Source organism: Panthera leo, chromosome C1 (genome assembly GCF_018350215.1).
Source record: "Panthera leo isolate Ple1 chromosome C1, P.leo_Ple1_pat1.1, whole genome shotgun sequence".
Lineage (NCBI taxonomy): Eukaryota > Metazoa > Chordata > Mammalia > Carnivora > Felidae > Panthera > Panthera leo.
This window is the reverse complement of record NC_056686.1, coordinates 118,516,492-118,587,679: the sequence shown is the minus strand read 5'-3', so window position 1 is coordinate 118,587,679 and position 71,188 is coordinate 118,516,492. Positions and strand designations below refer to the sequence as shown.

At 48.3% G+C, this 71,188-nt stretch overlaps 1 protein-coding gene across 1 annotated transcript; it reads left to right on the top strand.

Moving 5' to 3' along the window:
* The first annotated feature begins 22,551 nt into the window (after positions 1 to 22,551).
* Positions 22,552 to 62,503, top strand: MARCO (macrophage receptor with collagenous structure). The gene is made up of 16 exons (XM_042954252.1): positions 22,552 to 22,739; positions 36,365 to 36,466; positions 37,555 to 37,776; positions 39,097 to 39,132; positions 44,171 to 44,215; positions 44,532 to 44,576; positions 44,896 to 45,003; positions 48,432 to 48,530; positions 48,627 to 48,662; positions 49,148 to 49,246; positions 49,339 to 49,401; positions 57,657 to 57,701; positions 58,696 to 58,794; positions 59,380 to 59,424; positions 59,925 to 60,101; positions 62,243 to 62,503. Exons 1-16 carry the CDS (start codon positions 22,631 to 22,633, stop codon positions 62,371 to 62,373), a joined length of 1,461 nt encoding a protein of 486 aa, XP_042810186.1. The 5' UTR covers positions 22,552 to 22,630; the 3' UTR covers positions 62,374 to 62,503.
* The last annotated feature ends 8,685 nt before the right edge of the window (positions 62,504 to 71,188 follow it).

Here is a 71,188-nt window from a genome sequence, read left to right as displayed (position 1 = left end):
TCTTGGGTGTGGGGGCACCTGGGTGGCTCAGGTGGTTGAGCATCCGACTTCGGCTCAGGTCATGATCTTGCGGTTGGTGGGTTCCAGCCCCTATCGGGCTCACTGCTGTCAGCACAGAGCCGTCTTCAGATCCGATGCTCTCTCTCTGTTCCCCTCTCTCTCTCCCCCTCCATCCCCAGCTTGTGCTCTCTCTCTCTCTCTCTCTCTCTCTCTCTCTCTCTTTCTCAAAAATAAATAAGCACTGAAAAAATTTTAAAAAAAGATTGTCGTGGGTATGAAGTCAGGATCACTGGAAAGGGTCCTAGGCTTCTCAATTTCTCTAAATGGATTACAGACTTTAATTCAAGATCTCAAAGCTATACAATTTCTAAAAGAAAACATAGGAGAAAACTTTGTGACCTAAGGTTTGGCAAAACTTTCTTATATATGATGCTGGAAACACTGTCTATAAAAGAGAAAAAGTATATAAATTGGTCTTCATCAAAACTAAAACTTGTGCTCATCAAAAGATACTCTCAAGAAAAATGAAAAGATAAGTCATAGACTAGAAAAAAAATTTTGGACACCACATCCAGAGAGAGAAAGAACTCTCAAAACTTGATATTAAATAAGCAAAAGATTTGAAAAGCATTTTATTAAATTGCAAACCCAGTGCTGTCTTGATTGCTGTAAAAATCACTTAAGATGAGTCAAAGTCAGATAGTGTTTAAGTCCTCTAACTCTGTTTTTCTTTTCAAGTACTTTTGGCTATTTTGGATCCTTTACATTTCCATATAAATTTTAGAATCAGCCTGTTAATTTTGATTGAGATTGCACTGAATCTTTAGATCAAATTTAAGAGTTGAAGAAGAAATTTCTTCAGAGGCACCCAAGCGGCTCTCAGTTAAGTGTCTGACTCTTGGTTTTGGCTCAGGTGATGATCTCACGTTTCATGAGTTTGAGCCCTGCCTCGGGCTCCATGCTGACAGTGTGGAGCCTACTTTTGATTCTCTGTCTCTCCCTCTCTCTCTGCCCCTCCCTCCCTCACTCTCTCTGTCTCTCTGTCTCTCTCGAAATGAATAAATAAACTTAAAAAAAATTTTTTTAAGAAGAAATTTCTTCAAATTTAAGAAGATATGCTATCTTAACTATGAGTTTTCTGACCCATGACCATCATATTAAGTTTGGAGTCTTACTTAATTTCTGTCAACAATAGTATGTAGATTTTAACCTATAGGTCTTGTACATCTCCTGTCAGACTTATCCCTAGTCATTTCATGTATGTGAATGCTTTACCCATTGTGTGATTAAAATTTTTTTAATTATTGATTGTTTGTTTCTAGCATACAGAAATTTAATTGCTTACTTATCTTGTAATCTGCACCCTTGCTAAATTCATTTTTCAGTTCTAGTAACATTTGGGTAGATACTTTTGGGTTTTCTATATAGATGATCATGTTGTTTGTGAATAAAGACAGTATTACTTTTTCCTTTCCAATCAAGATTCCTTTTATATTTTTTTCTTGCCTTATCAAATAGCTAGGCCCTCCAGTATAGTGTTGCATAGAATCAGTGAGGACAGACATACTTGCCTTGTTCCTGATGTTAGAAGGAAAGCATTTAGTCTATTATCATTAAATATGATATTTAATTTAAAATTTTTATAGGTGCTTCCCATCAGGTCAAAAAAGTCCCCTTATATTCCGAACTGGTTGAGAGTTTTTATCCGTAATTGATGTCACATGGTTTCAAATGCTCTTTATTTTCTGCATCTGAAATGACCGTGTGGCTTTTCTTTTATGGTTTTCCTTTTTTAACTCTTAAAAGAATGAAAAACTAGCCAAGTTTGGGAGAAAAGCTTTGCAAACCATATGTCTGATAAAAGACTTGTGATGGTAAAATATAAAGAACTCTCAAAACTCAACAACAAGGAAACCAAACCCTCAATTTAAACATGGTGGATAGGGGGCGCCTGGGTGGCTCAGTCGGTTAAGCTTCCGACTTCAGCTCAGGTCATGATCTCGCGGTCCGTGAGTTCGAGACCCGCGTCGGGCTCTGGGCTGATGGCTCGGAGCCTGGAGCCTGCTTCCCATTCTGCGTCTCCCTCTCTCTCTGCCCCTCCCCCATTCATGCTCTGTCTCTCTCTGTCTCAAAAATAAATTTAAAAAAACCTTAAAAAAAATTTTAAAAAATAAAAAGCAAACAAACAAAAAAACACATGGTGGATAGTTTGAAGAGACTCTTTACCGAAGATCTCTGGGTAGCAAATAAGCAATAAGCACTTTAAAAGATACTCAAGGGGCGCCTGGGTGGCTCAGTTGGTTGGGTGGCTCAGTCGGTTGAGTGTCCAACTTCAGCTCAGGTCACCATCTCACGGTCTGTGAGTTCGAGCCCCACGTCGGGCTCTGGGCTGACGGCCCAGAGCCTGGAGGCTGCTTCCGATTCTGTGTCTCCCTCTCTCTCTGCTCCTCCCCCGTTCGTGCTCTGTCTCTCTCTGTCTCAAAAATAAATAAACGTTAAAAAAAATTAAAATAAAATAAAATAAAAGATACTCAATATTATTAATCATTAAGGAAATGAAAATTTAAACTGCAATGAAATATTATAATATACCTATTAGAATGGCTAAAATCAGTGAGTGTCCATAACAAGTATGTTGGTGTATGAGTTCCGGTTCCCCAGAGAAACAGGACCAATGAGCTATATGTATTACATATATGACGGTATGTATTTTAGGAATTGGCCCATGCAGTTCTGGAGGCTGGAAAGTTCTACAATCTGCCATCTGCAAGCTGGAGAATGAGGAAAGCCTGTAGTCTAATTCAGTCTGAGCCTAAAGGCCTGAGAACCAGGAGCTCCAAAGTCCAAGGGCTCAAGAATATGGATGTCCCAACTGAAGAAAAGAGAGAGAGAATTAGCCCTTCCTTCACCTCTTTGTTCCACACCCCCCGCCCCATCCTCAATGGATTGGAAACATCCTGGATTGGATTGGAATCCAATCCAATCCATTGGAATCCAAAGAATTGGAAACACCTGTCCACTTTGGTGAGGGGAGAGCAGATCTTCTTTACTTAGTCTCCTGAATCAAATACTAATCTCTTCTGGAAACATCCTCACAGGCACACCCAGAAATTATGTTTTACCAGCTGTCTGGGCATCTCTTGGCCCTGTCAAGTTGACACATAAAATTAACCATCACATGTACCTACCGTGTGACCCAGCTATTCCACTCCTAGATATTTACCCAGAGAAAAAGAAATATGTGTTCATACAAAGACTTGCACGCAAATGTTTATAAAAGCTTTATTTGTAATATCCCCAAGCTGAAAACAAACCCAAATGAATGTCAAGAGGTGAATAGATAAACGAGTTGTGGTATATCCATACAATGGAAAACTACTAAGTTAAAAAAAAAAGAAGAAGAAATCATGGATATATGCAATAATGTAGATGAGTTTCAAAATAAGTATGCTAAACAAAAGAAGTCAAATAAATGGTGTACCTGCCGTATGATTCCATTTATATAAACTCTAGAAAATACAAACTAATCTATAGTGATAGAAGGTAGATCAGTGGTTGCTTGGGGATGTGGGTTACGAAGACAGGCAGGATGAAGGCATTACAAAGGGGTCCAAGGAGGCTTTGTGGGGTAATGGACATCTTGACTGTACTAACTGTTTCACAGATGTAGACACATGCCAAATGTATCAAATTGCACACATTCAATATGTGCAGTTTATCATATGTCCATTACACCTCAATAAAATGGATTTAAACCCTTAGTTGGTATTTTTAATGCAATATAAGCACATGACTTAAAAAATTCAAACAGTATAAAAAAACCACTTGATTGAGACCTCCAGGTGTGAGTTCTCTCAGAAAAAATGGAATTCATAGAATATCAAATGTAGTTGATCCTGGAAAACTAGTTATGATTGTCTTTAAGCAGATCTGATGGAACATTTAGAAAAAATTAAGAATGGATTCAAGGGAAACTAAAGCAATGAAAAAAAAAAAAAAAGCCAAGTATTAACTTAAGAAAGACCAAAAACGAAAACAAACAAACAAAAAAACCCCCAAGGCCAGGCAATTACAGCTGATGACTTAGCTAAGATGTGAACGTATGCACGTGGTCATGGAGACTCAAACATTGACTATAGACTCAGTTAAATCTGGGAAGAGCAGGATTGGAGGAAGTAAGGGCTAAGAGCGCTAAATCCTTATCTTCCATAAAGTCAAAAGATTAGTCTAGAATTAGTAAATCAAAAATGGCAGCACTGGGGTGCCTGGGTGGCTCAGTCGGTTAAGTGCCGGATGTGATTTCAGCTCAGGTCATGATTTTGTGGTCCGGGAGTTTGAGCCCCAGGTCAGCTCCCAGCTGAAAGCATGGAGCCTGCTTGGGAGTCTCTTTCTCTCTGCCCCTCCCCCACTTGCACATGAGCATGCAGTCTCTCTCAAAAACAAATAAATAAACTTAAAAAAAATAGCAGCATACACATAAGGGAATAATAATAAGTAATAGCTAGAAAAATTTGAAAATTTTGCCCTAAAGAGGTAGTGTGGGTCAGCGGACTGCTCCTTTTTAGAAATAAGCCTTGTGGGGCACCTGGGTGGCTCAGTCGGTTGAGTGTCCGACTTCAGCTCAGGTCACGATCTCACGGTTCGTGAGTTCGAGCCCCGAGTCAGGCTCTGGGCTGATGGCTCAGAGCCTGGAGCCTGCTTCCGATTCTGTGTCTCCCTCTCTCTCTGCCCCTCCCCCATTCATGCTCTGTCTCTCTCTGTCTCAAAAATAAATAAACATTAAAAAAAAGAAAGAAAGAAATAAGCCTTGTATCAATTTTCCTTTGTGATTGATGTGCACGTATGACACCGTTCTAGAAGGCAGTGTAGTGCTGTGGTTATAAGCCTACACTCTGGAGCCTGAGTGCCTGAGTTCAAACCCCTACTCTGCCAATTAACAGCTAGGAGGTCTTTGGGCACGCTACTTAACTTCTCTGAACCAGATTTCCTTATGTACAAAATGGAGCTGATGATACCAATTTCGTGGCGTTATTATCACGTGGATCAAACACCTTAAAATACATGAAGAGCTTAGGACAGTGTAAGGAGGATATACACATAGCATAAAGCTTAAGAATTTTTATTATGAAATGATGACTAACCATGATTTAAAAATTCTATCCCTCCCACTCCCGATCTTTTTTCTCAAAGACAGGCACTGCTGAAAGGTCTTTGTATATTGTTCTACTTCTAAAAACTTATAAAGGACCGGTCATACAGTGTGCCTAAGCATACATTTCTTAATTTGCATCTCTGGAATCAAACTATTCATTTGTTCTGCCCCCTTTTCCCCCCCCCCCCCTTAATGAGAAGTCTTGCAATGCCCTCCTAATTAACATCATCAGATCTACCTCGTTCTTGTTGGTGGCCGTGTTGTGTTCTCTGATGTATTGCTTGTGTTCCCTATGGAAGGCCATTCAGACAACTTCCAGTTCTTTGCTATAACAGACTATGCTGTGGTGTGTTTGGATCACAGTGCATTCTGTGAGCATGCCCTTAGGATAAATTTCAGCCGAGGACACAGTCTCTTTCAGAGGGACAGCAAGCGCCCTAAGCAGGGGAAAGGACATACTTCGCTCTCTTCTTGTGGGCTCACCAGCATTTGGTTCTTGGTATTTCCTACAGTGGATGGCACCAACTCCACTGTTTCAGACAAAAACCTTCTAACGAAGGCACCATTTAGAAAACTCTGGCCCCCCTGAGTGCTCGGGGAGTCCAGGATTCAGTGGACGTGAGTTCCAGAGTCAGACAGCCTGATTGTGTGACCTTCGGCATGTGCTTTTATTGGCCCTGGGTCTCAGTTTCTTCATCTGTAGAAAAAGAAAACTGACATTTACAATGAAAGAGGATTGTTGTGAAGAATGAGCCTATGTAAATGCCTGACTGTGCTAGGTCCGCGGTGGGAACTAAAATGTCAATATTCTGGGTACATTCTGGGGAAGTGATTCTATGAAATCTACCATTCTGGAAGTGAGTGTACGGAAATGCAATCAATTCAGCTCCTCTCCACCCAGCCCTTAAAACCTCTGCATCAGGACTTTGCTTCCCTTCTTATTGGTATCCAGTTTGCACAGTCACCGCTAGTTAACTCCTTTCTGTGATCAGAAATGACACAAGAGAAATAATAATAGACTGGGAATTTTGTAGACTAATAGTAGAACTCCTTGCACTTATGTTTTAGATGGTTTCGCCACACCCAGCACCATGCTGAGAATCACGAGTCCCCAGATTGCAGCCTCATCTAGAGGAAAGGGCCGAGTCAGAACAAATGATGAAGGAGTCAGTGCTGTGTTGCTTTTTTGCATACCTTCCCACGGAAAAAAAGGTGAAAAGGAGGGACGGGCAGAGTTTGGCTTCGGATGGCTAGAAATGCCTTTGTGCGTACCCTTTGTTTCCCAGCGAGGACAGGGCAGAGAGGACATACAGCCTCAGCAAAAGCCCTCAGCCCCCAGTATTACCCCTGTGCAGAAATTTAACCCATTGATGTGTAGGGTCCTTGTTAAGGTGTCCAATTCTCAGAAAGACCAATACCCAGGGTCAATAGCTAACATCCAGGGACTGAGGTTAAGGACCCTAAAGAAAAAAATCTCAGACAGAATTGGCCATAAAATTCCTTACAGTCCTTGTAAGAGAAGCTTTGTGCTGGCTAAAAAGAGCCATAGGTCCCCACAAGGCCTTTCTTGATCACCGTTCTTTGAGATCAAATCTAACAGAGTCTCTAGGAAAATAAAAGGGGCTCTGGACTGCTCTCTTCTCCCCTCTTTCCACCTGTCGCCGGGGAGCACAGCTCCTGGTGCCGTGGACACGCTGCATGGGCGTTGCCTCCTCAGTGTCTGGATAGTTCCCAATCACCCTTTCACTTCTTTCTTCCTGCTCAAACTGGAGTTCAGGCGATGGTAATGTGTGGTTTCTGCTCTTGGGGAACTCACAGTTTAGGGAGGAGAGCAATAAAAAAAAAAAAAAAAACCACCACTGGTGCAGTTAATTTGTGTTATTGAGGAATCACTGTGCAGAATACACATTGAGGGCCGCCTGGGTGACTCAGTCAGTTGACCATCCAACTCTTGATTTCAGCTCAGGTCATGGTCTCATAGTTCGTGGGATTGAGCACCACGTCGGCTCACGTGGGATTGAGCGCCACATCCCTGCTTGGGATTCTCTCTCTCTCTTTCTCTCTCTGTCCCTCCCCTGCATGCTCTGTTTCTCTCTTGTTCTCTCAAAATAAATAAACATTAAAAAAAAAAAGAACATGCTTGGAAAAGGTGAGTCAGAAGTGTGAGGGATCATCAGTTCTACTTGGCAATGGTATTCATAGGGAACATGTCCCTAGACTGAGTGACAGTCATTCATCAGTGGGGATTTGGGAGTAGGAAAATCTCCTCAAACTGAAGGAACAGCCTTGATAAACTGTAGTAATTCAAGATGACCAGAGAAAGATGGGTGGGTGGAGGAGACAGCAGTAAGAACCTGGAGAGGGGGCGCCTGGGTGGCTCAATAGGCTGAGCGTCTGACTGTGGCCTGGGAAAATGCCATAGACCCCATCCCGTGAGCACGCACCTGCTGCTGCCTATGCTGCCCCTTCCCTTCTATCGGCCCACAGTCAGTCACCCCAAACTGCAATTCACTAACCCCCTACTTCCCTTTCCTGCTTCTCCTTGGGAGGAATGTGGAAGGTGTGTCCGGTTGGCCACATGCCTATGCCTCCCTGCAAGCAAGCCTGGGAACTCAAGCAACTAGACTGTCCGTCCTCACTAGCGGACACGCTTTTCCTCCCATTAAATCTCCAAAGGTGGGGAAGACCTCAAACACTGAAAGGGGCGCGAATGCAGGTCAGCCGTAACTAAACACAAAAGTGGCCTTTGGGGTCTTCTCAACTCGATACCAAGTCAGGAACTCCAAGAAGGAGAGGCCTTCCTTTGTCCTGGGCCTTTCCTGAGGGACTTTTGGGGAGGGATGGCCCACTCGCTGCCAGTTGGTGATTGTTTCTGGATCGCTGTTGTCCAACAAGTTTGTCTGTTATTTTACTATTGAAAATATTGTTTCCTCTGGAAATCGGTAACATTGAGAACTGCCAAAAAAGGATCAATAGTTATTCTATCTATATCTGAACATGGGGCAGGGGGGAAGAGAGGCAAGCCAGAAAACAGACTTTTAACTATAGAGAACAAAAAGGGTTGCTGGAGAGGAGGTGGCCGGGGGGGATCGGTTTTATGGGTGATGGATACTGAGAAGGGCACTTGTGATGAACACCAATGAATCACTAAATTCTACTCTTGAAACCAGGGTTGCCTGTATGTTAACTAACTGGAATTTAAGTAAAAAATTAAAGAAAGGAAAAAAATCAGGGAGTGAATTAGGTTATTGGAGAATGAATCAACCATATCATTTCTGAAATCTGTGAGCCTACCCTCCCCTGGACTGAGTTCGAGCTAGTTGAGTCCCACAAAGCTCAGGCTGAGAAAGAAGGTACCTTACCCAAAACAGTGGGAACCCAGAATCACGGGGAACACAGACCTGAGAGGAAAGCAGAATGACGGTCAGAAGAAGGACTGGAAGCCCTTTGTGCAGAGCTAGGGGAGTCTGGGTTCTTCAGCTCTATGCAGTAGAAAGCAAATCTAGCCAACTTGGCAAGAGGAAACTTAGGGGAAGAAGGTAGAGGACTTTGAGATTTGACAGGAAGAACTGGGCTTAGAAAAGAGAGAAACTGAGGCAGTTTGAAAAGGTTGCAGACAGGGCAGGGCTAAGATCAGGTAGCCATTGACCTGCTTGGGACAACACTGCTAGGAAGGAGCAGAGCCCCAACTATTTTTGAGCTATTTTCTCTCTGCTTATGAATTAAATACCAGTAGGGGATCGTGCCATTGGCTTAGCTTGTTTGTTTGCCTACCCCTTGGCTGAGTTACTGCAGTGGACTGAATGACAATAAGGAAGAGGTGATATTGATAAAGGACGTTGGGGTGCTCGAGGAAGGGAAAATGGATGCTGGACAGCTCCAAACCCCCAAACGAATGTGCAGTTGAGCAATCCTGAGCACGTGTGTGGCCCGGCTCCAATAGTTCTGGAAGACTGGTGTCACCTCAGAAACCACCCCCCCACGCCCCCCGTCCACTTGCATCTGAGCTTAGCTCGGGTCCAACAGTCAAATGAGCACCGATTTCACCCCTCCTGACTATTACCCTGTCCCCCAGGGGCACCTGGGCCCCGGCTGCAGCCAGCTTGGAGATGGTGTGATACAGAATTCTGTTTGGATCTGTGCAGCCAGCTGTCCACCATGATGCAGCAATCAGGTATCAGTTATCTGCCCATCTGTCAGTTACCTCAAACTGCAACTCATTACTCCCCTCTTTCCCAAAGCTCCTGATGTGCTCTCCGGAATGCCATGAGGTTACCACGAAACATTCTTCACCCTGTGTTTCCAGACCACATGACCATTCAGCCCCTCTAAATGTCAGAGGTCCAATGCTAGTGATGTCCAGAACTGAAAGTCAGAAGAAGAGAAACCTAAGCAATAATCCCAGCCCTGGAGCTTCTTTCACAAGCACCCACTTCTGTTTTTAGGTTCAGATCACTCCATTCATTCCTTCAGTCATATGACACTGAATAGCTAGCGAATAAATCGTGATTCTCCCCAAAGGCGGTGCCCCTCTGAACCCAGACTTCTTGGGGACAGTGGGGCAGGAACACGGCTTGACGGTGGAGAGGAGGGGAAAATAGATGCCCATCCTTCAGGTTTACTGTGTGGAAGGCCTGTTATCCAGCAGGTGTGGAATTAGGCCATTATAACCAATATGGCTTACATTTTTTTTTATTGTGGTAAAAATATACATAATATAGCATTTCTTTTAACCATTCATAAGTGTACATAAGTTTTGGTATGCTTTGCTTTTGGTTTCATTCACCTCTAAGTGCTTTCTAATTTCCCTTCTGATTTCTTCTTTGACCCATTGGTTATTTAAGGGTACGTTGTTTAATTTCTTTGTACTTATGAATTTTCCAGTATTCCTTCTGTCATTGATTTCTTTTTTTATTTTTTTAATATGAAATTTATTGTCAAACTGGTTTCCATACAACACCCAGTGCTCATCCCAACATGTGCCCTCCTCAGTGCCCATCACCCACTTTCCCCTCCCTCCCACCCCCCTGTCATTGATTTCTAACTTCATTTCACCATGGTTGGAGAAAATGCTTTGTATGATATATATTTTTCCTATCTATTTTCTATCTATTGAGACTTGTTTAATGGCCTAGTATACGATGCATCCTCAAGAAGGTCCCACATGCACTTGAGATGAACGTTGGGTGCTGCTGTTGGATATAGTCTCTGCATATCTGTTCAATCTAATTGGTGACCATGTTGTCCAAGCCCTTACTTATCTTTCTTCCACATGGTCTCTCCATTGTGGAAAGTGGGGCGTTGAAATCTCCAACCACTACATCTTGTGGAACTATTTCTCCCTTCAATTCTGCCACTTTTTGTCTCATACACTTTGCAAGTCTGTTATTAGGTCTGTAAATGCCTGTTATTGTTATATGTTTTTGCTGGATTGAAACTCTTATTAATATATAACGTCCTTCCTTGTCTCTTGTAATTTTTTCAAAAGATTTTATTTTTAAGCATTCTCTACAAGCAACATGGGGCTTGAACTCACAACCCCAAGGTCAAGAGTCGAATGCTCCACTGAATTTATGGTCTATTTTGTCTAATATTGGTATGCCCACGGCACTTCTCTCCTGGTTACTATTTACATCAAATGTCTTCTTCCAGCCTTTCACTTTCAATCTGTTTGGGTCTTTGAATCTAAAATAAGTCTCTTGTAGACAGCATATAGTGGAATTGTGGGTTTTTAAACTCCATCCTGCCAGACTCTGTCTTCTGAATGGAGACTTCAATCCGTTGGCATTTAAAGTTATTACTGATAAGGAAGAATTTATTGCTGCCAATTTGCTATTTGTTTTCTACATGAGTTATAGCCTTTGGTTGCCCCTCATTTCCTCCATTACTGCTTGCTTTGCATTTAGTTGATTTTTTGTAGTGAAACATTTTGATTCTTTTATTATTTCCTACTGTGTAAATTTTATCGATATTTCTTTCGTGGTTACTGTGGGGATTACATTTAACATCCTAAAGCTATAACAATGTAATTTGAATTTACACTAACTTCACTTCAATAGCACACAAAAGCTCTATTCCTGTGATGCTCTGTCCCCTCTTTCTGTTATCAGTGTCACAGATTACGTCTCTCACGTTGTGTGCTCAACAACAGAATTTACTCAATTTTATGCCTTTGTCATTACATAGAAAATGTAAAGTGGAGATATACACTAAAATTACAATAATACTAATTTTTATAATAGCCCCTGTATTTACTGTATTGGAGATCTTAATCTCTTCATATGGCGTCAAGTTACTGTCTAGCTTCATTTCAACCTGAAGAACCCTTTAACGTTTCTTGCAGGACAGGTCTAGTGGCAAAAACAAAAACAAAATCAAAAACAAAAAACCCTCCAGCTTTTGTTTGTCTGTCTATCTGTGAATGTCTTGATTCCTCCCTCATTTCTGCAGTTCAGTTTTGCTGGATGTTGAATTCCCAGTTGACAGTACTTTGAATATACCAACCCACTGCCTTCTAGCATCCAAGGTTTCTGATGAGAAATCAGGTGAAATCTTATTGAGGGTCCCTTGTATGTGACAAGTCACTTCTGCCTTGTTGCCCTTAAGATTCTCTGTCACTTGACAGCTTGATTATAATGTTCATCACTATGGGTCTCTTTTGAGTTTATCCTACTTGTTTGTTGACCTTCTTGGATTTGCAGATTCATGAATTTCACCAAATTTGGGAAGTTTTCAGCCATTATTTCTTCAAATATTCTTTCTGTTGTTCCTCTCCTCCTTCTGGGGATTCCCACAATGTGTATATTCATCCACTTGATGGTACCCCACAGATTCCTAAAATGCTGTTTATTTTCTTCCTTCTGTTTTTCTTTCTGTTGAGATTCACTCATCTCAATGATCAGATCTTCAAGTGTTCGGATTCTTTCTTCAGCTTGTTCAAATCTTCTTTTGAACACTTATAGTGTATATTTTACTTCATTTATTGTACTCTTCCACTCCAGAATTTATTTTTGGTCTGCTTTTATATTTTCTATCTACTGATATTCACATTTTGTCCATACATTTCTCCCCTATATTTATTTCTGTCTTCCTTCAGCTCTTTGAGCATCTTTAAGACAATTGTTTTAAAGTCTTTCTATACTAAATTCAACATCTGAACTTCCTCAGGTACATTTTCTGTCCATTTAATTTGTTTCTTTGAAGGACCCATTCTTTCCTATTTCGTCATATGCCTTGTGATTTTTTGTTGTTGAAAGATGGATATTTGAATCTTATAATGTGGTCAATCTGTAAATCAAATTCTCCATCTTCCACAAAATTTTCTGAGTTTTTGTTTATTTGTTTGTTTGTTATTGTTGTAGAGTGTTTCTGTGCTGGAAATCAGTCTAAGGTAAAAGCTAATGTTTTCTCAATTCTTTTCTGAACCTGCCTTTTCCCCTTAGTCCCTTAGTGTGAGTTAATAGGAGATAGATAGATAGATAGATAGATAGATAGATATAAAATGGTCTTTGTCCCTGGTTCCTGGCACAGAGCCCCCCAAATCCTTGTAATTTCCTAAGTGATGAGAATGCTAAGAACATCTTTTGTTCTAATATTCGTATTTGATCCCATCCTTGACACAAGACTCCTGAAACCTTTGTAAATTTCTCTTTTTTTAAGTTTTATTTATTTGTTTTAAGAGAAAGAGAGAGGGAGTGCAAGCAGGGGAGGGGCAGAGAGAAAGGGAGGAGAGAATCCCAAACAGGCTCCACACCATCAGTGCAGAGCCCGACACAGGGCTTGAACCCACAAACCATGAGATGATGATCTGAGCTGAAGCCAAGAGTTGGATGCTCAACCAATTGAGCCACCCAGGCACCCCAAACCTTTGTAAATTTTCAAGTGATGAGAATACTAGGGGAATCTTTTGTCCTATTGAAGTGATTCTGAAAGTGCTCCTGTATGACTCCTGGATGGGGACCGGTAACCAGAAAGACCAAGCCATGATTAGAAGCTTGGAATTTTCAGCCACAGCCCTCATCCTTCAGAGGATGGACAACAATTGGGCTCGAGTGCTAGAAACAGGCTTAATAACTGACGATGCCCATGTGAGGAAGTCACCATAAAATACCAAAAGTATGGGGTTCAGAGAGCTTCTAGGTTGGTGAACATATCCACAGCAGAAGAATAATGCACCCCGACCCCCCAGGGATGGGAGCTCCTGTGCTTGGGACTCTCCCATACCCCACCCTATGTATCTCTTCATCTGGCTCTTCATCTGTAACCTTTATCTTTTCCTTTAATAAGCTGGTGAATATAAGTAATCATTTCCCTGGGTTCTGTGAGTTACTCTAGCAAATTAATTAAACCCAAGGAAGGGATCACTGGGCCCTCTGATCTGCCACCAGTTGGTCAGAAGCATAAGTGAGAGCCTGGCCTTGCGAATGGGATCTGAAGTGTCTGTGTGGGGACAGGGGACAGTCTTGTGAGGCTGGGTCCTAAACCTGTGGGATCTGATGTCATCTTCAGGTAGATAGTTTTGGAATGAGTTAAATTGTCGGATACCCAGCTGGTGTCAAATTGTTCAATGTGGTGAATAACCTCCATACATTTGGTGACCAGAAACGTCATAAGCAAAGGTTTTTGTGTAAGTAGTAAAAGAGAAACACGGGGAAGAGAATGACAATTAGAAAGAATGGGGATTTCCCCTACTCCAGAGGTGGAAAACTGAATGTTTCCCTTTACGCCTGGGTTTACCTTCTAAATTCCACCATATGTAAGGTTGTTTTTGAATGCCCAAAACAAGTGATAACTCCTTTAAGTCTCTTGGGAGCTGAATCAGTTGGTGGGGAATGAAAAAATGGCATAGCCTCCATGCCTTCCCCTCAGTAGCCTGAAGCAGCAATGCATACTCAGAACACAGAACTCCAATATTATTTGAAAAACAAGGTCCTTCTTGCCCACTCCGGCTCTAGCAAGTCATGTCAGAAATGTGGGCTGCTGTCCCCATATTTGTCTGCCATGGGGCCGAGAGTGGGTGAGAAATGAGTAGTTGCCACCATACTGATGGCTGAAATCAATAGAGATTAACTGCCATTTATCAGCTAAGCTGTTTCCTGGAAACTACAAATATTCAAATGAACTCCACAGTTACAACATAGTCACTTCAGACAGTTTCTACCAGTATAATTGTTGTCCAGCTGGAGAGAGCCATTCCTGCTACTTTCTTCTCCACTATTTTCCCTAACATCACTCATGATTTATATTGTAAAGTTTATTTATTTATTTTGAGGGGGACAGAGAGAGAGAAGCCCTGTAGTAGGCCTTGCTGTCAGCACAGAGCCCAACGCAGGCCTTGATCTCATAACTGTGAGATCATGACCTGAGCCCAAATCAAGAGTCAGATGCTTAACTGACTGAACCACCCAGACACCCCTCATGATTTATATTTTTAAAGGATAACTCTGGCTACCATATTGAATGTGGGCTATGTGGTACCGAGGACAGAAGTACAGACACCATTTAAATTGACTGAAGTAATTCAGATGAGAGATCATGGTGACTTGAACGAGAGTGGTAAAAGGGAGACACTCAGAAGTTTCATAGTCTGGGTGTATTTTGAAGGAAAAGGCAAAAGATTTCCAAATAGGTTGAATGTGGCAAGAGAAAGAGGGAGACAACGGGGTGAAGGTTGACTTCAAGATTTTTTACTGAAACAATTGGAGAGACGAGGCTGCCATCAACTAAGACGGAGGGCAGTTTCAGCAGCCAGCCTGAGATGTCTGTATGACATGATATGAGCCTGAAGTGCAAGAGAGAAGTCTGAGCTAGAAATATAAATTTGTGAGTAATCACACATAGGTGGAATTTAAAACCATGAGATGAGACAGCATCACCAAAGAAGTGAGTGTAAGTGGGAAAGCCAACAAAGGATAGAGCCCTGAGGTGCTCAACACTGAGAGGTGGGGGAAAGAGAAGGAATCACTAAAAGAAGCCAAGAGTGACCAGTGAGGCAGAAAAACTGTCAGGAGAGTGTTATGTCTTAAAAAGAAAAACCTGGGGCGCCTGGGTGGCTCAGTAGGTTGAGCGTCCGACTTCGGCTCAGGTCACGATCTCGTGGTCCGTGAGTTCGAGCCCCGCGTCGGGCTCTGGGCTGATGGCTCAGAGCCTGGAGCCTGCTTCCGATTCTGTGTCTCCCTCTCTCTCTGCCCCTCCCCCATTCATGCTTTGTCTCTCTCTGTCTCAAAAATAAATAAACGTTAAAAAAAAAATTTAAAAAAAAAAAAGAAAAAAAGAAAAACCTGAAGACATTTTTCATGGAGAAGACAGTGAGCATCCCTCTGAAGTGCTTCTGATTAGTATGATAAGGACGAAAACTTGACCGTAGGATGGCACCAGGTAGAGTCCGTTGGTGAGGTTAACAAGGGTAGTTTTGGTTGAGCACTGGGAATAAAAGCCTCATTGGAGTGGATTTACAAGAACGTGGGAGGAGAAGGATTACAGACAGAGGGCACAGACAATAATTTTGAGGAAGTTTGCTACAAAAGAAAGCAAAAAATTGGGCAGTAGGTTGTAGGGAAGTGGGTCAAGTGCCAGTGTTTTTGAAGGGGAAAAATAACAGTTTGTGGGAGAAACAATGGTTACGTATGTTCAGCAGTTGAGGATAATCCAGGAGAGACAGTACAATCGATGCTATAAAGAGAGAAGGAAGAATGACCCCGGGGAAGGTACCCTTGAGCAGGTGAGTGGCGACCGGATTCAGTGCACAGGTGGAAGGCTTGGCTCTTGACAGGAGCTTGGAAAGTTCGTTTATGTCACAGGAACACAGGCTGGATCTTGGGAGCAGATGCTAGTGATGGAAGCCTGGAGAATTTCTCTCCAGGTTGCTCACGTTTTCTTACTAAAGAGGGGAGCAAAGTCATAAGCTGAGAGTGATGATGGAGACAAAGCCAAGGTGAGTGAAGACAAGCATGGAAGAGTTGGTTGGGAGACTGGGGAATGGGAGAGGAGGTTGAATAAGGTTGAAATGGGGGTGGAATGGGAGAGGAGGTTGAATAAGGTTGAAATGGGGGTTGAATGGGAGAGGAGGTTGAATAAGGTTGAAATGGGGGTTGAATGGGAGAGGAGGTCGAAAAGCATACTGCAGACAAACAAACAAACGAACCCATACTACAATGGCCAGATAGGATTAAGGTTCATTTTCAGTGCGTGTTAAAAGATTTAAAAAAAGACCATAAACATCATTTTCTCTAGTCACATTTGGTTGTGCGAAGGGTTGGGTCCAATCCACATTGGGGTTTTTGTCAAGTGAGTACAGTGAAGCAAGAGTGGGTTGGGGATTGAGCATGTGGGCGAGGGGGTGCTTATAAGGAACATAAATTTAAGTTGGTTGAGTAGGAGAGAGAGGACAGGAAAGGGGTAAGGGACAGTGGAAGATGGCAGAACAACAGAGCAGAAGTACTTGAGGCAAAGGATTATTGGAAGTACTCTCTTAGAGGAATGAGCTACAAAGACAGGAGGGATTATGAAGGATTTACAATCATGAAAAATGACAAGGTAGAGATGCCCCTAGGAGCATGTGACCCTGGGAGGGTGAAGACCGAGTTCATCAGGGAAGATAGGGCTCTCTTTTCTTTTCCCACCAGCATAGAGCTTGGGACAAGTAGGCATTCGATAATCATCAGTTGAATGAATGGGGGGTGACTACCAACTGGCCTCCACAGCAGTTCTGATGTGTTTCCTACCTTCTCTGTTCCATCCCAGTTGCTCTTAGCCCCGGATTGCTCGGGCACAATTTGTCTCAGATCGATGAGAATTAGCACAGGTGACCCTTGGCACAACTATGACACCAAAATTCCTAACAGTGGCTCTTACCTCTCTTTCAGTGCATATTTAACATCTTCTTATTCAGAGACTTCCAGGGACCTGGGTAGTCCCACTGTTTCCCGTTGCTGCATCACCTCCAACCCCCGAAACCTGCTCTGGGAATAGAATAATATTGCCTGTTTATACCTCAGAATGGATAAGTAAATGTTTCCTCTCTTGGGAGGACACATTTAAGTTATTTTTCATGTTAATTTATTTATTTTGAGAGAGACAGAGAGAGACAGAGCATGGGCAGGGAGGGCAGAGATAGAGGGAGAGAGAGAATCCTAAATAAGCTTTATGTGTCAGGACAGAGTCCAACGCGAGTCTCGATCTCATGAACTGTGAGATCATGACCCGAGCTGAAATCAAGAGTCAGACACTTAATCGACTGAGCCACCCAGGCACCCCTGGAAGGACACATTAAAAAAAATTTTTTTAATGTTTGTTTATTTTTGAGAGAGAGACAGAGACAGTGTAAGGAGGGGAGGGGCAGAAAGAGAGGGAGACACGGAATTGGAAGCAGGCTCTAGGCTCTGAGCTGTCAGCACAGAGCCCGACGCAGGGCTCGAACCCACGAGCTGTGAGATCATGAGCCGAAGTCGGATGTTTAACTGACTAAGCCACCCAGGCGCCCCTGGGAAGACACATTTTAATGGGGCAAGGGAATAAAGGATTTGGCTTCTGTGAAAACTTTGCAGATGTCAGGAAAGTAGACCACAGGGTCTGGGGTCAGGAGAACTCATGTTCTTGAAATCAGACCTTTGCCCTGGGTGGGCTGTGGGTGGGGGGAGTAGCATTGGATCAGTGGGAAAATCTCACCATAGACCTGTTTATTTCACTTTTTTTTTTCTTTGTTCTGAAAACACAGGCTGCAGTCCTGACGTAGCAGTCCCAAAGCGTGGGTAAGTTTCCCCACTCAGGGAGGAGAGGGTGTGGGTGGCTCAGTGAGGCCTTTAATTGCTATTTTAATTGACTTTATGGAGGTATAATTTATATACTATATCCATTTAGCTTTATGAGGTATATTTTGGAAACTGTATACACCTTTCAAGCATGAAGTTCAGTATGTTTTGGAAGTAATGTGCCAATCAAGATACAGAATATTGCTATCACCCCAGAAATTCCTCTGTGCTCCTGTGCAATCAGTTGCCCCCTAGCCCCTACCCAGGAAACCATGGTTCTGTTTTCTGACACCACAGATGAATGTTGCTTGTTATGAAGCCTAATATAAATGCAGTCCTACACGGTGCCCTCTTTGAGGTCTGGCTTCTTTTGCTCATACTTTTGCTTATTATTTTCCACTGCTGATTAATATCCCATTGAATGGGCATACCACAATTTATTTACCTATTCACCCAATGATGGCCATTTGTGTTGCTGGGTTTTTTTTTTAATTAATCAGCAGTTATTTTAAAATGTTCTTTTAATGTTTTTTTTTTTTTGAGAGAGAGAGAGAGAAAGAGAAAGAGAGTGTGCGTGCAGGAGAAGAGAGAGAGACAGAGAATCCCAAGCAAGCTCCATGCCAGCCTCGCAGAGACCGACACGGGGCTCAAACTCATAAACCGTGAGATCATGACCTGAGCCAAAATCAAGACTCGGATGCTCACCCATTTGAGCCACCCAGGAGCCCGATTTGCAATCAGCAGTTACCAAGCTTCATTAAGCACCAGGCGATGAGCTAGGTGGGGGGGGCCCTGACCACCACCATCCCGCACAGCTAGAAAGAAAAATAAAGTCAAAGAACTTTTAACATTTTTCTTTGGTATGCTTTATACATTGCCTGGATCCCCCTTTCCATTGTCTCTGCTGATGAGCTCAGGCAGACTACAGAATAAGTGGTCAAACAGCCAGGGAGGTACGACGGAAACTCTGGGACCACCACTGGAGACTGAGCTTGCCTGCTTGCTGTGGGGTTTTGTCTGCCTGTTCTGAACACTTGGGTTTGTGCTGGCGATTTTTACATCATGCATTAACATGGTTGCCCCAGTGTTCAGCTGGAACGAGGCTGCTCAGAAGTTCTTGATCTGCCGGCTGACCCACCAGCTAAACTAGTTGGGGATCCACTAGTTCATAGAAAGCCCAGCTGTACAGAGACCACCAGGCATGGGGTCCCACTTGCCTGGGACTCCAGCCACATTACCCCTGTCTGATAAGAGCACCGTGAGCCACTTGGTTGTCACTTTGGAGAACAACAGAACTTGAGGTAACTACATCAGAGCAACGCTGAACACACATTTAAATTCTTCAATCCTTGTAAAAAAAAGGGGGGGGGGGGTGGCGCCTGGGTGGCTCAGTCGGTTGAGCGTCCGACTTCGGCTCAAGTCATGATCTCACGGTCTGTGAATTCGAGCCCCGCATCGGGCTCTGTGCTGACAGCTCAGAGCCTGGAGCCTGCTTCCGATCCTGGGTCTCCCTCTCTCTCTGCCTCTCCCCCGCTCTCACTTTGTCTCACTCTGTCTCTCAAAAATAAATAAATGTAAAAAAAAAAAATTCTCCAATCCAATTATACGCACTGGAAAAGTAAAGCCAAACCCCGCATTTCTTGAACAACACGGTCCCAAAGGCAAGTTAACCATTTCAGCCTGTGCTCGAGAGAAAAAAAACAGCCCGATCCTTGTTCCCAAAGATAAAAGTGTCTGAGTGGAAGACACTTAAGAAGAGACTGTACAGTATTTCCCAAATTGCGTGTTTTGTACTTTATGGGAGATATAAGGGATTTTTAAGGGTCATATTAACAGTGCAGGAGTTTCACATCACATGCTGGCTTGACAGGAGATGCCACTCTCCTGAGGGCCCTTCCACTGATAAACAAGCTTACGCTATTATTGTTTTGTCGGACCCTCATGCCCACCCTGTGGGCAAACAGGGCAACTACCGGTGTCCCCTTTTGCAAATGAGGTCGCCGAAACTTAGTAAAGAGCAGCGCTGGGACCAGGGAGAGTAAGCGATGGATCATTGCAAATGCAGCGTGGGATCCTGTCTTTTTTTTTAAGATGCTGACATTTTGTTCATCACGGGCTTTTTGCACTTAACTGACTTTTAAAATATCGTGTTAAAATGTTAACGACCTTGATTACTGAATCTCTTTGCACCGGAAGCTGGTGCCTCAATGACCTTATTCTAGGCCCAGCCCTGCAGGCCGAGAGGATTAGCTTGAATCCTATGAAGTATCCATTTACTACGTGTCAGAAAGGGCTGAATAGCAATAATTTTGTAGGGGTGCCCCTAATGGATGCTTCCAGGAAGGAGTCCTACGCGTCTCTGTGCTACGTGTGACTGTTTTATTTTTGGGCGTGCAAAGGTCCTCAGCCTGGCTGCACATAGATCCAACCATGGGGCTTGTGTTATAACCAGAATCTCAGGCTGGGGGGGTGGGGGGTGGGGAGAAATGGTATGTGTGTTCCCAAAAAACTCCTCCAGTGTGAGCTACTGGGTTACAGCTTCTGGATCAAACTCGGTCTAGACCAGGCTAGAGAGAGAGAGAGAATACCCTGGATTCCAATTCTGGAGGCCTCACTTTCTAACCACAAGAGTTGAGGCTAGTTGCACATTGTAGAGAGTGTTGAGTAACACATGTGTTTAGCGCAGTGCTGGGCCCTGAGAAACCCTGGACACCCATTAATGGTTCGATGCACTGTTACTTGGTGCTGAGACCCAGAGAAGTGAAAGTCACCCAAGGTCACCCGGCAAGTTCATGAAAGGGTTGGGTTTGTGGCCCAGGTCTTTCTGGCCCCGTATCTACAGCCAAAAGAACCACGTTTGAGATCCACTAAATGCTCCCTCCAAGGATGATGCACTCGGCAACTAGCCCACCGGGAATGAGGGTTACTCCTGGCCAGAGAGGAGCTGACCAGGCAGGGGGAGCAGAAATGAGCAGGTTCCTGTCCCTGGAGGATTGCCCTCCTGCAGGGGAAACCCCCACCCCCACCCCCCGCAGCCTCTACTATCTTCCGTGGCCCAGACTTCTGACTAGAGCTGACAGCTGCTTCCCTTTCCTCGCCTTTAACCTTTCCTGTGCTGGCTTCAGCTCCCCGCACCTCAGCCCCAGCCAGGGACTTCCTGATTACTGAAACCGCAGGCACCACTGGGGACCTCTGCCTTGTGGGCACTGCCAGTAACTCACTTTCCCGAGTTCCTCTCCCGTTTGGCTTTCTGTCACACGCCACAGGCCAGAGAAAGTGACTCGGCGGGGCCCAGCCTCATCTCCGGCCACCTCTCCTCCTCACCTCTCGGGTTCCAAGCAGCCCCAAAGTCTCGTGGCGCCTCGGCCCTGAGGCCTCCCTGCCTGTGTGCTGTACTCACCACCCTTCTGACCTGGGAACCCCCCACCCATCTCGCTCTCCAGGCAAAGCCCCGGTCAGCCCTCGAACCCGGAGCTGATCAGCAAGCTCTCTGGTGGCCCTGCTGCCTCCAGGCCATTCTGTCAGGGGCTTCAGTGACTGCCTCCTTTCACAGCAGTTTTCTAGAATTCGGTTGTATCCACTTTCTCCCCGCATACCGGACTGTGAGCTCCTTTTGAGGCAAAAGCCGTTCCCTTCATCTCCCCGGAAACCAGGAAGCTCACGTCTCTAGCGATCATAGCCATGCCCCCTGAGCACCCACTGCCTGCCAGGTGCCATCCTGGCCGTTATTCACGGTCTCATCCTTTTAGCCAACAGCCAAACGAATATCACCATCCTATTTAGTTTACGATCGAGGAAAGTGAGGCGCTTGGAGCCCGCCTGATGTCCCCGTGGTCATACAGCTCCTCTGCGGAGCAGGTGGAATTCGAACCTGAACACTTGAACTTGTAGGGTCTGTGGCTTCACCACCCGGCTATCCATCCAGGAAGGATGGGGAATGCCTGACAAGAGGGAGCCAAGGAAGGGGTTTCTCCCTTCCAGGAGTCCAGGTCTTACTGGGGCCAGAGCAAGCACACGGGCGGACCCACACAGAGCATGGGAAAATACGAGGGGAAACAGAATCAAAAGCCACAATGTGTGCTACAGAGAAGTGCTTCTCCAGCGTGTATGTACCTCACCCGGAAATCTAGTGAAACTGTAGATTTGGATTCACATGGGGACGGGACCCAAGACTGCATTTCTAACAAGTTCCCAGGTGATGCTGATGCTGCTGGTCCCGGGTCCACACTTTAAGGAGCAAAGATGAACCCTGAAGCCAAAGTAGGCCAAAGGAGGCCAAAGGAGGGAGATTTCAGTGTAAGCTGCGGAGGTCCTGGGACAGTGTCCTGGGTCTGCGATGATGGCGGGGCTCTGGTGGGCGGAGGGAAGGGAGGGAAACATCCTCCTTGGGGTCATCCACCACCCTGCTCTCAGGAGCCTGGAGCGAGGGGTGGTTCCAAGGACCTGTGACTTATGCCCTAAAGCCACCTTGACACCCCCCCCCCCCTTAACGAGCAGCTGCACGGAGCAGGAGCTCCACATGTGAATAGCCTGTTTTTGAGAAATGTCCCATTCTGATCATGTCAGGAAACATTTTGCAGATTCAGAAGTCAGAGCCAAAGGGAAGTGCCGTGTGTCCTACAATTAGCTGCAGTGGTTAAATAGGAACAATCTTTCCCCCAAGTGGTTCCTCTTGAGGGGAACGTTTCTGCTGGCTGCAGGACTTTTTGGCCATCTATAAAGCTTCACAATGGAAAATAAAGAAATTCTCAAGGAGGACAAGTTCTTGGCTAGCACTGGAGAAAGAGAAACTATCAACCAAACCATGTTCCCTGCTATGGAGACCTTTGAAATCAACGGTAAAGTACTCCTTCCCAGTAATGGCATTCCCTGGTGATGTACTTTTTCTGTTGGCAACATGAGAATGGACAAGGTGATAGGAAGCCTAGGTTTGTACCATAGACTCTCACTAATCCATTTCTGGAATGCTTCAAGCTGGAATTCGTAGAATGCGAGTAATAGATGCTGTATCGTTAGCATATAGTTGGGGTTGCTTTTTTTAGCTTCGCAATAAATTGTATTCAAATAATTTCCCCAGATTAATGCAGTTACCATACGCTCCTGCTTTTTATTAGCGTCTTATTTGGACACACAGATTGTGCGATGAAATGGCAAAACGAAACAAGAGGGATGAAAAGTTTCCACAAAACTAAAGCCAGTGCCACATAGTTATTTAATGTAATTCCTTGAAAATTCTTCTAGGTGACTTCCATAATAACTGATGTGTTGATCAGGGAGTGCTTTCTGCATTTCGTGTGGGCTAGGCTATGTTTGTAGCTTCATAATTAGTTTGTCTTAGATTCGCTTCAGGTTTTAAAAATTCAGGCAACTCTGTCGTCTTTATTTTCTCCCTCATTGTTATACAGGTGGTGCATTTTTTAAATCTTCTAGACTTTAAAGTCACCAGGGGGTGTTTTCCACAGAGGATCTCTGGTTTTCCATTCCAGAATATCCTTTCGGAATTGCCTTCTGAACTAATGAGTCATTCCTGCTCCCAGTCTTTTCTGGAAGTTGTATGTTCAGAGCAAGCGAAGTTCTGTCCCCTGGCCTAATTTGTCTCTCCCATCCAGCATTTGTTCGTGTGGTCACCGGCTGGGATTTAAGGGGGTACAAAGATGAGGGGTTGGGTGTTCTGCCTTTAGGAATTTGCAGTGTGGTAACAGAGAACGCATGCACGCAAATGCCTTTAATAATTGTTGGCTATTCAGAACTTGGGGGAATGCAGCATTGCTGATATGTGCCTTTTAAGGTACTGAAAATGTGCAAGCAAAGTCAGCTGATCAAACATATTCAGCACCTGCTGGGCACTGTTCTCGGCACCGAGGGAACAAGCAAGAGTAAATGGGGAGTCTTCAGTCATGTTGGTGGTGGCAGGAGGATGGCAGGATGAGGCCACCCGTAAACTATTTCTGAGCAATTTGTCACCAGCACAGGACAGATCTATGGACAGATCCAACCTGGTCTCATGTGAAGGTCAGAGGTGGGAACTCTTCTAAAGTTGAAAGAATAAAGGGAATTAGTGACAGAAGATGCTGGCTGGAGCAGGAATAGAGGACCACAAGTTTATGATCTATTCATAGGGGATATTTAGAGAAATACAGATGGTTCCATGAGGTGGGGTCAACATTGAGTGGGGAAGTTCAGAGGGGACTGAGACTGGGACCAATTAATTTAGACTTTGTCTTGAAGGCAATGGGGAGCGTTGAACGTTTGACATTGGGCAAAGAGGCATTGGTTTGCATTTGAGATTACTTGATTACAGGACGAGCTACAAAGAGTAACTCTGAGGACAGAGAGAAGCATGGCAGCAAGAGACAATAAGAGGCAATGGTTATGAGGAAGGGAAAGAGAGAATGCTCTGGAAAGATATTAGAAGTCACGTCAGTAGGACTCTAATGGCGGGGCAACGCAAGTGAGGGGGGAGGCCAGCTTCAAGGAGGGATTCCAGCTTTCTGACTTGGTTTACAGAGGCCACTAACTAAAATTCTGACCAAAAACCGAACGAACAAACAAAACCCTCCAGCTTCGTTGGAAGGAACATTTTTCTAAATGCATTGACAACTTCCTGTCTTCTCATACAAAGATCGCGGACCATATGGAACTTTCCAGATGAATGCCATTATGAACAGTAATCTCTGTGAGGCTCTGTAACATAGTGACCCCCTCAGAGCTTACTGAAATGAATAAAACTCTTTGCTTCAGCACTAAATGGCTCCAAGCATCTTCCTTTCTTTCTTCCTCCCTTGCTCCCTCCCTTTCCTTATGTCTCCTGAAGATGGCTTTCGTTTTCTGAAGAGACTCAACCTACCGCTGGTCTTGCTGCGCAGAAGGCCCACCAAAACCCCCGGTGTTTCCTTGGGGACCAGTACGAGCCTCCCCCTCCCCCTCAACGGCAGAGCGTCTGGCCTTGAACAAGAAACTCTCCCCTTGTCCCCTGTGTCAGTATCCTTCTGGGATGCGCTCCTGTGCACCTTTTGGAAAATTGCGGACATTTTTCTTTACTGAGCTTCCTGTCTTTCCCCCAGTGTGTCTGGTTTCTCAAGAAGGAGCTCTGTTAGCACATCAGGAAGCTCTTGCGGTCCGTGGGATGGAATCTGTCTGGACCTCTCACCCGGAGCCCTCCACTATTTCGGGCCTCACGTCTTGCTTCTTGTACGCCTTCCCACCAATTTCCGTCTGAGAACATACTTCTTGACAGTGAAAACCCCCAAACACACGGGTGGAAAAGTTGTTTGTTCTGCTTAGCAGGAAGCACCGTTCCCCCCAGCGGTGGGTCTAGCTGTCTCTTCTTCCTGCTCTAAAGATGATTTTAAATATTCTCCAAATAGACCTGAACACTGGGCGCTGGCGAGATTGCTGTCACTCCAGGTCCTTGTTCTGACTTTGGTTTCTGTCACGTCCCTATTTCTCAGCATCTTTTAGACATCCAGCTCCACCCTTGAGTTCTTTTTTTCCTAGCTTTTTATTATGAAACCATTACAGACTCACAGAAAGTTGCAAAAACATGTGTAGGGAAGTCTCTGTGACCCCCCACCCGGTTTCTCCCTCCCGGTGAGAACATCTTGCGTAGCTACAATATCACAACCGGGAAATGGATATTGGCACAACTTATAGAGCTCAGATTTCATTAGTTTTACATGCATTCGTGTGTGTGTGTGTGTGTGTGTGTGTGTGTGAATAGTTCTCTATGAGTTTATCCTATGTGCATATTTGTGTAACGATCACCAGCATCAGAATACCGAACTGTTGCATCACAAGACTCTGTGTCATGTTATCTTTATAGCCACACATACATACCCCTCACCGCCCCCCACCGGCGATCCGCGTCCCCTGGCAATCACCAATCGGTTCCCCAATTCTACAGTTTTGCCGTTTAAAGAATGGTGTATAAACGGAATCACACAGTATGTAACTTTTTTAAGATTGGCTTTTTTTCCACCTAGCACGATTCCCTCGAGATCCATCCAAGTTGGTGTTATGTATCAACAGCTCTTTTTATTAAGGGGTGTTTCTCGTGAGTATTATCCCATGATATGAATGTACCGCAGCGTGTTTAACCACGCACCCCTTGAAAGACGTAACACACTGTTGCCAGTGTGCAGCTACTGCGAATACAGCTGCTATGATCATTTACGAAAAAGTTTTTGTGTAAGCCTAAGTTTTCATTTCTCCGGGATAAACGCCTCCAAGTGCAGCGGCTGCATTCTAAGTGTGGGTTTGGTTTTTTAAGAAGCGGTGGATCTATTCTTCCAGCGTGGCTGTGTCATGTTACGTTCCCACCCGTGACGTACAGTTTCTCTGAGTCCTTGCCGGCAATTGGTATTTTTACTATTTTTATTTTAGCCATTCCGATGGGTGCCTGATTGCGATATCCTATTGTAATTTTGATTTGCGTTTTCCTAACGGCTGCTAATGTCTGCAAATATTCTCTCCCAGTCTGTAACGTGTCTTTTCATCCTCTTAACAGTCTTTTACAAAGCAAAAGTATTTAATTCTATGGGGGAGGCCCTACCTAGCAATTTTCCCTTTTACAGATTTACAGTCTAATTTCCCCTTTTGCAGATTTAGAGATTTATAGATTTACAGATTTACAGATTTACAGATTTACAGTCTAAGCCCTCTTCACCTGGCCTGAGGGCCCACAAGTTTTCTCTTATGTTTAATTCTAAAAGTTTTATAGGGGAGGTGGGTGAGGGGATGGGCTACACGGGTGATAAGTATTAAGGAGGGCACTTTTGGGGATGGGCACTGGGTGTTATATGTAAGTGATGAATCACTAAATTCTACTCCTGTAACCAATACTACACCATACTTGTCGATGTCGAAACATCAAGTAGCTATTCCTCACATTTTATTCTTTTTCAAGATGATTTTAGCTATTCTACAGTTTGTACCTTTCCATGTAAATTTTAGCATAAGCTTACTGATACCTACAAAAAAAAAAAAAAAAAACCTTTTTGGGATTTTATCGGAATTGTATTACACTTCCAGGTCAGTTTTGGAGAACTGACATCTTAACTATGTTTAGTCTTACAATCCGTGAACACAGTGCATCTCCACATTTATTTAGGTCTCTGTTTTTGTTTTTTTGGTTTTGTTTTTTAATCAGGGTATTCAAATTTTCAGCCTACACCTCCTGTATACATTTTGTCGCCTTCATATCTAAAAAGTTCATTTCCTTTGGAGCGACTGTAATTGCCATTATGTTTTAATTGTGATTTCCACCTATTTGCCAGGAATATATCAGTAGTGACTGAATAAGAGAGTGAGAACAGACATCCGTGCCTTCTTCCCAATCTTCAGAGCAAATGATCCTGTTTCATTATTATGTATCATGTTAACTTTAGATATTTTTAGATGCTCCTTTTTTTTTCAAGTTTTATTTATTTTTGAGAGAGAGAGAAAAGAAGCACATGCGTGCACACAGGAAGGGCAGAGAGACAGGAAGAGAGAGAATCCCAAGCAGGCTTTGCACTGTCAGAGTGGAGCCCAAAGCGGGGCTTGAACTCACAAACTGTGAGATGATGACCTGAGCCCTAATCAAGAGTTGAACGCTTAACTGACTGAGCCACCCAGGCACCCCATTAGATGCTCCTTTTTTTTTTTAAGTTAAGGAAATTCTATTTTATTTCTAGTTTGTTGAGAGTTTTTACTTATGAATTTATTATTTATAAAGAGAGTTAGAATTATGAATTATAATTATGAGAGTTTCAGTATGAATTTGATTTTGTCAAGTACTTTTTCTGTGTCCATTATATGGTTATCTGATTTTTCTTCTTTAGCTCATTGATATGGTGGATCATACTGATTGATTTCTGGATATTGAATCAGAGTTACATACCTAGAAATCCCCTTTAGTCATGGTATATATAAATTCTTTTTATACATTGTTTAACATGGTTTACTAATATTTTGTGGAGGATTCTTATGTCACATTTCATGAAAGGTACTGATCTTCAGTTCTCTTTTTTTATGTTATCTTTGGTTTGCATTTTCAAGATAATCCTGACCTCCTAAAATGAGTTAGGAACTGTTCTCTACTCTTCCATTATCTTGTAAGAGAGTATGTAAAGCTAGTGTTAATTCTCTTAAAGGTTTGATAGGATGTTCCAATAAAATTATCTGGGCCTTGACATTTCTTTTTCAGGAGCTTTTTCAGTACAAATTAAGTTTATTTAATATATACAGACATTCATATTATGTATTTCCTATTGGCTGAGTTTTGGTAGTTTGTAGTTTTTGAGAAATTGATTCATTTCTTCCAAGTTGTGAGCATAAAGTCAGTGACAGGATTTTCTTATTTTCTTGTTCCGGGCTGCAGGAACTGTGGTGATAGCTCCTATTTGAGTCCTTATATTGATGATTTGTGTCTTTTCCTCTTTTAACTTTGTGAGTCTTGCCAGAGCTTTATCGATTTTATTGATTTGATTCATGGAACCAATGTTTTGTTCTTTTGATGCTCTCTTTCGTTTTCCTATTTTAAATCTCATTGATTTCTGCTCTGATCTCTGTTATTTTGTTTGTTTGTTTGTTTCTGGTTGCTTAGGGTTTATTTTGCTGCTCTCTTCCAATTTCTTGAGCTAGGACCTTAGCTTATTGGATTGAGACCATTCCTTATTTGTAATGTCAGCCTTTAGTGCTGCTATGAATTTCCTTCTCAGTGCTACTTTAGCTGAATCCAATAATTTGATATGTTGTATTCTCACTTTCAATCAGTTGCATTTTTTAAAATTTTTATTTAAGGGGTACCTGGTTGGCTCAGTCAGTTAAGCATCCAACTCCTGATTTTGGTTCATGGCATGATTTCACAGATCATCGGTTCAAGCCCCATGTCAGGCTCTGCACCGACAGCACGGTGCCTGCATGGGGTTCTATGTCTCCCCCTCTCTCTGTCCTTCCTCTGCTCTCCTTCTCTCTCTCTCAAAAAAAAAATATTTATGACTTTATAGCTCATACATTATTTAATTTTTAAAAAAAATTTCCAAGTGTTTAGAGGTTTTCCTTGTCTGTCTGTTACTGATTTCTGTTTTGATTCGATTGTCAGGAACCATACTCTGTGCAACTTCATTTCTTTTCCATTTTGTTGGGGTTTGTTTTAGGACCCATGATATAGTCTATCTTGGTGAATATCTCATGTGTGCATGGAAAGAATGTGTATTCTGCTATTGTTGCATGGAATATTCTATAACTGTTCTTTAGATTCTATTGGTTTATGCTGTTGTTCATTTCTTCTATAGCTTTGCTGATTTTTGATCAGTTTCTGAGAGTGGGATGTTAATATCCCCAGTATTATCGTGGATATATTGATTTCTCCTTCAGTTATATCAATTTTTGCTTCATACAAATGGGAGCTCTGTTGTTGACTTTCTTGGAGATAGCATATGGTTGAGTCATGCTTTTTAATCCACTTTGTCATTATCTGCCTTCTCATTGGTTTGTTTTTTAAAGTTTATTTATTTATTTTGAGAGAGAGAGAGAGAGAGAGCATGCACACGATCAGGAGAGGGGCAGAGGGAGAGAAAGAGAGAGAGAATCACAAGCAGACTCCATGCTCCATGCTGAGCCTGACATGGGGCTCGATCCCACGACAGTGAGATCAAGACCTGAGCCAAAATCAAGAGTCAGACGCCCAACTGACTAAGCCACCCAGGTGCCTCCTAACTGACATCTTTAAACCATTGACATTAAAGCAATTATTGATGTGTTAGGGCTTAAATCTGCCATGCTATTATGCATTTTCTCTTTGTTCCTCTGGTTCCCATTAGCAGTTTTTCTTATCTTACTTTCCCATGAGTTGCTTGAACATGTTTTAGGATTCCATTTTGACTTATTTATATTTTTTTGTTTGTTTTTAGTTCATCATTTGAAATAGTTTTCTTAATTTTTTTTTTCTGAGCACTACACCGTACATATATAATTTATCACAGTCTACGGACATCAACATTCTACCACCTTCAGTCAAGTGTAGAAATCTTATTTCCATTTATGTCTTTTGAGCCTTTCCAGTTTTGAAATGTAATCATCTTAAACATTTCCTCTACATGCACTAGGTATCACATAATTATGATTTTTTTTTTCAAACATCAAATGTGCTTTTAAAGGGGCGCCCAGGTGGCTCAGTCAGTGAAGCCTCCGACTTCGGCTCAGGTCATAATCTCATAGTTCGTGAGTTCGAGCCCTACATTGGGCTCTGAGCTGACAGCCTGGAGCCTGGAGCCTGCTTCCAGTTCTGTGTCTCCCTCTCTCTCTCTGCCCGTCCAGTGCTCATGCTCTGTCTCTCTCTCTCTCTGTCAAAAATAAATAAACATTAAAAAAATTGTTAAGAAATCGATTAAAAAAAATGTGATTTTAAAAAATCATGAGAGGGGCGCCTGGGTGGCTCAGTCGGTTAAGCGGCCGACTTCGGCTCAGGTCATGATCTCACGGTCCGTGGGTTCGAGCCCCGCTTCAGGCTCTGTGCTGAAAGCTCAGAGCCTGGAGCCTGTTTCCGATTCTGTGTCTCCCTCTCTCTGACCCTCCCCCGTTCATGCTCTGCCTCTCTCTGTCTCAAAAATAAATAAATGTTAAAAAAAAAAATTAAAAATCATGAGAGAGATGGCCTAAACACATCTCCATGTTTACTCATTCTTTTTTCTTCTTCTTTCCTTTTGCAAGTGCTATGCTTTCTGCTGTTATCATTGCCCTTCTGTCTGAAGAACTTCCTTCGGCCATTCTTCCTTTCTTTTTTTTTTTTAAGATTTTATTTTTATTAAAAAACATTTTTTTAATGTTTATTTTTGAGAGAGAGACAGAGACAGAGAGAGAGAGAGAGGTAGCACGAGCAGGGTAAGGGCAGAGAGAGAAGGAGACACAGAATCTGAAGCAGGCTCCAGGCTCCGAGCTGTCAGCACAGAGCCTGACGCGGGGCTCAAACTCACAAACTGTGAGATCATGATCTGAGCCGAAGTTGGACGCTTAAGCAACTGAACCACCCAGGCGCCCCAAGATTTTATTTTTAAGTAATCTCTACACCCAACCCATAACCCTGAGATTAAGAGTCACAAGCTCCACTGACAGCCAGACAGGCGCCCTCTGTTAGCCATTCTGTAAAGGTAGATCTAGCAGCAATAACTTTGTGTAGTTTTCCTTCATCTGAGAATATCTTTATTTCCTGTTCATTCTTAAGGGATATTTTCACTGGATACAGTTGATAATTCATTTTTTGAGCACATGAAAAATGTCATGTCACTTCCGCTTTCAGATGAGAAATCTGCTATCATTCAAATCGGTATGTCTATAGGTCATGAGTCATTTTTTCTTGGCTCCCTTCAAGATTTTTTCTTTTTCTTTAGATTTTTAATTTTCTTGGTATGTAGGGCTGTTTTTTCCCCAGCTTTTTTACTTGTGATGTGTCTTGTTATTGAGTGCTTTGAATTTATCACGTTTGGGGTTCGCTCAGCTTCTTGAATTGGTAGGTTTGTGACTTTCGCCAGATTTGAGAAGTTTTCAGCCACCATTATTTCTTTAAATATTTTTTTCGGCTTCACGCTCTGGGACTTTAATGACATGAATGTTATGTGTTTTGCTATTGATACATAGGTCTCTAAGTCTCTTTATTTATTCTTTTAGTCAATTTACTCTGTTTTCCAGAAAGCATGATTTCTATTGTTCTATCATTTAGTTCATTGATTCTTTCCTTCATCACATTTATTGCACTGTTGAGCCCATCCAGTGAGATTCTTTTTTTAATTGGTAGTTTGAAGTTCTACAATTTCCATTTGGTTCTTTTTTATATTCTCTATTTTTTCGTATATTAAAAAAATATGTTTGGGGCGCCTGGGTTAAGCATCGGTTAAGTGTCCGACTTTGGCTCAGGTCATGATCTCACGGCTCATGGGTTCGAGCCCCCGCGTCGGGCTCTGTGCTGACAGCTCAGCGCCTGGAGCCTGCTTCAGTTTCTGTGTCTCCCTCTCTCTCTGCCCCTACCCTTCTCATGCTACCTTTCTCTCTCTCTGTCTCTCTTTCTCTCTCAAAAAGAAATAAACGCTAAGATTTCTCTTTATTTTATTGTTTAAAGAGTATTTGTAATTGAGCGTTAAAGCCTTTTTGTTTTACCCGCTCTCAAGTCCTTATCAAATAAGTCCAATGTTTTTGACACCTGCCAATTGTCTTCTCTCATTCAGGTTGCCATTTTCTCTGTTCTTGGTATGATGAGTGGTTTTCCGTTGTATCGTGGACACGTTGTGTAGTATGTTAGGAGACGCTGGATCCTTTTAAATCTTCTGTTTTGGTAGAAAATCACTTCGCTGGTATCACATGCATTCTGGCCCATGTTGTGGGCTGTGGTTCCAATATCAACTTAGTTTTCAGAGCCCTCACTACGCTGTTCTGGTCTACTTTGTTCCCCTGATGCTATGGGTATCCTTGCTGGTTCCCTTCTGGTGCTGCCTGCAGGGGCAGAAGATACTTCCTCAAACTGTCCAGTGGTGCTAGGTGGGGGGTGGAGACATCAAGCCAATAGGGCAGAAGCCACTTTCCTGGGCCTGCCCACCAGTAGCCTAGTGCTGGGTTCAAGGCGGGGTGGGCAGGGGAGGGTGCTTCTGCACCCACCAAAGCCAAATCTGCCACAGCACAAGGAGCTGGGAGAGGGCAAGCCTGGGAACCCTAGAGTCTGCGTATGGATTTTTTTTTTTTATTCGTGGAGATCTTTTATAGAATTGAAATTTCATTTGCCTCTGGAGCCACATTTTCATTGGGAGTCAAACAATAGAGCTGCCACATTTCTGAAAACTGTTTCTCTAAACTCTTCAGCCAGACTCACCACGGTTTGCTCCGGGGAAGCTCTTTCTAGCTCCCCAGCGGCTTCTTTCATTCTCTCGTCTCAGACTGCTCTTCCTTGTTGGGGAGATCCAGTCTGGAGGAGAAACTCCTTCGCAGTTTCTTCTACTCCCTTAGAGCTTAAATGATCGGCATAGACGGTAAAGAATTTATCAGATTGGGGCGCTTGGGTGGCTCAGTCGGGTAAGTGTCCGTCTCTTGATTTCAGCTCAGATCATGACCCCACCGTTCGCAAGTTCGACCCCCACCTTGGGCTCGGCATTGACAGCACGGAGCCTTCTTGGGATTCTCTCTCTCTCTCTCTCTCTCTCCCTCTCTCTGCCCCTTCCGTAACTCTCTCTCTCACAATAAATAAATAAAAACTTTAAGAAGATTCATCCCGAATCTTATTTAAAAAAAAAAGAAAACTTAAGCAGATTATCAGCTCTGTACAAAGTCAGTTAGAGAAATGCCATTCCCAGTTTCTAAAATACCTTGCCTCTGTGTTACATGATAGCTCTGGCTTAAAAAAGCACCCTCGTTGGGGCACCTAGGTAGCTCAGTTGGTTAAGCGGTTAAGTGTCCGACTTCAACTCCGGTCATGATCTCACAGCTTGTGGGTTCGAACCCCACGTCGGGCTCTGTGTGGACAGCTCAGAGCCTGGAGCCTGCTTCGGAGTCTGTCTCCCTCTCTCCGCCCCTCCCCCACTCATGCTCTGTCTCTCTCTTTCTCTCTCTCTCTCTCTCTCTCAAAAATAAGTAAACATAAAAAGAAAAAAAAAGCATCCTGGGCCTGAGTGAACACCCCTGAACTACTCCCATCATACTATCATGTCTGGTTTTCCTTTCATCATCCTTACTCAAATGCCTTCCACCCCTCCGACCATCTGGTTTGAACATACTCGTATTTTCATATGATAACTAACTTGAATCTAAATATGTTTTAAAGCCGTTAAAGAAAGCTATGTGTCCCCTTGCCAATTTAATGATACTAAAATGTGAATTAAAGAAAAGAGAATATCTATATTTTCCATGCTGGCCCTCATTGCCACCTCTGACCTCTCTAACACCGTGTCTCTGAAGCACACTATCTTTCTATTCCCATTGTTTCCTTGGCTTTAGTGCTGTCTGCTTTGTGAGTTCGAGCCCTGCATCGGGCTCTGCGCTAACAGTATGGGGTTGCTTGGGATTCTCTCTCTCTCTCTCTCTCTCTCTCTTTCTCTTTCTCTCTGCCTCTCTCTCTATATATATCTTAAAACAAACATTTTTTTACAAGGTGTAGTGCTGTCTACAAGATTGTATTCATCGTCCGCCATCTTCTGTTAAACGCGAGGCCTCCCTTGTGCGTTGCCCATCCTTGCCACAATGACACGCTTACCTGAGGTCTGCCGTTGCGTTCCTGATGCTTTCCCAACACTTCTAACCTGGCAGTGCTCCACTCTGCAAGTGCTCAGCGCCCAACCTCTGCGGCCACTCATTCATCCATTGAATATTCATCTTCCAGCACGTCGTGTGTGGTCTACACCACATTGGTGCCAGAAGGCAGTCCAAGAAGCTTCCGGGCTATTTGGGGGAAACTGAGACATAAACAAGACACGGTTCAGGGAGATGGATGCCTCATCAAGCGGAAACCCAGGGCGATGTGGGGAGGCAGAGTGGGATCCCACCTAACCCAGGGGAATCAGAGAATGCGTCCTGGAGCAGGAGGAGCTCCGCCGTGCTCCCCAAAGATGAGGGGGAATTAGTCACGCAGAAGGGAGGAGGCAGGGCCATGTACTCAGAGGAGATACAAGGCCTGGAATCAGAAGGGTGTCACCACGAGTGGTCCGGCCTGACTCTTGGTCAGGGTCCACATGGGGTGTGGTGTGGAGGTGTAGCCACGGGACAACTGGCTGGCAGGAGGTGAACAGGACAGTGGGCAGTGAACAGCCACTGGAGGGCTGAAGATAGGGAAGCGACTTGGCCAAGTTGTGTGTCAGAGTGCTCACCGAGGCCGCCGTGTGGGCCCCCCTTTTGGGAGGGGCAGTGCGGGGGACAGTCTGTGCTAGACGAAGCATAACCAAGTGCCACTAACTAAAAAACCACCCAATCAAATAACCACTCCTCTTGCCTCTGCCAGAGCCATCTTGAGACCACCATGCATTAGACGATGCCAACGCAGAGGCATGTGCCCTGCAGGTGGCTGGAAGGATCATCAGCAGAATAGTAACGGTTCCACAGGTGATGGAAACTAGACGCGAGGTTCCTCTACACCGTCACCTACCACAAAGCAAAAAAAAAAAAAAATGTGTTCACCACCCCTGCCTCCCTCCCCTGGGAGGCTCACCTATGATCCCTTTTGCCCTCACACCTGCCCTTGGAGTTCATTGTAAATGCATTTTTCCAAGGGCGACTGTCAGTGTAGGTTGATGAGGGAAGCTCAGGCCTTGGGGTTAGACAGACCCAGGGACACATGCCTGTTGTGTTGCCCTAACTTCTCTGAACACCAGGTCTGTACAAAGGGATAATCACACCTACCTTGCAGGATTGTGGGAAGCATTAGAGATGATAGAGGACAGTGCCTGGCACCGAGTAGGCCGGCTCCCCACCTTTGGATGCCCCAAAGTGGGGAGACAGCTGGAATGGGGAAAACACTGGAGTTAGAACCACCGTGGCCTCCTTTTGTAACACCCCAGACTGGAAACAGCTTGTCAACGGGGACGTTATCTGCAGGAATTGTGGCTCTTGTCTTTAAGGAATATCAGGCAGCTGTTAAAAGAATGGCCCAATCTCTCTCTACAAAAAGACAAAAGACAAACAAACGACTGGAGGAATGTCCGTAGAAAATCACTCATTGCAGAAAGCAACGTGCTGTATTATATGTAATATGACGTCATCTGGGTAAAATCGAAAGAAAAAACAAGTCCATTCAGCAGGGTACGGGTTTGTCAGTTTCCATGAATAAGCAGGACGAAGGCCACACCCCAGAACGCCAGCAAAGCTTATGTCAGTGGGTTAGGACGCCAAGGAACTCAGGTCCCCTGAAGTCCCTGATGACAAGATCATTAACCTTTGCAATGCTCTCTATATTGTTTGATAAATTATATTAAGCAGGTTGTGTTTTTATAATTACATAATCTAAAGACAAAGAAAGCCAAAGCCTGAACCTGATTTCCAGATCTGCATCTCATGACCTGATAGGTTTTTCAACTTCTCCGAACCTCACCCACAGTTTATAAAGAGGCAACAAGCATCCTCCTCCCAAAGTTTTGAAATTTAAGTATGTTCACTCATTAATTCATCCGCCGAACGTCTCTTGAGAGCCCTCTACTTCCAGGCACTGGAAGGGGCTTTGGCAGTGAGCCTGGTTTAAGGACTGCACTCTTCCAACTGATGACGTGTGGCATGGGTGTTTGTGTGCCCAGCACACCAGTGAGTGACCGATGATAGCATTTCCTGGTTTGTGGGAAGAGGAGGATCGGGGGAAGACTTGGGGGTAGTGAGACATTGTGTCTTTACCCTCGACCTCACGGGGTAAAGACCTCACGGTCTTTACCCTCCCCTCACACAGAGGGGAATCGGACGCAGTTTGGGGCTCCCTGTTCTCTGCCTTCTACAATAGCCACCTTCTACCGGGGTTGTGTTTCAGATCCGAAGTCCAGGAAGAGAAAGACGGTTAACTGCTTCATGGTCATGGTGGCCATCTACCTGGTTCTCCTCACCGCAGGTGCCGGGCTGCTGGTGGTAAAAGGTAAAGAGATCTGGTGCTGTCTGGTGCTTCCTGGGCTGACAAAGGGCTCAGGTTTGAGCGAAGAGCCCTGGGGTCACCTGTGGAGAGAGAGTTCTTAGTCTCTGGGCAGCTACATTGATGGAGGGGGTGGGGAGTGGCCAGGGAGGAGTGTGTGTGTGTGTGTGTGTGTGTGTGTATGTATGAGAGAAAGAGACAGAGACATATTGATAGAGAGAGAGAGAAAGCACATGTGAACCTATGTGTGTCTAGAGCGGTGAACAGTGCGATAACTTCACCCAGGATGTCATGTGTGTCTTTCATCAAGGATCCCCAGCGTCTGGGTGTGAAAGGGCTCTATTGAGCGGATTGTTCATTTTATTTTTATTATTTTTTAAATTTTTTAAATGTTTTTATTTATTTTTGAGAAAGAGAGAGAGACAGAGCGTGAGTTGGGAGGATCAGAGAGAGAGAGAGAGAGAGACACAGAATCCAAAACAGGCTCCAGACTCCAAGCTGTCAGCACACAGCCCCATGCCGGGCTCAAACTCATGAACCGCGAGATCATGGCCTGAGCGGAAGTCGGACGCTTCATCGACTGAGCCCCCCGGGGGACCCCCGGTTGTTCATTTTAACATGATCTTACTTTCAAAGTGTCCCCAGTCCAAATGTTAAGGTCATGAAGCAATTCCACCCGCAGACACAGAAGTCATGCAAGAACATCGTGTGCTCAGCTGTCATAAACATGTGTCACTCGCATATTAAGGTCACACATGATTAGATCACACCAGTACATTAGTCATCATACGTTCACACCCAGAGTATCCAGGAAGGCTGAAGGTTGATCGCGATGCTGTGGGTACATCCCTAGGCCACGCAGGAATATTCTATGATGTGTAACGTCATGCCCGGTATAAAGCACACATGTGCAAGGTATGGAAAGAGCTCTGTGCTCACGTTAGGTCCTCATAACACATGACATGTGTGTTTAGTATTCAGGACCCACAGAAGCCATGCACATATGACACAGGAATGTCAGGGACATGCTCACATGCCCGGGGCTTTAATGAGGTCCCTAAGAGAATGTTGTGGGGTGGGGGTGGGGTGTCCAGTTCTGAATCTTCAGGAGCGGCTCTGGGCCCTGGAGATGCACTTCGCCAATGGAACGCTGGGAGCCGAGGACAACCCGTCCTTCTCTCTGCTCCAGTCAATGCCCATCCCGCACCTCCCTGGGGGCGCGCTGGGGCTACAAGTCTTACAGGCCCAGATCACCCAGGTCCGCACCAGGCAGGAGCATCTGCTGCGGAAAGTGGACAACTTCACTCGAAACCCAGGTTTGGCCCCCTCCCCTTGCACAGGGACCCTTCAGAGGATGGAAAGTAGGGGCTGCTGGCTCATGGGTAAGGGGATCTTTGGGCCTGAAAGTCCTTCCCCGGCAAAGAGAGCATTCCAGAACCCAGAGTATGAGACCCTGGGGCCCAAGACAAGGGGTGAGAGCCAAATGGACGGGCATGAGGTTACAGCCCCATCGGGGGCTGCAGACAGTGGGTCAAGAGCCTAGGGTGCAAGTGCCCTATCCAAGCAGAGTATGACCTCCGAGAGCCAGGGACCAGAGCAATCGGCCCAAGGCCAGGTCTTAGTCACAAAGCCCACAGATGGATCTAGAACATTTGGGAAGGTGGGTAAAACACAGAGCCTGGGACGATTCCCAAGACCACTCCCGTGCAGCCAACTAATACTGGCTCGTGGCTGAAGAGAGCATCACGGAAGGCACCAAGCTGGTCCAGGTCACGTGAGAACCCTGGAGGGAGGGGGCAGTGGGCCTGCTGGGGAAGTGTGGTGGCTTGGAAGATAGGGCTGCGCACGGGAGAAAACAGAGTGGACGGTGGAGATGCCAGTGCCCTCCGCCTTCCCTCGGTCTTCCCTGGGCCAGGCGAGGCTGTCCGCCACTGCACCTGCCACCCTCTGGCTGTGCCCACGCAGGAAGAGCTGATCTGGGCCAAACCGGCTCCTAGGTGTGATCTGTTTGCAGCGTTCACACTGTGGCCTGGAGCTCCGGCTCTTCTGTCTCCAGAGACAGCCTTGGGGGCTGATTCCATGACGGTGGTTCTGTGCCCAGGGGAGCACATGCTGAAAGGACTCAGGGTCCAGGTGGGCAAATCCCTCCGAGGCTGCGTCGTGAGCGCAGACAGAGGCCGAGCCCTGATGTGAGGAGAGGTGACAGCCGTGGTAGATGGGTGGAGTCCAGGCTTAGCCGCTCAGACACCGGGACCAGCCCTCTCTTCATTGACATACAAAGGTGGTGATCCACACGAGGGGCCCTGCCTTTAACCTGAGGCTCTTCCTTCGTGGGTTTGGCTCCAAGGTCTTCTGACCACACAGGGGAGACTCCGGGGGTCTCAACCTTCTCTCCACACTTCTGCAGCTCCCAGGGATCCACAGCTCTCCGGTGCAGACCACTACCTGCAACCAAACATCCGGCTTTCTCGAAAACATTCATTCCTGGAAAATACCCGAGCGTTGGGCCCCTGTTGTCCAAATCCCCCGTTTGCCTGAAGCCCCTGCTCCTCAGCCCCAAGGGCACACAGCCTTCCAGCTCTGAGCTGGGTGCGCCCGCCCGGCCCAGCCTACAACCCTCTCTTCTCCCCTTGCAGAGCTGTTCAGGATCAAAGGGGAACGAGGCGCTCCAGGTACGTTCGTTTCCGCTCTGACCCACGTCGCCCGCTCCCCACAGCCTTCCCCCAGGGGCTCCTGGGCCTGTGCTTTTCTGGGCCTCAACCCCAGCTTACCTCCCACCGGCCTCCAGAGCCCCCCTACAAACTCACTGGTCCTCAGTTGGGTCTGCTCTCTGTTCCCTGACCGTGCTGGGACTCCCAGCCTCTGGGCCTCTACTCTGCTCCTTGCCTGAAATGAGAAGTGACCTCTCCCTCCACCGCGCCCAGCCGATTCTAAGCCATCTTCCGAGGCCAACCTACGTGCATCCCCCCTGCTCCTTCTCCTCCTGGCGTCCCTGCTGCCCATGCAGGACTCCCCCTCTGTCTCCCATAAGCACTGATTCCAGGGCTGATTACCCAACACCTAGCTCGTCTCCCCACCTTGCCGTGATTGTTGACAGGGCCGCACAACTCGCGTCTCCTAGAGCACCGTAATGACATGGGGGAAGGGGTGGACCGTAACGGGAGGGGCAGCCTCTAATCCCAGGTCTGCTGCTTACCAGCTGTGTGACTTGGGGCCAGGTACTTAACTTTTCTGGACCCTCAGCCCCTCACTGGTGTCAAAACTAAGGGAGACAATTGGGCTCACTCCATAGGGATGCTGGAAGATTCATGGGAAGTGGCGGGCCACGAATGTCTGACAATGGCAAGTGCTCTCTGAGGACAACCCCCTCGGCTGCTTTCTCTTTCTCCTTGAACACACTCAGGTTTCGTTGCACACGTGTGCACACGCTTCATTCACGTCCTACTCCTTTCTGTCACCTGAGTGGTTGAAATTCCACCCGGAAGATAAGGGTACACAGCCTTCTTGGGACAAAACTCCTTGGCTTCAGAATCTTTCACATATGGCCCAGATCACGCTGCTGGCCAGGAAGAGTTGTGTTGTTTATTTTTTAATGTTTATTTATTTATTTTTGATAGAGAGATTGAGAGAAAGAGAGAGAGAGAGAGAGAGAGCTCGCGCGTGTGCACAGGGGAGAAAGGGAGAGAGAGAATTCCAAGCAGGCTCTGTACCACCAGTGCAGAGCCGGATGCGGGGCTTGAACCCACGAACCGTGAGATCATGACTTGAGCCGAAACCAAGAGTCAGACACTTAACTATTTGAATCACCTGGGCGCCCCTGCTGGCCAGGAAGAGTTTTGAGGCAGCAGAGTTTTGAGTGTGCACTGTGTGACTATCACACCGGGACAAACAGTGGCTCCCTCTGGAGCTGGGTGGCCTTGAACCAGTCACTTAACATTTCTGAGTTCTGTGTTCTCCCCTCGCAGCAGGGGATAATCCCAGGACATCCCGGGATTGGTGCGAGAATTAAAATGATGAAGGTAAACATGCTTAGTCCAAGGCCCAGCTCAGAGGAAGCATTCGATAGTGTCGTTGCTGTTATCTGTTGTTACTATTTGCTTTGTTATTTTCTGGGGCAGATTGAATGCGCTAATTCCGGGGCAGTCCCGGCCTGATTGAACGTCGTCTCCTCCCTTCCAAGGAGATGCTGTTCCAACAGCTTCTACCGCCGTAGCCAACATGATGGGGGCTTACACCTCTTGTCAACCCAGTGGGTTTAGTCTGACGTTTAAAATCTGCTCCATCACCCGCCCCAGGCCCAGTGCTCCAGGAACAAGACACAGAGCCCAGCTCACCCTCAGGGTGGAGAGCGTCCTCCCTTCTGTCCCTCTGTCTCCGTCTCTCTCTCTGTGTGAACGTATACACAGTCGCTGACATACAGTGGCTCCAGTTACGATTTCTTAACTTTACCACGGTGCCAAAGTGATACACATTCAGCAGGTACTGTACCTTGAATTTTGAATTTGGATCTTTTCCTGGCTAGCGACAGGCAGGACGACGCTCTCTCGCGAAGCTGGGCGGGGCAGCTCCTGGTCGCAAACAACCACGCCACTGACAACCACTCTGTCCCCAGACAGCCATCCTGACCCTCACTTTCAGTACACTAGTCAGGAAGTTACATGACAGGGCCATCACCGTGTTATAAAGTGGGCTTGTGTGAGATGACTTTGCCCAACTGTAGGCTGATGTCAGTGTTCCGAGCATGTTTACGGTGGGTGAGATTGAGCTGTCACGGGCATTAATGTTTAGGTGCATTAAATGCATTTTCGACTTAGCATATTTTCAGTTTATGTTGTGTGTATCGGGACCTAAGCCCACTGTGAGTCAAGGAAGATTCTGTACGTGTATGTATGTATATAATCTCCAGTACTCTCTCTCCATGTCTCTTGAAGCCTCTCTCTGTCTCTGACTACCTCTTTGTCCCTGTCTTTCTCTCTCTTCTGGAGCCCAGAAACCAGAGGCTGGAAACTGATTCTAGCAGCTGGAGCTCAGCAACGCCCCCACCACCAGTACCTTCCCAGCGTCCCCCACCACCCTGGCCCACCCAGGGGAGGCTGCAATCTCTCTCCCCTCCCCCATGGCCTGCTTCGCCTGGCTAGGGCTCCCCAAAGGCACATTTTCCTGCAAAGGCCCCTGGTGACCAATAGGTGGATCCCAGAGGACGTTTGGGTGCAGGGCTCAGGATGACCGGTTTGGCCCTGAGGCAGCCTGCCGAGAAACTGCACTCTGGCCCAAGCTTCCAGAACAGCGGGGATGGAGAGGGGAGCTGCACTTAAGTCAAGTTTGGGGAAAGGGTGATGTGGAACCCACCCACACCTCTTTCCCTCCCCTGTGTGTTCCGGACTTTCCAACAAATATTTACTGAAAGCCTCTTAAGGACCAGGCAACGTCCAGCCACTGGGAACGCAGACATAAAAAGACAGACAGAACCCCTGCCCCCAGGGAAGCATGATTTGGTTCCAGCCCCTTCTGCTCTGATAGACTGGGACAACTCCCTAGGTAAGGAGGGCACAGAAAGGGCCTAACCCCGGCACGTGAAGGGGTTTCCCAGAGAGACCTAGTGGCCTTGACCTGGGTATGAGCAGAAGGTGTCAGGAAATATGGGTTCCAGACAGAGACCCACATGTGCAAAGGCCCTGAGGTAGGAAGGGGGTTTGGTGAGCGTAGGAAGGCAAAGAAGGCAGACCCACGTGCTGGAGTGCAAGAACCAGAGGAGCAGAGGTGGAAGACAGGCTGGGAGCGGTGGGGACGAGGCCAGCCTGGGTCAGGGGAGGTGAAGGGGGCACCCCTAGCTACGTATTTTGGTTGACTCCTCATGCTAACCCCAAGTGGCTGCTGCTATTACCCCCGTTTCACAGATGAGGAAGCAGGCTCAGAGGGACGTTGACTTAAGCTAACTCAGACAAAGTTGGAGGGGCAGAGTCGGACTCCGCAGCCTGAGTCCCGTTCCCGCCCCGGGGGCCAGGCCACCGCAGCAAAGCTGGTACAGCTTGTGTAGCCTGTGGTGGGAAGGAGCCATATTGACGGGCATAGGATCCTAGGGACTCGCCTCGAAAATTCCCCTGAGGGACTGGACCTGTCCTATCAACAAGTGGGGCACTACTCCTAAAGGGCCAGGGGTCGGAGCCTCTGGCCTTGAGCCCTGTACTCGCAGGGTCTCTGGAGTTCTTGCCTCTTTCCTTTGGCTGGTAAGTGTAGCCAAAGCTCACTTTCCCTGGGTTTTTACCGTGTCCCATGACCCCATGTGGTCCCCTGAGGACCCTGTGAGGCAGGTGGCGGCATTCCCATGTGACATGGGAAAACGGGCTAGGCCGTGTGAAAGGCTGGTCAGTGGGGGCCAGCGGTCAGAGCCTGAACTGATTCTCCAGTGCTCTTCCCTGAGATTTGTGTGAGAGGGACCCTAGTCCCCTGCTCTGCTTCCTTGCTTCTGCCCGCCCCACCCCCCGTCTTGTGCACGTAGGAGAGATATGGCATCATGGGTCCCACCAATCGGACTGGGGTTCTACCCTGAAGTAGAAAGCATGTAAGAGGCCTTGTCATCGTGGTGCCCTGACACGGGGATAGGCTTTGCCATCGGGAGACCTGGAATCTGCCGGCCTCTCTCCACATGTGTGAGCTCAGGCAAAGCCACGCCTCTCGGAAAGTCACCCCCCTCGTGGAGATGTGGGGGACGAGCCACGGCCTGAGTGTTTTTCTCTCATGAAAATTCATTCGTTGAAAACCTAACATCCGAAGCGACAGTGTTAGGAGGTGGGGTCTTTAGAAGGGGATTCAGTCCTGAAGGCAGGGCCCTCCTGAATGGGATCAGTGCCCTTATCAAAGGGACCCCAACGAGCTCCCTCAGCTCCCCACCGTCGTGTGAGGACACAGTGAGAAGTTAGTGGTCTGCAACCCAGAAGAGGGCCCTCTCCAGAACCCGACCACACCAGCTCTTGGATATAGGACCTTGCGCTTCCCGCCTGCAGGACAGGGAGAAATGAATGTCTGTCGTTTCAAAGCCACCCGCCCTGCGGTGTTTTGCTATAGCAACCCGAACGGACTAGGACAGGACGTCCCGCGCTCCCGGGGTGCTGTGCGTCTCCAGCCTACAACACAGCCCTGGGAAAGGGACAGAACCGCGCGCAAGGTGCAGCAAATGTAGGTTCCGTTTATCCAGAGCCTGCCTCCGGGACAGCCCTGCAAAGCTGGCATATTAGCCCCATTTCACTGACGAGCAAGCTGAGGCTCAAAATGAGGGAGAGATTCGCACGAGGTCTGTGTGACGCAGCCTCCCTCGGGTGACGTCATCGATACGACTGCGTTTCGCCTGTTAGGCCCTGAGCTTCTTGTAGGAAGGAGCCCTGCCTTTCCTTTTCTTGCCCACACCGTTTGGCCCGCTCTCGGTGCTCAGCGACAGTTCGTTGAATACATAAAGGTGTGTAAGTGGCCTTGTCACCCCACCTCGTGAGTTGGCCCCTTGGTGTCTGTGCCCCTCTTCTTCAGGTCTTCCAGGTCAAAAGGGGCCCAGGGCATGTCTGGCTTCCCTGGCCTGCAAAGGCCACCGGCTGAGAGGGGGACTGAGGGGACTGAGGCATGCCAGGGAGCAGCAGATACGAGCGTCTGTCTACTAGCCCCGTAATCCTTTTTCTCCTCCTTGTCCAGGCCACGTTCTGAATTCCTTTTCCTTTCCAGGCCTCCCGGGACTCCAAGGCCCGCCTGGAATCAAGGGAGAGGCAGGTGGGCAGGGGCTGGGTGAGTGCGCGGGTGGGGGGAGTCAGGAGGCAGGGGCCTGGCTCATTTACACCCTTGTGTCTAACAACTCAGCCTTTTCTTTCCTCTCTCTCTCTCTCAATCTCTCTTTTTCTTGCTGTTGTGAAGGGTGAATGTTGATACTGTTGGGGTGTCTGTGTGTGTGTGAGAGACAGAGAATGAGACAGACTGAAGCCCTTCCTTCCCCTCGTGCTGGGCCCTCGCCCCCTCCTACAGGCTCTAGAACGTCAGCTGACGGAAGAGCCTGGAACACTGTGACTAATTCTTCTTTCCTTCTCCGCAGGCCTCCAAGGACCCAGCGGTGCTCCAGGGAAACAAGGAGCCCCTGGTAACGCATGTTTCCCCTGCCTGGGCTCAGCCCTGCCTTGGCTGAGGTGCTGAGCCAGTTGCCCGGGTCCCCCCTCCCCACATCCCCACCCACAGCCCCAGGGGGTCGGTGCCCTCCCACAGTCCTCTGCTCTGGAGTCTTACGGTGCCTCATCGAGACACCCAAGAGATGACCTAACATCCCCCGGACTTCTTCCAGAGGCCCCTTTCTTTTCTTTTCAAAATGCCTCCTGCCCCACTGCTGAACAGCCCATGGGCGGCTCCTGAGTCCTCCTTGGGAGGGCGGCAGGAGCCCATCTTGTTGGCCATTCTCTGCCCAGGCACCCCAGGACGGCAAGGAGAGAAGGGCAGCAAAGGTGATGGGGGACTCGTTGGCCTGAAAGGCGAACCTGGGGCTAAAGGAGACAAAGGAGACCTGGGCCTCCCAGGTAAGGGCCTGGTGGGGGTGTTGGTGCTTGTGGGGGAGGGGCTGAGGGGGAGCTGGGCCCTGACCCTCTGTAAGCATGTCTGTTTGGTCCCACTGAGGGCAGGGCTGTGCTCTGCTTCCCCCAGGAGCACATGTGTCCCATCCGTCCAGGTGAGCAGAGGCCAGGAATGGAGAGCTGAGAGTAGCATGGGCGGGGGGAGACACAACGTGATGCCAGGCACAACCGGTGACAAGTGAGGACACAGGCCATGCGACAAGCTCTGAGGAGAGGACGGCGAGGGGTGGCAGTGGGACGTGAGGTGGGCACAGGGCAGGAGGGGAGACTGGCTGTCAGGGAGGGTGAAGGGGCTGATTCTAGAAGGAGGTGCTACGTCAGAACCATTTGGGGCCCTTGTTCAAAGTGCAAGAGTCTGTGTTTCAAAGGCCTGGATGATTCTGATGCCGGAAGTCTGGGGGGCACGCTCTGAGAAGCGCTGCCCCAGGGGCTCCGGCCACGACAGAGCACTTTTCGCGCCCCTTGTCGCTTGGCCTCTGGAAGCCCCCTCGGGTGGTTATGGGGTACAGTAGAGCGGGGATGAGGGCCGTGTGGCTAGAAGCCTTGACGTCGCCCCTGCTCTGCACCTGTCCACGTGTGCCTCTAGGCACGTGACTTAACCAGCGGAGGCTTAGTGTCTTCATTTCCGAAAAGAATGGCCATTAAAATGATAATAATCAGGGGCGCCTGATTGTTGAAGTTGAGCCTCCAACTTCAGCTCAGGTCACGCTCTCACGGTCTGTGAGTTCGAGCCCCTTATCGGGCTGGCTGCCGTCAGCACAAAGCCTGCTTCGGGTCCTCCGTCCCCCGCCCCCCTGCCCCTCCTCCACTCGTGCCCTCTCAGGAATAAATAAACATATATATAATAATGAAATTATGCATACTTTGTAGGGCAGTCCCTAGAGATCATGTGTTCAAACTCTCTGCCACATGGTTAAACACTAAACAAATGATAACCGTCTGTATGAATGATGTTAGGGATCCCTTAAGGTAGAAAGGGAAGGACTTCAGTTCTAAGGTCAGACACATCTGGGTCCTCGTATGGCTCACTAGCTGGGCAACCTTGGGCAAATGACTTGACCTCTCTGATCCACAACTTACTCAACTGTAAGAGGGGGATAATAAAAGCAACCTTGAATAAGGATTGAGTTACAACTGGAGTAGAAGACAGAAGATGTGTGGCACTGTACCTACGAATAGGAATTATTCACATTATCAGATACTGGGGTGCACGCTTCAGGAAGAGGGCCCTTACAGGCAGGTGTCAGCCATCCTGAAGAATGAGGAGCCGTGATCAAAGGTATCAGGAGAGCCAGTTGTGCTGAGATGACCGGGAGGGTTGGGAGGGGGGGCATCTGTGCACCCGGTGGATGGTTAGACAGTTGACCTCTGACGGCGATTCCAAAGGCTGCTCTCCATAGTTCTCTATGTAACAGGAAAGGGAGGCCCAGACTTTCTCAAGGTGGCCCTGCCAGCCCCAGGGGAGGGGGTGACAGCCAGCACTTTTGCCTGTGGAGTCTGCGCCCTACTGTTTTCCCTCCCACACTCATCCAGCGCCCCAGATTTGCAGATACCCGACACCGGGGTGGGCCCCCCCCCCCCGCCCGCACTCGGCCTGGAAAAGCTGTGGTTGGCGAGGGGAAATGAGAAAGTTTCAATTCTTCAGAAATCAGGACTCTGACCCACCCCTCCTCTTCCCAAATTTCCTCTCCCAAGATCGCAAGGTCTCTTTCACCCGCTGTTTTCCTAAGCCCCTGCTGGCAGACAGGGCTGGCACGAGGGGCCCCGCTCCAGTGGTCCTGAGGCTTTGTGGTCTTTGTCCCCACTAAGGGGTAATGTCCCTGGGGAAGGGCCAGGGGACAGGTGCATTTTCCTCACCTTGCCTTGAGCTGTGATGGCAAAGTTCTGACACCAGACGGCAGCTGATGTTCATCTGGTAGGGCTAGACTCTGGGCCTTTTACCGAGAACGCCCTGCTTCCCCAGGCCGCCCCCTTTGATGGAGACACGGCAGTCATAGCCACACACAGCCACACACAGACTCGGGCCCAGAGCACGCTCCTGAATCCTCGGGCAGCCTAGGGATTCCCATAACATGGGGGTTCCGGCCGGCCCGGGGCAGTCGGGCACCAACATATTCGGGCACCAACATATTCCTCCAGGGAAGTAATTCCTAGTCCCATCTGCCAAATGCCATTTGTCCCTTCTGCCAAAGCGCACACCTTGAATGAGCAAGGATCGCCTTCTTTGGGGCTTGCCCCTGAGGCCATAAGCCATCTCAGCTAGAACCGAGTTCTTTCTGATTGTTTTGTTTCCCATCAGGGAATAGTCATCCTTCAAGTATCTAAACCACCTGAAAGAAGCTACTTCCTGAGCCTTGCCCCTAACGTCACCCCACGCTTAGACCAGAAAGCTTCGCGTGACCCGTGACTCTCCCCCCCACCTCCCGCCCCCCGCTGCTTCAGACCTCTCTGTCTCCTTTCCCAACGCACAGGAGGGAAGGCTGCTATCCCTCTGCGTCCTCCCAGCTCTGATATCGGGAAGATAGTGGAGTGGAGCCTTTTAACCAAATTCCATCCCAATAAGCCTGTCCCAGGGCTGAGGGAACTGCCGGGATGGGAGTTTGACTAGCTCCAGGAACACCAGCCAAGCCAGGGGGCCGCTGATGAACAGACCCAGCCTGGCATGGCTAGCGAGGGTGTGCAGCCCGCTCGGGAGCCAAGCCCGCAGACTGGGAAGAGGTTGGCAGGCCCCATGCGAGGAGCCTCCCTCAACTGATATGCGCCATGCAGCCGCAGAAAGGAGGAGGGAGCAATGGAGGACCGAGGAGAGGACAGGCTGGGACAAGCCTCGAATGCTGATGACAAGTGGAAAATTTGAGACCTTGGGCACCAGGAAAGGCTGTGGCTGGAGCACTGGCAGGAGTCCGAGCTGCTGCAATGTTTTCCTCTCCACTCATGCCTTCACGTTTCTATTCTCGGCACTTGGGATCGGCATTCTGGAATATTCAGGTTTCAGTTTGGGACGCTTGAAAAAAAAAAAAATTCCCCAAATGCAGACACTAAAATGAGCCGGGCAGTGCTTAGCTCAGCCTGGGCTGTGGTCCCTCCCAAGGGGACCAGCGTGCTGACCAGGGTCCTGAGAGCCTGGCTTCTGGGCCTTCGGCTGCACGCCAGCCGGGCTCCATGACCTCGTCTATTTCTCACGCGTTTCCATCTGGTCTCTGGGGCAAGATGGTGTGCTCCTTGAGGCCAACCATTGTATCTTCCACTTCTGGGAACCAGGTAGGCGGAGCCCAAGGAGTTTGAGTTTGGATTTTGGGTGGGACAGCGTCATCGGGACCTGGCTGCCGGCTGCGTCCTCCTCCGTGCCTGACCACAACTCCTTGGTTTTTCAGGAAGCAAGGGAGACATGGGCATGAAAGGAGATACAGGGGTCATGGGACCCCCCGGAGCCCAGGGGAGCAAAGGTGACTCAGGGAAGCCAGGCCCCCCAGGTAAGAGGCCGTCCACCGGCCTGTCCATATTCCCTTTTTCTCTGGCAGGCTGAGCTAGAGGGGAACAAAATCTCTAAAAGTCCTTCTTCATTTTAGGTGCGGCTGGATCTCCTGGAATGAAAGGAGACCAAGGTAAGAACTCTGGGGATCCAGACATCATTCGAGCTGCTACTGTCTCTGGGCAAAGTCAAGTCCGGGACACGACTCCACTGTCTTTAGTTTCATTGTAGCGTTAACCCAGAGCACGTGGGGGGTCTCTGAAAACCGGGCCCCGCCTGGGAGGAACAGGCTCGATTGGCATTCCCCTTAGACCTTCGCCGCAGTCCGCCACGCAGGGGTGTGGAGCCCACACCCACGACCGGGGTGCCTAGGGAGTCCGCAAGCCCCAGGCACTGCAGAGTGATGGTAACGATGAACACACAGCTCAGGCTGTAACTTTTCTCCTACTAACTGGGCTCGCTCGTGGCTTCTAAAGGGAGATGTGGAAAACTGCCCAGGGAACATGCACGCTGGTAGGAGGTACACGTGTCACAGCCGAGAAGACAGACGAGCCGAGGGGTGGGCAGCCAGCTCTCTGCCGACCACCCCCAACCTTGCAGCTGTCACTTAACTTGCAGGACAACCTGGAGCGCAGGGTCTTCCCGGCTCTCCGGGCGCAGCGGGATCCCCAGGTGCCAAGGGTGAGCCCGGCAGCACTGGCCCCCCCGGGCTGACAGGTGAGGTCCTTGGCCCTGCCGTGGGCATGGGGAGTGGTGTCTGAAGAGCCACAGAGCCCAGCCCTCATGCTCTCCGGACATCTGTTGTACAGGACCACCAGGGATACCCGGGACGCCAGGAGCCGACGGCATGAAGGGAAGCAAGGGGGACTCAGGTAACGGAGGGTGTGGGTAGGGGGTGGATGGGGTGCTGGGTAGATAGGGAGGAGCACTGCCTCAGGGGGCCCCCCAGAAGGAGGCACAGAGTCTCCTGTGCTCTGGCCCCTGAGGCACCCCGATTAAGGACACCTCCCTCTGTCAGGGCCCTTTTAGCTCAGAGCCCTAGGGCTGTCCTCTCTCTGCCCAGCATCCCTGAAAGGCCTCAATGCCATGACCAAACCTCCACCATTAAAGAGAAGAGAAGGGCAGCTGGCCCTCATTGTCCCCTGGCCTGCCTTCCGGCTGTGTGCGTAGTTTCTATTCTCTCCTGCTGACCTGCAGGGGGGCCCCAGGGTCAGGGCTCTGAATGTGGGCAGGGGGTGTCAAGAAACCCCTTCCTGCACGTTGTCCCAGAGGGACTCGGGCTGGGAGGAGGGACCCACGTAATCAAACTCACAGTGACTACAGGATGAACCTTCATGCCAAATTCGTCTAGGTTACAAAGCATCAAACCAGTGCGGTCTGCTTTGCGAACCTCTACGCCAATTTTGTCGCGTCCCTAAGTCTGAGCGCCTACAGTGGTCTAGAAAGTGTGGGCCACTGTGTTGGGCGCTGGGTCACCGTGATGCGTAAGACCTGCTTCCTGGCCTCACACATACAGGCTGGTGCAGGAGACAGGCACACAGACTGTTGCCAGGGTGTGCCAGGCACACTGTGTTGTGGGCTTTTGCATGGAGAAGTGAGACGTGACAAATGCCCTTTAGAAAGCCAAGCGCAGCCTGGAATGTGGTAGCAGCTCAAGGTTATGGCTGTGGACAGCCTTCCGTGGCTCCATCCTCCGTCCGAGCAGAAGGTCCTGCCGGGTTAGACAGCCCGATGCCCTCAGGCAGAGTGGTGCACAGACCCACACCAGGGGCACGTCCTCTCCGTGCTCGCTGATCAAGTGGTTGACTGATGGATGGATTGATTCCTTAAACAAATGTGACTTAACTCAGCTAACTGCTTCAGTCTCACAGTGTCCCCTGTCTGGCAGGGGTGGTGAAAGGCAGCGCGGTCCAGGAGTGATGTAAGAGCTTGAGCTGAGTTTCATGGAATGAGTGGAGCTTGGCCATGGTGAGGAGGGGATGGGAAATCTAGAGAGCGGGAACAGAGCAGGCAAAGTCACAGAAGAATGAGGGAGGGCTCTGTAGGCTGATGTCCCTGGCATTTAGGGTTGAGATGTGAGAGAGGGTCAGGAGCTCTGGCCAGAGGGATAAGCGGGGCCACCTCCTGGCTGGCCCTGGACTCTGGGCCTTCAACCATCTGGGCTTTTCTGAAGATTATTAGGAGCCATGGCGCAGGCCGCTATAACACCCACTGCCCTTCCAGTCCATCCAGCCCCGGAGTCAATTTCTTGTTTATGCACTATGTGTCAGTGTGGGCAGGGGACCTGCTCCAGGATGCCATATAGATGCCACCTGAAGGCAGCCAGCAAGGTTTCACCTTCTAGAAAGGCTCCATCTGGGTGTGGGGGTCAGATGCCCCTGACTTGTTGGCTGTTTCCTCCTGATCATATACATTTTCATCTTCCCTGGTCCCAGATTTTAGGGGGTCTGAATTTAGGGCCTGAGGCTGCCCTCTCCCTGAGTTTTTTGTTTGGCTTCATAGTATGATGGCTTTTATCCCTCGGCTATAAGCAATGAGTCTCTGTCCCCACCTGTCCACACCCTTCCCCCACTGCCAGACCAACGGTTCTTAACTAAGCAAGGGTATTAGGGGTAAAGCATGGTTTTACGCACAGGGAACACTGTGCCTACTCCCCAGCCCCCAACTTGTGTCTCCCACTGTCTGAGGGTATGGAATTCTGCCCTGTAGTCCACGTCCTGGGAGGGTTTACATAGTAAAAGCACCTCTTGATAATGAGCTTTTCTGTGACAACACAGTGGGAGCGGCACTCTTGTGAGTACGATTTCACAGGAACTTGCCCAGACTCGAGGGGCCAGGAGAAGACACAGCCAGGGCCAGAACCCAAACCTGGCCGACCCAACGCCCATGGACTTACCCACTGCACTCCATCATGCTGTCTCTGCCCAGGCAGCCTGAACGTGCCCCCTGCCCCCCATCAGGCGCTCTGATGAGCAACACCTTCTCTCTCCATCCCAGTCCAGGGAAGATTAGAGCTGAGGCTCCAGCAGGTTCTTCCACTCTGAGAAGGAAACATGAAGTTCTCAGGCCCTGTTATGGCTCTTCGTTATTTACCCCCAAACCCACCTCCCTTACAGCAGAGAGACAGTTGGCCCTTAGCCTGGGGATCATTTTAACCCCATTATCAAGTTCCTGTATATTTGCTGAGCACCTTTTTGGGGATTTCCATCGATCAGGCCTACTGGTGAATACCAACCGGGCACATTCTAAGGGTTCTTCCTTAGTTCTGGCTCCCCAAGTAAACATGGTGATTATGTTTCCAAAGCAGAGCATGTGATAATTACAGCTTATGTAAAATTGCACAGATTTCCCACACAAATCCAAATGCTTGTCTTGATCTAGGAGCTAATGGCCCACATGGACATCTCAGGAGGGAATTGCCATAGGTCCACAGTCTGGCGGCCCATAGGCAGGTCTCCATACCATCCCGGGGTCAGAGGTTAATGAATTCTTGGAGAAGTTAGATTTCTGAAGTGGGAAAAGGAAGGCTGGGCTCCCACCCAGGGGCCAGGCCTTCTCACCATGGAAGATAACGCATGCTTTTCCATGTGAGGACATCGGTATTCCCCAGACCGGAGGCACTACGGTGTTTGTCCAGTTTTGATTCTATCAAGCCAGTTTTTCAAACCAATGCATTTCCCATTTTGTAAATAAAATCATTAATCTCTCAAGAGAATATCTAGCCTCCCTAGATGAAAACAGAGAAATTATAGTGCCTTCGCTTGACCTAAGTAACAGCTAGATCCCATTATCGTGCATTAATTGTATATAATATACATTTATATATATAATATTATATATAATATAATATATTAATATATAATATTATATATATAATATACATATATAATATATATTAATATATTATATGTATATATATGTATATATACATATATGTATGTATATATACATATATGTATATGTATACATATATACATGTATATGTACATACATATATACATATGTGCATACATGTATATGTATATATACACATATATAATATATATAATATTATTATATATTAATATATTATATTATATATATAATAAATCTGTTTATGATTAACAATGCCTCTGGGCCAAGCACTGTGCTTGGGATTTACTCCCATCATCTTAGTTCCCCTGCCCACACTCCTGAGTTTTGCTACCTTACAGCAGGAGAAGCAAAGACTCCCCGAAGGCAAAACCTCTCCTGGGGTAGGCAGGCGGGGGGCTTACAGTTAATATACTCTGAATCCAGGAGTTGATCCCAAAGTCAGATTCCAAAGTTACGCTGTTCCAGATTTTGTCACATAGAATAACATAGTGTAGAACTCCAGAGAAGTCAGAATCGCCTGTATTCCCATTCCACAGCAGATGGGTAAATCCTGGCCCCATCACCAGATCCCCCTGCCGCTATGAACAGCCACTAACCACACCCCAGCTCATCCAAGTGAAATGTTTCCCCTCATTGACACCTCTTGTGAGAAAGGAGCCGTCTCAGATTAAAGACAGTGAGGAGGAAATTCTTTTCCTTCTGCTGGGAAGGGAAGGTGCACAGTTTATTAAGTAGGGCATTATCACTCAGCAGAACTTTCTCTAACGGTCCTTTCCTTCACCCATTCACCAAACGGCATTTTACGAAACTCCCCAAACTTGGTTTTTTTCTAACCTTTGATGTTTATTTATTTTTGAGAGAGGCAGAGGGCGAGCAGGGGAGGGTCGGAGAGAGAGGGAGACACAGAATCTGAAGCAGGCTGCGAGCTCTGAGATGTCAGCACAGAGCCTGATGCGGGGCTTGAACTCACAAAACACCAGATCATGACCTGAGCCGAGGTCGGACACTTAACCGCCTAAGCCACCCAGGCGCCCCTGTTTTTTTCTAACCTTTGAGCTTTCAAAGGATTACAAAATCACTTGACTTTGAAGTGGGGAGAATTGCTAAACACAAAAACCCCACACAAAAATTAATTTTAGCTCAAAATCCCTTAGCCATTTTGAAGTTTGTTTGGACACGAGGAAGAACTTACTTCATCTTGTGATTGGCATTTCACTTTCTATCATTCCACCTCATAAAATGATGTTAGAAGCAACCAAAACATTTAAGCTCCAAAACACCAATCGGATCAGAAGTTCTGCATCTCAACAGCCTTCCCGTCTAAAATATAACAAGCATCTGAATTTTCTACGTTCTTTGATTTTCCTCTTGAGGCAAAGCCAAAATGCAAATAACCTGCAATCCATTTTCTCATCTGTGTTTTAGGACATTTTACTTTGAAGGTAAGCAAAAAGAATTCGTCATAATAGCAATTAAGCCCTATACTGTGAATATAATTTCTCAGTTCATTCCAGCCGCCATATCTAAGGACTGGGTTAGCCCCAGAACTTATTAAATTCTACCAAATCACATTACTAAATTGTCGCTTGTAAAACTTTTCTCATTTTCCTCTAAATTTCTCAGAGGTATCTGTAGAATTCTACATGCATCCAAGTTTTTGGTCCCCTTCTTGCTACACAGCTCAATCTGTCAGTTATTAAACTTATCCTCAACCTGCCAGGCTGCACTTAGTCTGTATGTCAGGAAAGTATTGAAGGAAGTTTCCTAATGTACTGGAAATTTCTACGTTAAATCAGAGTTGGGAGACTTGCTCCCCAGCTTGCCCCGGGCCTGAGTTTCTTCCCCTGTGGAATGCGAGGAATCGTCTAGAATAGTATCCAGATCCCTGCTAGTTTGATAACTCTGGGTTTGAAGTTGGCAGTTTCCCCTCAAAGCAGGAACCTAAGCTTTTAGGCAAAATACTAGCTAAGCGCTGAACAATAAGACGACGTGTGCTTTCTAACTACACGATTTTCTTGGGAGAAAGTCATTTCTCTAAATAAACACCTTGCAAATAAATATTTTGGGGTCCCCTCAGCTTGAGATGTATGCAATATCCAGGAAGACTCAGGAAGCTGTGGTTAAGAGGAGAAACCCAGCATTTATTTGCCTCAGAGACAGGAAGGCTGTTTGGAGAAGGTGGGCCGTGAGTTTAAGGATTAAGGCCTTGCTCCTCCAAGTGTGGCCTCTGGACCAGCAGCATTAAAATCACCTGGGAGCTTGCTAGAAATGCAGAGTCTCAGATCCCCACCCCCGATCCACTGAATCAGCAATCCCGGGGTAGAGCCTAACAGGCTGCTTTGTTTGGCAAGCCCTGTGCTGGTGATTCCGATGCACCCCGAGTTTGACTACTCCTTTAGGGGAACGAGATGGCCCCCGGTGGGGCCGGGAGTGTCTTTGGTACCAAGTAGGCAGCCCGAGAGGGAAACTTCAGGAAGGTGTGAGCTGCCTTGCGAACAGGACACAGGGAGCTACGGCACCCAGTGGGAGGCCAAACCTGGGTTACAACTCAAGTTCACCGCTCACTCCCTGCATGACCTTGGATAAATCACCTAGCGTCTGTGACTGTGGACTTCCTCCTCCCCTGTAAGAAGGAAAATGGCACTACCTTGCAGGGCAGGTGAAAGACGGAATGAGGCGGTGTCTGTGAAGCCCCTGGAGCGGTGCCTGGCAGAAAGCAGGACGCTGCAGAGACAGAGTCGCCGGGGGGTGACTGGCTGGGAAGGAGGGTGTGAGAAATGAGCCAGGTGGGTCAGGCTGCAGGGACCATAGGTCTAGAGAAGAGGGGATTCCCTATGGTTCCTGTCTGTACAGGGTGTTTGTCGTTTGGTGCTTTGGGGACAGCTGGAGATGGGCACTTCTTCAGGAGGGGACAATTAGGGGAGGTCACAAGGCCCGGGGTCCCTGAACTTTGCTTCCAGGGACAGACTCTTAAGGTAGAGAGTTTTGCAATACGGTGCCCTCTAGGATGCAAAGAGCCAAGAGTCAATGTATGACCCGTTTTCCTATTTAATAACGTGTTTCTGAGCGTGGCTTCTCCTCTCTCATCTGGACGCATGCAATTCAGCTGTAGGTGAGCGGACAGGAAGCATCTGCCACCTCTGCTGGGTGACCTCAGGTCACCAGCAAACATTTATGGGACTTGTTGGGCAGCGAGCCTGGAACTCACGTGGGCCAGCGTCCGAGGCACTCCCCGCCAAGAGGGGAGACAGACACGTGCAAACAGGGTCCATGGGGTCCCTGTGACAGGGTCTACTGAGCCCACTCCAGACGTGAGGCTCAGCACATGACACAGATGACTCCGTTTCAGTCTCCCAAGGGCCCCCGAGGCAGCCAGGAGACTCAGAGGAGGAAAGTGAGGTTCCCAGAGGGCAGCACCTATCTCAAGGTCACAGAGGCGGATGTAAGCCCAGGCTCTCTGACTCTGGCCACTTTGCCACCTTGAAAGGAAGTATGCCATCCATGGGCGAGGCCAGAGAAGGCTTTGCAGTCAGGGACATCTGACATCTTAGCAGATTTCATAGGCTTGATCCGAGTTCTCTGGGGGATGAAGGGAGTGGGGCATTCCACAAAGGGGGCTGGGGCATGAACAAATGACCCCGGAGTGAGCTGGGGCCTGCCTGCCAGGGTCTGACCTCTGAGGTTCCTTTAGCCCTTAGAAGAAGCTTCCTGAACCTCAGTTCTGTCCCATCCCTAACACGAGGAGCTGAACTAGTTGCCCTCTCAGATCATTCCAGTGCTTCCTGCCTCTGTGGTGCCAAGGTCTGAGCTCCTGGGGCTTCTGATCTACCTCCAGGCAGCTCCCGGCCTCAGGAGAATCATCTGAAGGGCTGCTGGGAGCCAGGAATTCCCTTGCTCATTATTCCAGAAAGGGGTCCCAAAGAGGCCCGCCAGGCCCATTGCCTGCCCTCCATTGACCAGCACACAGTAGGTGCTTAGGAAAGTCAGAAATTGAAGTCAGAAGCAGGAAGTTCCCCAGGTAGGAACTCCCCCCAGGCCGTGGGCAAGCTGGGGAACTGAGTTCCCTGTGGCTGCTAGGGATTGCCACCAGTGGGCTTGTGCCATGGGAAGGACACCAGTCGAGGGTGTGGTGGTGAGCACAGTGTTCCTCTGGTTACCCTCTAGTAACTGGTACTTCACAGTCAATACTGAGCTTTCGTTTCCCCAAGTTTGTGGGTTTTGGAGAGTCGTCTCTCTCTGAAATCAAATTGGTACAGGCACTTAAAATCCAGAAACCACAATGTTGCAGGGCACGTGGGTGGCTCAGTCGGTTAAGCGTCCGACTCTTGATATCAGCTCGGGTCACGATCTCACGATTTGGGGGCTGAGCCCCTCATCCGGCTCTGCACTGACAGCATGGAGTCTGCTTGGGATTCTCATGCTCTCCCTCTCTCTCTCTGCCTCTCCCCCGCTGGCTTGCTCTCTCTCTCTCTCTTAAAATAAATAAACTTAAAAAAAAGTTTATACAAAAAAAAAAAGGAAACCACAATGTTGCTAAACCAACAAAGTATTATCTCCCTGTGACCCAGCATGGTGCTGGGGACAGTGGGCCTTCCATGAGTCAGTGAATAACGGGGTGAGTGGGTGGAAGGAAGGAAGGAAGGAAGGAAAGGAGGGAGGGAGGAAAGGAGGGGGGAAGGAAGGATCTTTCACATTAGAACCACAAATACGATCATCACCAATGATTGCAGTGATAATTTTTCCATCTTCTGGACACGAGACCCTTTAGCCACATAAATCTTTAGCCACATTAGGGCCACAATGAAATGAACCCACAAATTCTGTGGGGCATCTACTATGGGTGAGAGCCCCCAAGCACTCCTGGCGGCCAGTGAGTCCCCTCCACAGGCTTTTGGAAATAAAGAGAGCTTTGTTTTCAAAATATCCCTCAACTTCTTTCCAATCAAATGCATCAGGAAGAAACGGGATTAGAGTTAGCCATCAAGTCAGGTTATAATCGGACAAAGAAGGCCAGCCAGTAAATCCAGAGTCTGTCTGTCTGTCTAACGCAGACTTTCCTCCACTCCATCTCTATTTGTCCCCAACACGTGTCCCCATTTATCTGCAGTCTGTCTCCTTTTATGCTCTGCTCAGGAGGCTTTAAACAATCGTGGAGAACCAATGTATCTTTCCGTCTGCATTAATCAGACAAAAGGTAGAGGTTGTCTAAGATTAAAAGTGTCTAATATCTAAGTTTTATTATCTTCCCCTCTTTTTTGTATTTCGATCTTAGGACTTCAAGGACAGAAAGGAACAAAAGGAGAATCAGGATTTCCAGGTAAAGGGCCAGCTTCATTTTAATTTCTCAGAATGATGTCTGGAAAACCTCGTGCTTGGAGGACAGGTTTTGTTGACTTTGAACATGCTGCTGTGACCTTCCCCCAAAGGGGCTAGAGTCCAAGCCTGTTTGATGCTAACACTCCAGGACTCTGTCCTTCAAGTTTCAGATTCCTGCCCCTGGAAAACCTGGAGAGCGACAGAACTCAGTGACCTGGGCGGGTAGGGAGAGGGGCCGCACTGAGGGTAGAGAAGGGGTGAAGAAGAGCCTGGAGAGCCGGGGCCGGCTGGTGGCTTCAGGCCGTGTGGCCACCATGGAGCTGTGCGGCCTTCCTCTCCACCTCCCCAGTGGGCTGCGAGGCCTCATCTGCTTCCCCGTACCTGCGCTGGTCCATCTCTGTCTTCCCTTTGGCCCCTCAAGCTCCTCCCCTCCTCCTGCTGCTGTCCGCTAGCCTATTATGATCACCTCCCAAGCCCAAGCGCGTGGTCGGTCACTGCGGATGGCACTTCCCACAGAGCACTCGCTTCTAGCCTTCTCCACAGCCCCCACCCCAACGGGCGCCAACGCAAAACTTCTCAGACACATCTCTTGAACCCTCTTTCTGCCTCATGATCTGGGTATTCGGTTCCTGTTTGAACTTACTAAAGGAGAACTCGAGACCTAGAAACACGACGGCAAGTTCTCTCAGAATGGCCACACCTTCCACACAATTATGTCGCTCGGTGAGGCCCTCCAGGATCCCGTCCGCTGTTTTTACCTGTGTGTTCCCAGCCGGCATTCGTAGGAGAGTCAGTGGGGAGATCAGAACAACACCCTGCACCCTACTGTCCCTCCAAGGTGGACCAAAGACATGGGCTGAACATCCTAGCAGCCCATTCACGGAGGTGGGAAACGTGGTAGTCGAGGACAACTCAGTCATTGAGGACCAAGGCCCTTGGCCCCCCTCGGAAAGCAGAGCGAAGCATCTGACTAACATGGTTTCTCTCCTCTCCAGGCCCTGCAGGCATGAAGGGAAGCCAGGGAAGCCCAGGCCTGGCAGGCCTCAGGGGTGCACCGGGACTAAAAGGCCAAAAGGGAGAGCCAGGAGTGAAAGGTCAGGCCTCGGTCTCTGATTTGTGGGTTCTGAGGAGAGTCCCTGTTGTCAGGGGTTTGGGAGTTTCCAGAACCAGAGGTGTAGAGGTTTACTGGCTTCCCCCCCTCCACCCCGGACAAGTTCTGTGCTGGGATTGCCCTTGGCCCTGAGCACACAGAAGTGAAGAAGGCACGTTGTGGGCGTTTCAGAGAGGCATACATGTGAACATTTGACGCGTTCACGCCCAGCCAATGCCCCGGCCGCTGCACCTTTCCACAAAGGAGATGCCTCCCCTGTCTGTCACATGTACTTCCCACATGTCACATGATGGCGTCACATGTTTCTCCCCTGTTAAATGCTCCTCTCTGGTCGAGCTCAAATCCTTCATGCTGTATTGTAAGCCTATTTTGTCTGGCTCAACCATGGGTGCCCGTGGTCCATCCAGCCCTCATGATGCCAGGTCACCTGCAAAACTGCAGGAGACCATCTGACCTCCTCACCCTCCTCCACTGCTGGCAAAGAGGGGTGAGGGGATCCTGGCTTCTTGGTTTCCTTCAAATTGTGTGTGTTGGGGGGGGGGCTTTTTTTTTTTTGTCCTTGTGACAGGATCCTCTGGACAGCAAGGAATACAGGGACAAAAAGGTCAAAAAGGTAATCACTATTTCTAGTCTCTTTAATTTGTGGTTTAGAGGAAACTCTGCACTTGAAAACTGCAGGTGCGGTGGGGAGAGGCCCTGGTTCTCGGAGAAATCCCTCGGTTTGGGAAAAGCTAACAGGCTTATCCCTCGGCTAGGCCTGCCCATGGCGGAGAGCCACAGCTCCCGTCCTCTCCCCCCGACTCCTTCTCTTTCTCTCTTCTTCCCCCCTTCCCTTTGTCTCCCCCTCCCTTCTCTCCCTCCCTCCCGTTACCCCCTCAACTTTTCCTTTTCTTCTCCCCACAAGGCCAGGCCAGGCCAGCTGCAGGTGCATGGAGGCTGCCGGCCGGGTCGTACCTGTGCCGTATGTGGGATCTTCCCTGCTCTGGTGACGGCCAAGCGGGGGGCTGGCTCTTCCCTAACGACAGAGCTTCCAAGAACGGACAGGCAGAGCACACATCCATGCAAAGCCCTAGACTGCTCTCCTCACCTCTCCCATGTATGTCTTTCACCCAGGTGAATCCGTGGAGTCCGTCAGGATTATCGGCACTAGCAGCCGAGGCCGGGCTGAAGTTTACTATAACGGCGTCTGGGGGACAATTTGTGACGACGACTGGGACCATTCAGATGCCACTGTCTTCTGCCGCATGCTGGGCTACTCCAGGGGAAGGGCCCTTGTCAATGTGGCACCTGGTGAGTGCGTCTTTCCTTGAGGCCTTCCCTTCGGTTCCAAGTGACTCAGGGAGTTTGGGTTAAAAGAGAGGGATTGGTTTAAGCATCTGAAAAGTGCCCCTGGCTGCCAGCCTTCCAGGTTGGCGGCCCCAGGAGAGAGAGGACTTGTCTTCCGCAACAGTGACGGCAAAGTCTTGGTCGGGGCTCTGGCTGACCTGGCCTGGATCGCGGTCTGCGCCTCCCTGAAGCCAGGTCGCTCCGTGGCCGAGGCATGGCTCTCTGAAGGCCAGCTGAGGCGCTGGCCCCGGAAGGACAGAGAAGTTGCAGGACGGGCAAACGCGGGGGTTCCTCTCAGTCTTCTGGGAACTAGACAAGAGGACATTCCATATTGTGACCATCTTTAAGGAGAAGGTGCAAAAGGAAGAGAAAATAAATTGGGGCAGGGACTTCCTAAAGTTCGTTTTGGAAAGATGTCCTGTGTCTTTCAGCAAAAGGTCCAAACTTTCAAGAAGACCCCAGGCTGAGATCATTTCTTTGGCCACAAGAGCTGACCTGGCAGGGACACTAGGCTGGCTTCTCCTGCCCACACTTCTAAATACTCTCTGCCCTTACTCTACTCCAAAATGCCTCCTCTCTTTTTTAATGTTTATTCATTTTTTGAGAGAGAGAGGGATCGTGAATGGGGGAGGAGCAGAGAGCGAGCGAGACAGGCTCTGAAGCAGGCTTTAGTTTCTGAGCTGTCAGCACAGAGCCCGACGAGGGGCTCGAACCCACATGAGATCATGACCTGAGCCGAAGTCGGACACTCAACTGACTGAGACCCCCAGGTGCCCCAGCACCCACCTGCTTTTTAATCTGAGTTCCAGTTGGATTGTGACACTACTTTAAAGGATATATTTTCCTCATGTAGATTACCCTTATATAGATGGCCACACTGTAGTATAAATTACTGTAACTGAATACACATCTTCTTCGATTTACGATGGGGTTACATCTCAACACACTCATCCTAATTTGAAAACATTGTGCACAAAATGCAACTAATACACCTCACCTACACATCATAGCCTAGCCTCATCTACCTTAAGCATACTCAGAACACTTACAGGAGCCCACAGTTGGGCAGAATTATTTAACACGAAACCTACTTATAATGTTGTCAACTTGCCCCTGTAATTGATTGACTACCATACTGAAAGTGATGAACGGGATGGCCATCTGGGTACTGAAGGGCTCTAAGTCTATCGGTTGTTGACTCTCGTGGTCGCCTAGCTGACTGAGAGCTCGTGCTGGCCCGCACCCCAAGAGCACCACCCCGCATGTCTCTAGCCTAGGAAAAGATCACAATTCACAATTCTCAAGTATGATTTCTACTGAACGTGGGTCACTCTTGAACCATAGTGAACTTGAAAAGTCATAAATCAGACCATCGTAAGTGGGGACTCTGTCATCCTGCTGTTTTTCCCTGTGCTATTGATCTGAAATCATTTATATCAGAAGTTAGGGGTTTTTGAAGAATGTGTGAATGCTTTCCAGCCAGAGGATGGCCTGGTAATAAAAGGCCATTTGAAGAAGGTAGGTATGGCTGCTGTGAATCAGCAGGAAAGAGGTAAACACTGGGAGCCCCTAGGAGGAAATTTCAAACAGTGCATAGCTTAAGTAATAATAATTAATAACAGCTTGAATATCATAATGTATCTTAATCTATCTCATTTAATCTTTGGGTGAGACCTTTGCCAAAGGGTAGAAAGCAGAATAGAAGCGGAGTTAACATAAGAGAGTGGACGAGAGGTGCCTGGGTGGCTTAGTCGGTTAAGCGTCCGACTTCGGCTCTGGTCACGATCTCACGGTTCGTGAGTTCGAGCCCCGCATTGGGCTGTGTGCTGACAGCTCAGAACCTGGAGCCTGTTTCGGATTCTGTGTCTCCCTCTCTCTCTCTTTCTGTCCCTCCCCCACTCGCACTGTGTCTCTTTCTCAAAAATAAATAAACATTTAAAAAAAGTAAAAAAAAAAAAGAGAGAGAGAGAGAGAAAGAGAGAGACTAGACCAGCTGTCAGCACCCTGGGCCTGAGTGGATGCAAGGGAAATTGGCAGTCTACCCACAAATGGAAGTTTGACCCTAATTGTGCTTTCCTCTCTCTCCTCGCCTTCCGTATCTCCAGGCACTGGGCAGATCTGGCTGGATAACGTTGCATGTCAAGGGACAGAAGGGACCCTGTGGAATTGCAACAAGAATAGCTGGGGCTCTCACAACTGCAACCACAGTGAAGACGCAGGCGTGGAATGCAGCTGACCCCCCACAGCCCCTCCACTTCCGCTCCCAAAGTGTCTGCAGGCATGGGCACTCAGCTCACCTGGGGGAGGGCCACTGCTCTCCGAGGGGTCCCTCTGGGGTGGGATCACTAATAAAGCTCAAAGCACTAGCTGGTAATGTCATTGGCTGGGGCCGAAATCACTCGTTCCTACCTCTCATCCCTTACAGATGAGCCCACTCCACGCACACATTTCACTGAGTTCTCCCGGGGAGACAGTGGCGTCTCAACTCGGGGGATCTAAACGCGATGTGGAAACCGAAGAGTGCCCGAAGTCAGTGTGAGGCATGACCATCATTCAGCCCCAGCACTGGGGCCGTTCGCCAGCGAGTGAGGACGTTGGCATGTGGTTGACATCATGGTGCGTGATAAATAGGAATGGCGCCTTTAAGCATGAAAATTAGTTTCCTTGGGATGCGAGCTCCATAAATAAGGACTTTTGTCTGTTTTATTCACCCATGTAGGGACTCAGTAAACATGTACTGAATGAACTGAATTAAACCAAGAGGGTGGAGGGGCTCATGCTTTGCGCAACTTGGCTTCTGACTCCCTTTTCAGCTTCCCCTGGGTTATATATTTTCTGAGTGCACTCTCACGAGTATTCTCTCTCTCTCTCTCTCTCTCTCTGTCCACTATAAATGCTTTGGGTAAATGGTAAATCTGGGAGAGTGAGATGCATGTGTGATATGACTCTGAGGTATCATCATTTGCACCAGACCCATGGGGAGCTCAGCCTCAGGGCATTCGGACAAAATGCCCAGGGTCACTTGTAAACAGGGGAGCCAAGGTTAGAACCCACAGAGGGGCAATGGAAGGCCCGGGCCTAGGAGTTACCCACCGCGAATAAACACGTAGGTGGATCTCTGCGGGATGGAGAAGCTGGAATTTGGTGAGATGTGAGCTGAACTTTCTGAAACCGAAAAAGGAACGAATCAGGAACACCCCCTGTGTTGGTTAGTTATTGCTGCACGACAAATCACACCAAGTATGGGTAGGTTAGAATTCTTAGTTTTTACTCATTCGTGCACCTGCAGGTCGGCTGGAGACTGGCCCATCCAGGCTGGGCTCCACGAGGGGGCGCTGCTTCAAGCTGCAGGGCCAGCTGGGTTTGGCTCTTCACTGAGGGTCAGGCTCAGCCTGCCACCTAGATGCCCTCTACAACTTGTCTCCTGGTGAAGGCAGCAGCATAAAAATGTAAGCAGGCACACACGATGCTCCTTAAGGCCTAGGCTCACAGTCACTTGCCATCTATGGCCTTGGTTTCCATCCCTGAGCTATTGACTCCCTAGCTTATACTCCAAGTGCAAAGCTCTCTCCCAAGCCCTAGTCATACAGATCTGCCTACCAGCCACCTCCATGTGGGTGTCTCAAGGTCAGGAAGCTAAGGTCTGACTCATCGTCTGCCACTCCTGCGTCCCCATCTCAGCCAATGGCTCCCTCCATCAGGGCCCAAGACAGAAACTGAATGCCAAAGCCCACGCCTCCCCATCCCTTACCCCTCAAGCACCAGGCACCCAGTCCCATTAATTCTACCGCCCTGCCTTCAAAACATCTCTCCAGCCCATCCAGCTGGCTCCTTCTCTGCAACCACGACGGTTCAGGCCACAGCACCAATAGTCCAGATGCTTGGAACATCTCCTAATCAGTCTCTTCCCTGCACCACACCCCATCAGCCACCTCTTCATTCTCTGGGCAGCAGCCTGAGAGATCTTTAGAAATGACAAAGAAACCATGCTGATGCCCACCTAAGGCCTTCAAAGGCTCCCCATTCCCCGAGGCAGTGGGCCACATGCATCACATGGCTTACAAGAAAGTGCCCCTGACAATCGATCTATCTCCTACACATCACACAACGGGCTCTTGCTATCTGTTTTCTGATCGACTCCCTGAAGGAAGGAAGGAAGGAAGAAGGCAGGCTAAACCCAGCACTCAGCTTTTTCTGCCCTGGGATGGCATCACCGTCTTCCCTCAAATGTTGTGCATCGTACTCTAATTATTGTGACAGAGGACCTCCCCACTGAAACCCCTTCCCAAGGAAAGGAAGGAACGGCTTTCTCCAAAGGTGAGTCTAATCCTTGGTAGTTTACATTTTATAAGGGTAGCTTTCAAAACAAACTCACGGAGCTCATGGTTTACTAGGTGCATTGTAAATTTTAAAAGTTCCTATCTCCCTGCTGCATCAACATCCCCACAAAACACGCTGTGAGCACCCAGCCCAGGGGACCAGGTGTACCGGTATGGTAAGGTGGCCCCCTGCCACAGGTGCCCCTTCCCACCTCCCACGACTATGACCTGGTGATAGTCAAACACCAAAGGGGACCCGTGAAGAGCCCTCACGCCCTTTGCTTGTGCACCGCCCTGACCCCCCATAAAGGCCCTTGCCCATGGGTCCTCGGTCTCTCTGCTCCCCACCTGTATGGCTCAACCTGTTCCCTGAACCTGAACACTCCCCACCATGTGGCGGCCCCTCGGCCTGCAGTGACTCTGTCTCACTAGGACCTGTGAGCGTAGCACACTTCCTTTCCCTGCACCTCTCCTGTGCCCCGTCTTGTGGCAGCACGTGAGTGACATCCCCGAAAAGGACAGGGAGCCGAGAGCATCACGCGATGCAAGTGATACTATTCTCATCTTATAAACCCGCGGCACGTGGCTCCCAATTCATCACCCTTCCATCCGTGGCCTTCACAACGTGACCCTGCAGCTCGTCAACAGAGGCCAGGTCTCTTCTCTCACACTCTCTCTCTCTCTCTCTCTCTCTCTCTGGGAATTCTCATCATGTGATGAAAACTAGTCCAGGTTAGCCCACTGGGGGATGAATGAGCATGTGGAGCAGGGTCCGGTCACCCCGGCTGGGGCCAGCCTCCACCAGCCAGCCTAGGCCCCAGTCACATGAGGGAGTCCAGCCAAGGCTGGTCAAGCCTGACCCACGCTGGAGGGACTAACTGTCCAACCAAGCCATAAACGCATGGGCAATCACAGATGGCTGTGGCTTAAAGCCACTGGCTTTGGGGGTGGTTTGCTATGTAGCAGTAACCCCCTAACACAATTAACTCGACTAAGGACACCCAGCCAGTAAGAGGCAGAGATTTGAACCCAGGTCTGTCTGGCACCAGTAACATTTAAGAGACCAAGGAAAATTGCTGCCGCCCGCACCTCAGCCAGGCAGCTCCCCTCATTAGCTCTCAGACCAAGCTAAGCTGAGAAAACCTTCCTTCCAGAACCTCCGCCGGGCAGGGCAGGGCGGGGCACATGGCCGCAGCGTGGGCACGCTGGTTCTGCGGCTGATGGAGGGCTGGTTGTGGGGCAGGAGGGGAAGTGGGTAAAATTAGCATGACAGCATCCTCAACCGCCCGAGAGCAGACTAGGCTGGGCTGGGGCTGCTGAATGTTGGGCATGACTGCCTAACCTCTGCCAGACGTTGCTGTTCATGTGCAGTAATCCTCTTCCCTCCTGCTTCCTCTTCCTGGAAATGCTGTGGCCTGGCTGAGGCCCGCAGGTCACAAACCAGCACGGGGCCCCCTGGCCCAGCAGGACAGAGATGGCCCTCTGTGCACAATCTGCACCCCCCGCCCCCATCACTCCCCTGCCCAGCAGGGAAAGCCCAGAGAGCTCCCTGGCATCCAACCATAGAGATGCACCTAAGAGGGAAGGTTCCGGAGCCAGGCTGCCTGGGCTGGGCAGCCTATAACAGGCTTTTACCTGGACAATCAAGGTGTTGAAATTCTCTGGGCCCCGGGGGGCACCTGGGTGCTCAGTCGGTAAAACGTAGGACTTTGGCTCGGGACATGATTTCGCAGTTTGTGAGTTCAAGCCCGCATGGAGCTCTCTGCTATCAGCATGGAGCCTGCCCCGTCTCCCTCTCTTTCTGCCCCTCCTCCGCTCGTTCTCTCTCTCTCTCTCTCTCTCAAATATAAACATTAAAAATTAAAAAAAAATTCTCTGGGCCCTGGTTTCCTTGTCTATAAAATATAGTAAGAATTCCTCCCTCTCAGAGTTCTTGTGAGGATTAATCAAAATGATAGCTAAAAAGAAAGCATTTCACATGGTGCCCGGCACATGGTAAATGCTCTGTGCTCCTTACTATGATCCTTCAACACCCTCCACAGTCCACCCCTCGACCCTTGCCTCCCCCCAACTGCCCTGCTGGGCCCTGTGCCCCAGGCAAGAGGGTGTTCTCAGAGCCCTCCCACGCTTGTGGGGTAGGATGCACTAAGATGGGGTCCGTGGGTCCTCCAGGGCCCTACACAGACAGAGCTGGCAGTGGGAGACGTTTACTGGGGGTAAGGCCTGTGAAAGACAAAAGGCACTGGAGACGGAGACCCACATGCAGACATGACTCGGTCCCCTCTAAGCATCCCGTGCTGGGCAGGAATACTCAGGCCCTACACTGTCCCCTGCCCCATTCAGTCCCTAGCCAGGCTGCCCCGGAAGTGCGCGGACTTGACCAGGAAGTGGAGGTGCATCCGGAAGTCGCCGCCCAGAGGCCGGAGGCTCCTGTGCTCCCGCAGCTGAAGGATGGCTTCTCTCCTGCGTGGCCACTGGGGGTGGTTTGGGGGAAAGCGTGTGGGGTTTGGGATCAAATTTAAATCCCAGCACCAATGACCGATTGTGTGGCTTTGGGGAAGTCACATACCCTCTCTGAGTTTCTGTTTCCCCATCTGTAAAGGGGGGAAAATGACGATGATGATGATAAAAATAAAAATAATATAGTGCCTCACATGGATTAACTGCCCGTGCTCTTGGTACATACTGGGAACTGAGTAACAGTAGTTATGAGAACAGCTTGACTCCAAGCTTCCACTGTAACCTGTCTCCACGCCTAGAATATTGTATCTTCTTCCACCCACCACTCCAGAATCCTTTCCACCCTGTATGGCCCAGTTGACGTTGTACTTCCTTTAGGAAACCTTTTCTGACAACTGTTGCTGCAGACAAATCTTTCTTTTCACTCAATCCCAATGGCCCATCCATGTAAGGAAAGAGAAATCAGCACAGAACCTAAGATTTTCTGAGAGCCAACTGTGTGATATGCACTATGCTGGATGCGTTATATTTTTGTGCCGATTATCCTTCGCCGCCGCATCGGATGGAATGTTTCATTAATACCTCCATTTTGCAGATGGAAAAACTGAGGCTGGGAGACATAAGGCGACTTTTCTTTGCTCAGTAAAACTCATCCCCAGGTCTTCTACTTATGCACTTTTTCCTTTGCACCATGTTGGACTCGGGAACCATTCAGGAAATGTGTATTGTTGCCATATGGGAGCCTGCATTAAAATAATATGCAAACAACCTTCCCCTGATAGGGATGTTCTAAGTCTTTGGGACTGAGGAGGGGATCAGAACTCGAGGAATTCTTTCATTTAAACACTCTTCAGTTCCCCTTTGTAGTGGAGCAATCAGAGGCCAATTAGATCAAGTCCCAGGAATATAAGCCATCAATTCACAAGAGATCATGGTCCAATAATCATTGTTTTAAGTTCATCATTACATTCAATTAAAGAAATGCAAAAATCAGCAACAGCAACAACAACCCATGAGGTCATTTATTTGAATGTCAAATTGGCAATTAAAAAAAAAATCTTTGGTGTTGGTCAAAGAGGAAGGAAAAGAACACCATTAACCACTGCAAATAGAAATACAGATGGATCTCCCGGGTGTGGGGGAGGGGAATTTGGCGAGATGTGACTTGAGCTTTTTGAAACAGAAAAAGGAACGAATCAGGAATGCCCCCTGTGGGGCGCCTGGGTGGCACAGTCGGTTAGGCGTCCGACTTCAGCCAGGTCACGATCTCGCGGTCCGTGAGTTCGAGCCCCGCGTCCGGCTCTGGGCTGATGGCTCGGAGCCTGGAGCCTGTTTCCGATTCTGTGTCTCCCTCTCTCTCTGCCCCTCCCCCGTTCACGTTCACGCTCTGTCTCTCTCTGTCCCAAAAATAAATAAAAAACGTTGAAAAAAAAAAAAAAAAAAGAAATGCCCCCTGTATTGGTTCGTTATTGCTGCACGACAAATCACACCAAGATTTGGTAGGTTAGAATTCTTATACTGCACCTGCAGGTCGGCTGGAGATTGGCGGATCCAGGCTGGGCTCCACTAGGGGGCGCTGCTTCAAGCTGCAGGGCCAGCTGGGTTAAGCTCTTCGCTGTGGATCAGGCCCAGCTGTGCCACCTGTATTCCCTCCACAACTTGTCTCCTGGTAAAGGCAGCAACGTCAAAGGATAAGCAAGAATACAGGATACTTCTTAAAGCCCAGGCTCAGAGCCGGCACGTTGTCACCTCTGGCCACATTTCGCTGGCCAGAGCAAGTCACAATGGCCAAGCCCAAAGTCCTTGGGCAGGAATGTTCCCTCCACCTTCAGTAGGAGGATGGCAAAGGGACAAAACGCATGTATGGGAGAGGGGGTGGAACTGGGCCAATTAGGCATCTACAAACCCACAGAAGTATATCCGTGGAGCACTGTGCATAACGCCACAGAGCCACACAGATGCACCTTTAACTTATGTTAAAGGTGTTCAGAACAATCAAAAGAGAAATGGCAATTTAAATAGGAGTCTAGGGACTCCTGGGTGGCTCAGTCGGTTGAGCGTCCGACTTCAGCTCAGGTCACGATCTTGCAGTTTGTGGGTTCGAGCCCCGTGTTGGGCTCCATGCTGACAGCTCGGAGCCTGGAGCCTGCTTCAGATTCTGTGTCTCCCTTGCTATAAAACAGTATGTACAGAAGGACCACAATTTAATAAAATCAGTTTTCTCCTTCTCACCACCCCTAACCAAGAGTCGATCACACGCCGCAGATGTCTGAGTTCTCCCTCAGATGCTTCTTGAGTGTGTCCACCAGTCCCCCCACCTCCCACCCCTGCCTCTACCACAGCCCGAGCTCCCATCAGGGGCCTATGTGATGCTCACCTCCCAGCTGGTCTCTCTCCCTTCAGTCTGGCCTCTTCCTAGCCATTCTCCCCAAGCGGCCAGAGTGGCCTTACATCTGGTCACTCTCCTTGCTTCACACCCTTCAAAGAACACCCACTGCCATTATAAGAAGGTCCCCTCTCCCATCCGTGGTAGAAGGAGCCCTCTGTCATCTGGCCCCACTGACCTCTTGGCCTTTGAACCGCTTCTTGTCACTTGGCCCAAATTTACTCTCCAGCCTGAGGAGCTCCACACAGTCCCTCAGAACAGCCGTGGCCATTCATCCCTCCTCGCCCCCACTTTTCCTCCCGCCCCATCTCCTCTGATCCCCATATGCCCAGATCCAGTCAGTAAGATGGCACTCAGCATAGTTCAGAACCGTTCTGGGCACCGGGATGGCCCAGTCAGTTAAGCGTCTGACTTTAGCTCAGGTCATGATCTCATGGTTCATGAGTTCGAGCCCCATGTTGGGCTCTATGCTGACAGCTCAGAGCCTGGAGTCTGCTTTAGAGTCTATGTCTCCTTCTCTCTCTGCCCCTCCCCTGATCACGCTCTGTCTCTCTGTCTCTCTCTCTCTCCAAAAAAAAAAAAAAAAAAAAAAAAAAAAAAAGACTGTTCATTGCCTCTCTCTGCTGTGTATGCAGGAACTGTGTTTTTAGTAGTGTCCTCCAATTATTCAGCATAGTGCCCGGCACATAGTGTGTATATATCATGTGTGTGTACGTATGTAAGGTGTATGTGTATGTAATAAATAAATTTTTAAATGTATACGCTTTGGGAAAAAAATTGGAAACAAATGCACCAAAATATTTCTCTTTGGCAGGATCCTGATGGATTTCATTTTATTTTTGATTTATTTTAGCATTGGTTTTTATTGTATTTTTTCTATATTTCTATGCGTTGGGAGTTGTCTACCATGACAATAAATATATACCATGAATGTATATTCGTAAGCAGAAGAGAGATTGTTATTTAAAGTGGACGGTAAAAGCACACGATGCACCATCAAAGGGTCCAGCGTCTTCCCCATCCTGGGCTCAGACCTTCAGTCCTGGTCCCCCTCTCTGTGTGTCCTGGAGCACAAGCCCCTTGGAGGACATGAGGCATGGGGTCCAGAGAACACCTAGGGTGCGCTGGGCTGTGACGGGGAAGGGGACTGCAGCTGGAGGAGACGAGGCGTGCAGGGGAGGACTTTGTATTTAACAACAAGATATACTAAGTCCTGTTTGTATGTTGATGGGAAGGACCCAGTAGGTAGGGAGAAAGTAGTAAATCGGGAGACAGGGCAGAATTTCAGCAGCTACGTCCTTACAAGGGCTAGAGGTCAGAGGGGTTCAGAGCAATTGGTGGGAGCAGGAGAGCTCTTCCATGGCAAGAGGAAGGAAGGTGAAAATCCGAATAAAGACGCAGAAGCCGTGCATTGGGTATTGGGAAGATGAGGGACGGGTGGAGTTCTCATTTGATTGCTTCTATGTTCTCAAAAGGCATGAACCAAGGTCAGCGGCTGAACGCGGGGAGGGACGGGTGCCGGAAGTGTCAAGGGAGAAGGATCTGACTCTGGGGTTTGGGTGGGGGGCGGGGGGGGGGGGCGTGCAGCCCACTGCTGCCTTTACTGGAAATGCTGCCATCCACCGAGGCTTACCCTGGGCCAGACACTCATCCTCTCATTTGATCTTCAAAACAACCTGCGAGAGACAGACCCTAAGTACAGAAAACAAATTGATAATTGGTGGGGGGTGGGGGATGGGCCAAATGGGTGAAAGGGAGTAGGAGGCGCAGGCTTCCGGGTGTGGAATGAATAAGTCGTGGGGGTGAACGGCACAGCCTAGGGAATATGGTCGATGGAACGGGGATGGTGTTGTATGGTGACCGATGGCAGTTGCATTTGTGAACAT

Excerpts from the sequence above, each read along its gene's own strand:
- MARCO (XM_042954252.1), top strand. The coding sequence starts at position 22,631 with ATGGAAAATAAAGAAATTCTCAAGGAGGACAAGTTCTTGGCTAGCACT. Across the intron at positions 44,577-44,895 it reads AGGGAAACAAGGAGCCCCTG|GCACCCCAGGACGGCAAGGA; the intron begins GTAACGCATGTT and ends TTCTCTGCCCAG. Across the intron at positions 48,531-48,626 it reads AGGGAAGCCAGGCCCCCCAG|GTGCGGCTGGATCTCCTGGA; the intron begins GTAAGAGGCCGT and ends TCTTCATTTTAG.